The sequence below is a fragment of the Mugil cephalus genome, chromosome 12 (genome assembly GCF_022458985.1).
Source record: "Mugil cephalus isolate CIBA_MC_2020 chromosome 12, CIBA_Mcephalus_1.1, whole genome shotgun sequence".
NCBI lineage: Eukaryota > Metazoa > Chordata > Actinopteri > Mugiliformes > Mugilidae > Mugil > Mugil cephalus.
In genome coordinates, this window is record NC_061781.1 from 2,679,696 (window position 1) to 2,745,369 (window position 65,674).

At 38.8% G+C, this 65,674-nt stretch overlaps 3 protein-coding genes and 1 pseudogene across 3 annotated transcripts; all 4 read right to left on the reverse strand.

Moving 5' to 3' along the window:
• Positions 1-9,645: 9,645 nt before the first annotated feature.
• LOC125018111 (trace amine-associated receptor 13c-like) lies at positions 9,646-11,016 on the reverse strand. The gene is made up of 2 exons (XM_047601773.1): positions 10,844-11,016; positions 9,646-10,595 (listed from the first exon to the last, which is right to left on the reverse strand). The coding sequence occupies exons 1-2, from the start codon at positions 11,014-11,016 to the stop codon at positions 9,779-9,781; spliced, it is 990 nt and encodes a 329-aa protein (XP_047457729.1). The 3' UTR covers positions 9,646-9,778.
• A 31,467-nt stretch (positions 11,017-42,483) lies between these two features.
• LOC125018171 lies at positions 42,484-43,672 on the reverse strand (annotated as a pseudogene).
• A 7,064-nt stretch (positions 43,673-50,736) lies between these two features.
• On the reverse strand, positions 50,737-51,991 carry LOC125018174 (trace amine-associated receptor 13c-like). The gene is made up of 3 exons (XM_047601921.1): positions 51,803-51,991; positions 51,040-51,565; positions 50,737-50,787 (listed from the first exon to the last, which is right to left on the reverse strand). Exons 1-3 carry the CDS (start codon positions 51,976-51,978, stop codon positions 50,737-50,739), a joined length of 753 nt encoding a protein of 250 aa, XP_047457877.1. The 5' UTR covers positions 51,979-51,991.
• A 7,282-nt stretch (positions 51,992-59,273) lies between these two features.
• On the reverse strand, positions 59,274-60,531 carry LOC125017903 (trace amine-associated receptor 13c-like). The gene is made up of 2 exons (XM_047601442.1): positions 60,359-60,531; positions 59,274-60,084 (listed from the first exon to the last, which is right to left on the reverse strand). The coding sequence occupies exons 1-2, from the start codon at positions 60,529-60,531 to the stop codon at positions 59,274-59,276; spliced, it is 984 nt and encodes a 327-aa protein (XP_047457398.1).
• Positions 60,532-65,674: the final 5,143 nt, after the last annotated feature.

Below are 65,674 nucleotides of genomic sequence, written 5' to 3' on the forward strand. Positions count from 1 at the left end.
GTATCGGTCGGCACGTCACGAAGTTGCTGCGGCACAGCCATGCTACTAGCCGTGCTAACTAGCTTCATGTCAAAAAAAGAAAAGAAAGAAGACTGCCAGCGAAGTCTCTTTGTATTCGTAAGCCGGTGCTTATATATTATCACAAATTTAAAACAGAACAGTAATAACTTGCCTGCGAAATGGCTGTTGTTCGTGCTACACCTTTCTCTGTGATCCAGCATGTAACGTACGGAGAGCCAGTCCTACTGTGCGCATGCGTCGTGCATGCATTTCAAAACGCCACACTTTCGGAGTAAAGTTTATGTAGTATTTCTAGGTTTATGTACATACAACTATTAAACATTAAATTGCGTGAGGAAAGCTAAGTAGAACTTACTCTTCCCCCATAATTCGTGTATTACATTAATAAAATGTTTAATTTTAATTAAGAAACTCAAGTTCTTACTGAATCTTAAAAATACAAGCTAGAAATTATGACAGTTACTCTAATAGAGTTTACTTCACCAAAAAGTCACTTTTTTCAGTGAATGTATTTGAGATAAAACTAACAAGATTGTTAAGGGACCAAAAATAATGGGACAAATGGCTGCTCAGCTTTTCCATGGCCAGGTGTGTGTTATTCCCTCATTATCCCCTTTACAAGTAGCAGATAAAAGGTCTAGAGTTCATTTCAAGTGTGCTATTTGCATTTGGATTCTCTTGCTGTCAACTCTCAATATGAGATCCAACAAGCTGTCACTATAAGTGAAGCAAGCCATCATTAGGCTGAAAAATCAAAACAAACCCATCAGAGAGATAGCAAAAACTATTTGGGACCTTTTTTAAAAAAGAGAGGATCCACCAGTGAGCTCAGCAACGGCAAAAGACCTGGAGCAACGGGGATGAGACAGACCACAGGAGTGAGCTGAGTCACCATCAGGAGAGCGCACACCCAGCATGCTCCTCTGTCTATTAACGGTGCTGCTGTGGAGAGAGCGAGCAGTACCAAATTCCTGGGTGTGCACATCCCAGAGGACCTCTCCTGGGATACTAACACGGCATCACTGGAGGCTCAACAGGTCTTCTACTTCCTCCACAAACTGAGGAAGGCCAGAGCTCCAGCCCCCATCATGTGCACCTTCTACAGAGGCATCATCGAGATCATCCTGACCAGCTGCATCACTGTTTGGTACGGAGCCTGCACTGCACTGAACCCTCCTGGGCACAGTCAGTGCGTTTACATGCAGAGGTTAATCGAGTTATGCTCAAAATTCGACTTTCTGACTACAGTCCTTGTCCCAGTTTACATGCAGCGCAAGAAAATCGAATAACTGTTCTCCTCTTCCACACTAGGTGGCGATACGTGTCTTTTCAGCGGGTTAATACCGCGTTAATACGGCCCGATTGCCAGGTTGACCTATTACCTATTGCATTTCAAACAACAACCAGACGGATATTAGTACATTTTTTAATCTTATACGTAATGTTCACGCTACTTCTGGTGCAGGTAATATCTGCGCTATCCCTCAGACGGCTCCGTTTCTCTTCTTCCTCTTCTGCGACCATCTTTCTTGGACGTTTTTGTTCCGGGGTCACACGCCAACGCAGCTGATTGAAAACTCCGATTCAATCGCATTATCTGGGTGTCTCAATCGGATAATGAGAACTAAATGAGATTTTAATCGGAGTAACATGTTTACATGCACTTAAGTTCTCCTGTTATGAAATAACGAATTTGTGTATTTTCTGTAGACTGCAAGACACATAATGTTATCAAAGACGAGATGTCCTCATTTGACAAATGTTCCGTCTGCCATGGACCATTTTCCACACTTAAGTGGTGAGGCGTGAGACGGTTTGTATAAAAATTTACATGGAATTTCAGACAGTATTTATTAATAGGACAATGTGATTTAGGTAAGTCTAACATAGTAGCATTCATTGTGTGTTGGACAGAAAGTCGTAAGCTCTTATAGTAATTTAAATCCTTAAATGGAAGTAAACTTTTTTCAAGCACAAGTTCACTTTTCTAACACAATAGCACATACATGTTTTCATGAAATATTCATAATGATGAGAACAAGACAGTTTACTTTTTTGAGATACAGAAGAAAAACATTTAATTTTTATATTAAATATGTTATGTTTATTTATTTGTAGGAAGGGGTACCATACCCTTGATTGAAGTCACTAATATGTTGTAGAATATGAATTAAGCAAAAATCTGTTGTTTTGTTTAATGTGGATATACAGTCATATGATATGCAATTTTCCTTTTGAAAGTAAAAAAATAGTATTTATGATTACCATTGTCTTCAGATGTTGGTTAATGTTAAGTGAAGTTAAAGTTAACTTAAGAGATCATTCTACCATTACATGGTAAAAGGACATATGGGAAGGACCCATATGGTATATGAGCCATTACATGGTAGAATGACACTGTGATTGACAAAATAATGTGGTGAAATCTGATATCTCAAAGGCACTCGAAGCAAGGACTTGATAATGAAAGAAAGAACTTTTCTGTTGAATTTCTGTCAGCAATGAAATAATAATTCTGTGCAACCATTGAAAAAAAGGTCCATAAATTGACACAATTCTCATCTAGAAGGGTGACCACTTAAGAGAAGCACTTCCTGGTCCTGCTGTTGTGGGTGAATAGGCTCTGGGAAGTCTTCTAAATTATGTGGACAGAAGTCTATGACTGAGGTGCAAGAAGATTTTCTTTAGCCTCACTAGCAAATACAAATGTTGTACATTCATAAGCATAGTTGGTCACAGTACAATACTTATATAGGTACTTAAACACACTTCTAGACAAAATTGGTCTGACCAATAAGTTTTCATATTCATACATCTCAATTTATGTATGTCTAAGGGGATAAATGTTCATCAGTCCCCATAAACCAGTATGTGGTAAGGAGTTTGTGTGTTGAATGTAAACAGACCCCATAAACCCAGGTGACCCCATAAACCACAATTTCTTCCTGATCCTATAAGCCTGTGAAATGTCTCATATTTAATATATGCATGTTCTGACAGGGGAATTTAGTTTTTAAAGTTAGATTTGCCTTCTATGGGTAAAAAAAAAAACAAACAAACAAAAAAAAAAAACAGTTTGTGATGGGTTTTAAGATGGTTGTGTGTGTGGCGGTGCGCGTGCCAGTGCGAGCCACAACAACACGGAGTGAAAAGCATTTAACGGAGTAACAGAAAACGTCTGTCATCAGAATAACACCAAGGAAGTCCTGGTGAGTAACATTAACCAAGCTTACACTCAAGGCTGGGCAAATAACCGAAAATATACCGAAACCATCGGTTATGGTTATTCATTTCCCCTGCTACCTGTGTCTCTGACAGCAGCAGCTCCACCGCTGAGGAGAGGAACAGGCTGCTAACATCAGCTACTGCTTGGTCCTTTCGGTGGGGCGCTACTATAGCTTTATTCTGCTTTACTGTTAGTTATAAAAAATGTAAATGCAATGTGAAATGTTAAAATATAAAAAAGCGTTGCTGCGTTAGTAAGTTTCTATAGTATGCTGTTACTTTAGCTAGCATAGCTGCGCTTGAGTGAGGTAGGGAGCTAATGAAGTGAGGGAGCGTGACAGAAAGCATAGATTTGCCCACACACCTCCACCCAACGCTATAACTCCACATTAGACTTCTCAATCTGAAACAGTGATGTTTAAAACACAGCAGCAATATTGTGATCTCTTAAAGGGTGATATGTCACACAGAGAAGCAGGTAGAAACTGGAGGTGACCCGACAGCTACACCTGTTATGTTACTGTAAAGTGCAATAAAAATATACCAAGTAAAAATAATCTACCAAAGAATTAATGATTATTCTAATTGGAATAATAATTGAATTTAAATGAATTTACATACAAACGTTTTTCTTTTTCCTGGTCAAAAGGAATTAGCAGTTTAAAAATGGTTTATTTACTTTTCATATTTAAAATAATAAAAGATAAAATCTCTGGCAAATAGAAGAGTCAGTATATATTTTTTACTGTTCACATGGCAGTATTTAAGAATTTATTTCTAAGAGATGAAGGCTATTTTGTACTTTTTGGGTAACTTTTATTTTAAAGATAAAATATGACCTTGCAAGATGTTTTCATTTCAAGCATTTGATTTCATTGTTGGAAAGGGCCATAAATAGTTATTCCATGTGTCCTTAAATCAGTTTAAAACCACATAGTTAAGATATGGAATTTGTCATTTGAAAATATACCAGCTTTAATTGTTGAGCAATAATAACAATCATAAAATGAATCGTTCATGTTTTTATTTACAGAATATGAAAAAGATTACAGCATTCTTTCCAAAGCATTCTTTCCAGGAAGGTAATTAAGTTGCCCAGTAGTCTACCATAAACTACAAATAAATAAATAAATATTTGTAATATTTATACCACTGCTACCTTTATGTTTTAATGAAATACAACAAGAAAGTGTCAGACATGTCACTCTCATACAACTCCATAGTGATTGAAGAATTTTTAACCTGAATGTTTAGCCCGAGTTGGTGGTACATGTTACAAGAGTGAAATGATTTCAGCCTCCTTATTTTCGACATATAATTTAAAAAAAATCGCTAGTACATTATAATATTAATTTATTAATTCAAGCAAGCTGACAGCAACAGTACTGAGTTAATATTTAATTCAGTTTTGTGTTTTTGCATGACTGTCCTATCATTTTTGCTCTTCAGTCATCAAAATGAAGAGAAAGGCGGACATTATGTCATATTTCTGAGCGGCACAGACAGGCAATAATTGCATGGAGGGACAATGAGAGAGCAATTCAATTCAATTCAATTCAGTTTTATTTATATAGCGCCAATAACAATACAAATCGTCTCAAGACGCTTCTCAAAAAACAGCCTGAAACTTCATAGCAAGCCTGAGGGCGACGGTGGCAAGAAAAAACTCCCTTTAAACAGGAAGAAACCTTGAGCAGAACCCAGCTCATATGGAGGGACCCATCTGCTGAAGGCCAGCAGGGTAGAAACAGAGAAGATAAAGAGAAAAGAAGAGCAGGAGAAACAAGATAAACAAACTTCTGTCATAGATACATACATCAAGCTGAAGGAAACATGTAGGGTCTAGTAATATAACACATAGCTGATGATCTGTGACAGTTTGTGAGTATAACAGGAATCAGTAAAAAAAAAATTCAACACTGGAAAATGTCCTAAACAAGGAACATAACGAACTAATTGCAGGAAACACAGAGTATATAAAAACAATAGGGGAAGTGCTACTCTTAACTGCCACACAGAACATTGCTCAAAGAGGACATGATGAGTCTGCAGACTCCCTTAATAAAGGTAACTTTATGGCTATTCTGGAGACAGTTGCTAACCATGATAAATCTGTTAACAAAAGGTTGACTTCCATTCATAATGTGAAGTACACAAGCAAAACAATTCAGAATGAGATTCTGAGTTCTTTAGCAGATATGGTTAGAAATGAAATTACAGACAAAGTGAAAAAAAGTCTTCAGTATCATGGTAGATGAAACACAAGATGTAAAGAAAAATAAACAGATTTCTCCAGTGCTCAGGTACTATTTCAATGGAGCTGTCCAGGAGAGTTTTCTCCATTTTGAATCCGCTGAAAGTCTTGACGCAGCAGGGCAAACTGAAAAAATAATTCACATTTTGGAAAGTCATGGTCTGGAATACAAAAACAATCTTGTGGGCCAATCATGAGTGGTAAACACTCTGGGGTGCAAGCCAGGATCAGAGAGCAAGCAAAATATGCCTTCTGCAATCCTCACTGTCTTAATTTAGTTTTAGTTGACACAGTAAAAGCTGTCCCAGAGGCAGAGGAGTTTTTCTCATTACTTGAGAAACTATACATATTCACATCTGGGTCATATGTCCATCCTAAATGGCTGGCCATACAAAGGTCTAAGGTCTAAGGTCTACCAAGAGAACTCCAGCGATTAAGTGACACTCGTTGGGCTTGCCGATTTATTGCTTTGCGTAATGTTATGGATAGATTGCCTGCCCTTAAACGAGTACTGCAGGAGATAGCCCAAGAACACAGAGGTGACAAAACTGTTGAGGCTCGAGGTCTGCTGGCACAGATAGACCTTGATTTCATTGTGCATCTTGTTACACTCTGTAAAGTGTTCAGAGAAGCAAAATTTCTCTGTGAAATGCTACAGTCTCCATCACTTGACAAAAGTTGACACTTGACACTTGACAACTTTCAAAAGCTATTGATTTAGTTAACACTTTAGTTCAGACCCTGAAGGACTTCAGGCAGAGCCATGTTGTGATAACTAGTGGGATGAGGTGTTGAGCATTTGTGAACAATGTGATGCTTCAGTACAGCTAGCTGCTAAATGTCAAAAAAGGCTAAGCTTGAAGCTCAGCCAGTACTGTGTATTGAATTCTGTTGGTCCGAGTGTGTCAGAACCAGATAAAGACCACTTACGTACAAGCTTTTTCTACCCTGTTATTGATGAAATGCTCAGTGCGCTTGACAGGCGGTTTTCAAGGACAAACTGTGACTTAATGAATAGCATTCAAGCATTGAACCCAAAAGTGATGCTTTTCTAAAAGAAACTGCCCTGTTGTCATTTGCCAGATTTTGTAGATAGATTTGCTAAACAACACAAAAAACGTAGAATACTGTTACTATATATTCATCCACTAGGAATATTGATGGATGTGCAGAGTTTTTGCACGTGTTTTGACTTAATTGGTGACTCTAAAAGCAACTGTGTCGCAGACTCTTAGTGAGATAGTGTTGAGGTTGTACATAGTTGATTTCATGTGTAAAATGATTTCTAATAAACCATAACAATGAAACAGGTAAGTGCTGAAATAATTAGAGATGCGTCTACTGCTGTGTAAAGCACAGTGCTTATTTGTGTGAGAGGGAAATAAGAGTCTAAAACTTGAAATGAAACAGGGTTAGAACAGTTTGATAAAAATTTAATTAGAATAAAAGGATGTTCTAGCCTCTATAAGTCATGAATATTTGAATACTATTGAAAACTGTGAATATTTGTATACTATTAAATGTACTGCATTTGGATTGTATTTTTTATTGTTTGGGTTACTTGTACATGATACATTTTCAGTTCTTCCAAATACATGTCCTAGGTTTATAAATCAAACAAAGTTACAAATTATTATGTTGATGTTTTCCTGTCAATGTATTAGTTCACTACCCAATTAAAATTGTTGAAACACTGTTATTAGTATTATTTATCCCTTGTCTGAATGAAGAATATGCATCACAGTGAATGCAGATGTAGAACAGAGCACATTTTTTTCAGACACCTTGTTGCTTTAAAATGTTTTTATTCTTATTTTTAACAACAACAGAGATCGAAATAATATTGAGAATCATTTCTTAAAGTCACATTCTAGCCCATAAAACACAAAGCACACTGATGAAAAACAATACAGGGTGCTGTAGAAAACATTGTGTTTCTGGTGCGAATCTACATGATACTAAGGTGCACTGAGGAGAAACGACTTTAATGGGCCGACACGTTTCAATTCATGGCCTTCAGATGACCCTGATATAGTCCATGAGTCAAAGCGTGGTGGTGTATTAAAGTTGTTTCATATACTTCAAATGCTGCTGGAGTCTTGACCATTGTAAAAACAATTCAGGTACTGACAACATCAAAACTTCATACAAAAATCATAGTGCGTGAACTTAATGGTCTGAAGTATAATGGCACCTGTAGGGTGTAAGGCAGACCTGGGCATTTTACGGCCCGCGGGTCGCATACGGCCCTTTGGGCATTCCCGTCCGGCCCGCGGTACGTCAGTCATGAGCACCGATGAACTGTGCATGCAATGCGACTGTGTTGCTTTTATTTTGAGCCATGATGTGTTATTTACGTCATGGCACTGTTAGTTCGTCAACAACAAAAAAAGTAAGATTGAAACAGCTTCTTGCCATCTATTTACCCTCAAAAGCCTGAGCGGATCGCTGGCATCCGTCAAAGCGGCCGATTTTGAATTACCGTAAGTCACAGTGGTTTGCGCTATTGACAATATTCATTGTGAGTGAACACTGGTTAGTTGTGCTTTTGCCTGGAAGACCTTCGTGACATCTCAAGGGTATAACTAACTTTGTTTTTACCAACAAATTCCTCCAAACAAGTCTCTCTTGCTGGGGCCCCGTGATCGTTGCTCTCCAACCTGCAGCCGACAGCAGCGGTGCGTCATCATTACCGTAATGGCAGCATTTTTTTCTAGAAAGCGCGACTGGAATATTATCCATCGGGGAGTTACGGTAATTCAAATACAGCAAGCTTCTCTTTGTGGGCAGACGGACAATCGGGTCTTAAAGGGTTAAACATTTATTGAGATTTATTGAAATACAGAAAATAATTAATGTAGCTACATGATCCACCGAAGTTTTCCAAAGAGGACAAAGTTTCCAACATTCCAATACGTTATATCGAAAACTACAGATCGATTGTGTTTCAATTTCCTCTTCAACCTACACCAAAACTCTATTTACACTAGCAGCCTATCAACATATATAATTTACTGTTTTTTACAATGGGAGAAAATTAATATTGAGCAGAATAACGTTCAAGTTATCGTTTGGTTTGGCCCTCCAACACAGTTCAGATTTTTCATGCGGCCCCCTGTAGAAATTAATTGCCCAGCCCTGGTTTAAGGAGTCTATTAATGATACTATTACAGTAAAATAGAAAAGAAACTAAGAAGCTGAGGTAGGGGTAGGCGATATGACGATATTAAATCGTGAACAATTACAACATGAAGACGATCTGTGAAACTGCAGAGTTCGTGGGATCGTCAAGGGCACATTCTATAAATTGCAGTTCTATGCTGATGCGCCGTCGCACCAGACGTATTACGTCGTCAACCTGACTGACCAATCATAGCGAATTACTGGCAGTGACGCGCTTTATTACCCGCCTCCTTGTTTATGTGTGTGGCGTTAGCCGCATGGAGAGCCATGGCTGAAAGCGAAACGGAGTTGGTCACTAAAAAAAATTCACTTCTATTACATAGAATTGGTTTGAATTTTCCTCAACTGATGAAGCGCAGGCAAATGTTCTGTGCACAGAACAGGTTCGCACGTCGAACCTGTTCAATCATTTGAAGAGGAAGCATCCCAAACAATATGCTTAGAGCCAAACAGCGAGGGGCCCGGCAGCCCCGGTACCGCAGATTGAGGCAGCAGCTAGTGTAAGACCAAAACAGTCAGGCATTTAACAAAGGCACTCCTTATTACAAGTCAAGCAAGCGATGGAAAAAAATAATAGAAGCAGTTACCTTTTATCTTGCAAAAGATATGGTACTGTTCAAGGGTAGAAAACTTTCTGTTACTACTTTTGCAAGAGTGGACTTAATTGGAATGTTGTTGTTTACCTTAAACTTGATTGTTTGCACATGCAGGCAAAACTGCTACTACTTAAAATAAAATCTATTAAGAAAGGTTCTTTGGACTAAATTGTCTGTTTTTCATTTTTCAATTTAATCGTGATCGTGATAAAATCGAAATCGTGATTTTATTTTTGAAAAATTGTGATATGATATTTTTGCCATATCGCTCACCCCTAAGCTCAGGTATAGTCACTGCACAGTAAAAAAAAAAAAAAAAAAGGAAACCTGTTGAAATCTGTTGGATGAAACTTAATGGTTGTCCAGAGCAGTTTCTTTATATAGACTACTTCATTAAATTAAACTTCCTGAAGTAGCAATGACATCAGTATTACCCCACAGTTAATTGTTACGGTAATCCTTGTAAAGTTTGCATCATTTTATAACTTTCATAGTCTCTCTACAGTATGTTGGCCTCACAGGAGTCAGGCTTCAGTATCCGCAGAGTGACGATGTGTTTAACACTGTTTCTAAACCAGGGGTAAAACAGTGCATAGATGACAGGGTTTAAACACGAGTTGAAATAAATGAAGAAGACGACAGCGGACCCAGATGCATTACTGATCACATTGTCCTCAAAAGCAACATAAAAGTAATAAGGGCAGTAACAAATTAGATATACAACTACCAGAACACCAAGAGTCCTGGCTGCTTTCAACTCAGATTTCTTTCTTGTCAGAGTCAATGAAATCTGGACTGTGACAGCTGTAACATGAGAGCGCATGGCACGAGCCTGAGACACAGCCACCACAAATATTATCAGATACAGAACTATGATGACAGTAACTGGAATAATAAAATTTAAAACAAAATCAATAGTTCCTGTAATATAGTCAATGGCAAGCACACATTCTCCAAAGCAGAATTTAGTGCTGTCTGGTTGAATGAGGACATCCTTCACATAAAAACTGCTGTAGAAAGCAGAATAAAGCCAACAAACACAGACACTGATTTGGACTCTTGAAACAGTGATTCTGTTGGGGTAATGCATAGGATAACAAATAGCCACACAACGGTCGATCGATATGAGGACTATGTTTCCTATTGAAGCACAGATAATGTTGACGCACACATAACAATAAAGAGAACATAGGGCATCTCCAAATATCCAGCAGTTTGTTTTCCTAAAGATTTCTACCGGCATCAACAGCAGGCCCACAAGAAAGTCTGACATAGCCAGAGAGAGGAGGAGGATGTTAGTGGGTGTATGAAGCTGCCTGGAAGGAGACAGAAAAGCATCAATTACACATTAATCATGTAAAAATGTCTTCAGTTGAAATGACTATGGTGTGTTTTAATTTAGGAAACTAAAACAGTAACAGCATTAATACACAAAGCAATACTGATAGGAATATTGTGTCAAATTAATTAATTTACTCTGGCATTAATGAATAATGCATATTGTATATATCAAGTAAAAAGTGTTCCCATTTCTAAACCATAAAATGTAGTTGTGAATCTCTGCCTGAAGTGGGAGACTGAGATGATGACCAGCAGGTTGAGAACCACTGTGATCACAGAGATGGAAGATAGCAGAATGTTGAGGAGCACAGCTTCAAACCAGTGAAGTGTGGGCTTCCTGCAGGATGTGTTGAGGAGATGTGGAAAACAGAGCTCCACTTTGTCCTGGATCTCCATCATCAGACAGCTACAGTACCAGCAGCTCTCTCACCAGAACTCTCTGTTGTATCACTAAGTTATCTTGTACTATCCTCATCTGATTTAGTCTCTGTAGAATTATGTCCATCCTCTTTTTCTCTCCACAACATTTCAATCTCTCAAAATCTTCCCCTTCACCTTTCAAACATCCTTCCCTAATCCTTTGGTGTTTACTCAACTTTCTATGCCCATTCTCAAATGCTATTACAAACTGCACACAATCTCGTTTTGTCAACTGTATACTGTTACAAAGAAGAGCAGCAGGAACAATGCAAACTTACAATATCAGATATAGGTGATATAGGTGATGACGTTACATGAGAGATTGAAAATAAATAAATATAAACATGAGTATGGGGGATGGAACTGCTATTGACATTAGTAGTTTTATCACAGATGAGATAGTGGCTATAATGCTTGAATATAACAGGTAACAATGATTGATAATGGATATTAGATAATGATTAGATAATGATGCATTCAGGTGAGAGTGGGAAACTGCAGGCCATTAAGACTGGGCAGGTTGATGAGGCCAGGACCGCAAATGAGTAGTATGCAGCTCAGTGCTCAGCGCATCACCCTCTTGCCACCTAAACCTATAGTATACAGTATTTATATAGACCTGATAGATAATTCAGTGTCACCTCTGACAACTCTCACAACTCACAACTCTAGGCTTTATCAAAGCCATGAAAATATTGGTGAACCCTCAAGGTCTTTGGAACAGATGATGGATCAAATGATTTAATTCAAAGGGCTCAATGTCTGACTCACCTGTGCTCCTGACTTCATCAAAAATCCTGGTGTTGATGGGTGGGAAGTGAGATAGAGACAGGTAGACACAGCTAATCATGTGCTGAGGTTTTTATTTATTGTGATCTGAGTTTCATTCGCCACTGTACACATCTCATCAGTGAAATAGTGTGAGGCTCCTCAGGTGTCCTCAGGTACAAAGTGAAAATATGAATTACTGTTCCATTCAGTTTATATCCCAACATTTTTGAATGTAATACGTTATTAAGTCAGACTGACACAATTATTAGAATGTTTTAAATTTAAACCAATCAAAGTGTTTTGTAAATCTTAAAAATATGACATAGCTTAGAAATAGCTGTCACTGGCACAGAGACAAACAACCATTCACAAACCTAGGGTCAATTTAGAGTCACCAATCACCCTAACAAGCATGTCTTTAGAGTTGCGACCAAACCGGGGTACCCAGAGAAAACCTACATGGATACAAGAAGAACATGCAAACTCTGCCCAGAAAGACCCCAACGTCCTTGCTGGAGGCATCAGTGCAAAGTAAGTAAACCAAATGTAAGTAAACCAAAAGTCATATTGAATGGCAAATGCAGAATGTTTCATCATCTCAGTTTCACGCATCCAAGAACTAATGGAAAGTAAAATGAAAAGCAATATGGATTGCCACCATAGTTTAATTTCTATAATTGTTTTCAACAATACTGTAAGTTATGGATCCGCTTTTGCTAACGATGGAGTATTTTGCATTTATATCTCTAGTTATTGATAAAATATTGTATTTTCAATATTGTAACAGGTAGGAGTTTGTGACACATGCAGGGATTGATGGGCACTTCAGAGTCATCACATACATGGAATGCAACACAGACAATACTGCCCTGACAGTGCTGACCTGTTTTGTTGGGACCTCCATAATGTATAGGTTTCCAGCCATAGAGGAGAGAACACTCTGATAGCTCGATTAATGAACCTTTTGCAGGACACATGGCAAGGCAGTTCAAATTCACAATCAAGGTATTGTCTTTGGAGAGATGTCTTTCCACATGTGTGTACTATTTCTATACACTGTTCTATTCATTTGAAGATGAACAAATACTAAACCCTGAGGACGTCAAACACAATTGGCTCTACAAATTGTTTATAAGGAAGAAATTCATAATAGACTTGACATATTCAAAAGTGCTTGGACAACCAATTTCAGCAAATCAGCAAACAACAACACGCCAACACAAAAGTGGATAGAAGAAATGTTGGCTAATAGGGAACAGGAGACAACAGCATGAAAACATTTTTGGGGATGACCCATACAGCCAGCAAACCCTTGAAGACAGGGGATCCAACTCATTCAGCTACAAGCAGACAATGAGACCTGCAAAGAACAGTGACAGTGACACAGCCTCGCGTCACAGGCAAGCTCTTGAAAAACAAGAGCTAGCTTGAAACAAGATTTCTGAAATAAAAAAAACAGCCCGCCTGGCACCAACAACCATACCATGTTCAAACTCACTTATATCCCCTTTCTTCCCCATTCTGATGCTCGGTTTGAACTGCAGCAAGATTAGCTATTTGTGTTAACAAGCAATTTAACAGGTGTACCTAATAAAGTGGCAAGTGACTGCATAGTCTGTCCTGTGCCTGAGTGTATTTTTGTTTGACTTTTGCCTAGTTGGTCTTTCTTCCTAGTTTGGCTTTAGCCATATTTCTGTCTGCGTCTGAGTTGCGTCAAAAAAGTTGTGAAAATAGAATATTTACCAGTTAACTAGATACAGTACTGTACAATGGTTTAAACAAATACTAGAAACAAAAAGAATGTTTTCAAAAATAGAAGTGTAATATTTTATTTTCATCAATTTAAAACAATTACAGTTAATTAACAGTAGGGGAATCTAAATCATATCAATATTTGGTGTGACCACCCTTTGCCGTCAAGACAGCATCAATTCTTCTAGGTTCACTTGTACACAGAATTAAAGGAACTCAGTTGTTAGGTTGTTCCAAACGTATTGGAGAACTAAACCACAGATAGTCTGTGGATGTAGGCTTTCTCAAATTCTTCTGTCTCTTCATGTAATTCCAGAGACACTCCGTGATGTTGAGATCAGGGCTCTGTGTTATGCCACAGAAAAAATTTTAGGGCCAGTCATACGCCTCCCTGATAGCATTGATGATTGATAAGCATTACACAATTAACCTTGACCAAATACCCAACCCTATTTGCGTAAATGCAGCCCCAAACTTGCAAGGAACCATGCTTGACTGTTGCCTGTCGGCACTCATTATTGTACCACTCTCCAGCCCTTCAGTGAACAAACTGCCTTTCTGCTACAGCCAGATTTTCAAAGTTTGACTCATCAGTCCAGAGCACCATGCTGCCATTTTCCTGCACCCCAGTTCCCATGTTGAGTGAGTGAGACACAGCAGTTAGTAATAGAAAATAAATTATAACATATTAGAGGACAGGAGCCAGAGAAGAGAGAGCATCGTCTCCCAGCAGCCTAGACCTATAGCAGCATAACTAAGGATGGTTTAGGCAGCCCTAACTATAAGCTTTGTCAAAAAGGAAAGTCTTACAGATGGTGTCTGCCTCCTGAATCCAAACTGGGAGCTGGTTCCACAGGAGAGGAGCCTGATGGCTGAAGGCTCAACCTCCCATTTTAGTTTTTGAAACTCAAGGAACCACAAGTATACCTGCACTTTTGAGATTATAGTGATCTTTTTTGACAATATGGTACCATGAAGTCTTTCAGATATGATGGGGGTAGGCCTTTCAAGGCCTTCTATGTAAAACTGGGGTAACATGATCTCTCTGCTAATTCCTGTCAGTGCTCTTGCTGCAGCGTTTTGAATCAATTGGAGGCTTTTTAAAGAGCTATTTTGCACAACCAGACAGTAATGAGTTACAATAATCCAGCCTGGAAGACACAAATGCATGAATTAGTTTTTTTCCGCATCACTCTGAGAAAGGATGTTCCTAATTTTGACGATATTACAAAGGTGAAAGAAAGCAGTCCTGGTCACCCGCTTTATGTGAGAATTAAAGGACATATCCTAGGTCAAATATAACACCAAGGTTTTTCACAGTAGTACTGGAGGCCAAGGTAATGTCATCCCAGGTGATTAGATAATGAATCTCTGACATATTTAGGACTAAATACAATGACTTCTGTTTTGTCTGAGTTTAAGAGTAGAAAATTACAGGTCATCTAAGCCTTTATGTCTTTAAGGCATGCTTGGACTAGTTTCATCTGGGTTCATGATAAATATAGCTGGGTATCATCTGCATAGCAATGGAAGTTATGCTTTCTAATAATATTGCCTAAGGGAAGCATGTATAATGTGAATAATATTGGTCCTAGCACAGAACCCTGAGGAACTCCATAGCTTACTTTGATATAAATAGAAGAATTGTTGTTTACATGGACAAACTGAAATCTGTCTGACAGATATGATTCAAACTAGACAATTCCTGTAATCTTGATCACACTTTCAATAGTGTCAAATGCAGCACTAAGATCTAGCTGGACAAGTATATGAGACAAGTCCATCGTCTGAAGCCATGAGGAGATCATAGGTAACTTTAATCAAAGCTGTTTCTGTACTATGATGAACTCGGAAACCTGGCTGAAATTCTTCTAACAAACCGTTCCTGTTTAAATGATCAACCAACTGATTGGCAACAACCCTTTCTAAAACTTTAGAAAAAAAAGAAAGGCTGGAAATTGGCCTATAGTTGGCTAAAACATCTGGGTCAAGAGTGGGTTTTTTAAATAAAGGTTTAATTAACAGCCCCAGGATATGTGCCCCAGTTTTAAAAGACTGGGCACATATCCTGTTAATAAAGATACGTTTATCTGATTTAATGTGGAGGTACTAATTAATGGAAAAACATCCTGGAGCACTTTGGTTGGGATGGGGTCTAAAACAAGTTGATGGTTAGATGCTGTAAATAACTGAAGTGAGCTCTGGAAGATTAATTAGAACGAAAGAATCCAAGTATTGCCTGGGTCCTACAGAAGTTTCTAATGTCACTGTACTTACATCTTTGACAGCTGAAAGGATGCTATGAATTTTATCTCTAATGCCAACGACTTTATCAGTGAAGAAGCTCATGAAGTCATTACTGATGACGGCTGAAGGAATAGATGGTTCAACAGAGCTGTGACTCTTTGTCAGCCTGGCTACAGTGCTGAGTTTTTTTTTTTTTTTTTTTTTTTTTATAAGTTGTTAAACTATCTTTCCAGGCTATGTGAGCTTCTTCAGAATTAGTGGAATTCCAAATTCTTTCCAGCTTTCGAACTGCCTGCTTTGAACTATGCAACTGAATTATACCATGGAGCTACGCTCTTCTACCCTTCTTTTTCAGAGGAGCAACTAGATTTAGAGTTGTACTAAGTGATGCTGTTGTGCTGTCAACAAAATAATTTATTTGTGATGGAGTTAGATTGTGGTTGCTGTCATCCACATCACTGACAAAAGGCACTGAGGTAAATACTGAAGGAATTAATTTCTTATATGTAGTTACAGCATCATCAGATAAGTGTCTACCATAATGAAATGTCTTTCCAATTTCAGTGTAATCTCTTAGTAGTAGTAAATAGTAGTATAGTGCAGTAATAATAGTATAGTAAATTCAAATGATATAAGGAAATGATCAGACAAAAGAGGGTTTGTGATAATATACTGACAGTTCTGAGCTGATGACACTGCTGGAAATCTTCCAATTAGGAAGGGAAATGATCTTGATGTGTTTTTATCTGCTGGACTAAGTTTCCTTGGCTGACCAAGGAAACTTACAAACTCCAAATCCCTGACTTTGTGCAAGTGTACCTATAAGGAGAAACCGTTAAAATACTGTGAGAACATGAGAGCAAAATTTAACTCTTTGGATGCCATTAAACACACCATGATTGGAGGACAAAATGCACTGCACATCACCCCAAAAACACCATACGGACAGTGAAGTTTGGAGGTGTTAAAATCATGGTGTGGGGCTGTTGTTCTGCATATGGTACTGGCAAACTTCATATAAATGAAGGGAGGATGAATGGAAAAATGCACCAAGATATTCTTGAGAAAAATCTGCTGCCATCTACCAGCGTGATGAAGATGAAACGAGGACCTAGGACACAGACCCAAAAGAAACTCTCAACTGGCTTCAGAGAAAGAAACATTATGTATGTTTATTTGTCTTTTTCCCTGTCTTGTCATTATTTATATCATGCCCTTTGTTATTGGTTGTTCTACTGGATCGATATAGGAAAGAAAAATTTAATAAAAAATTTGATTAAAAAATAAATAAATAAATGGTGCAGGGCCAGTTGCTGCTGGTTGCCCCAGGCGCCAGATGGTTTGCCAGAAGTTTTTGGAGCCGACAGATAGTCTTCTTCCGTAGCCTTGCTGAAATCCAACTATGACCTATAGGCCTCTTTCCTAAGCTCTTCAGCTGTTCTCTTTTTTATCCCGGTGACAGTAACTTTTTGAGCAATTTGATAACTTTTAGGTCTTCCAACTAGACCCATACTTTTTAATTCATTATCAGTTTCTCCTGTCGCATGGATCATCTCAATCTTGTACTTTCATTTGTATCATGATTAGAAGCTGCACAGATGTTTGTCTGATATTATTACTCCTGCTGCACTCTTTTTTCTCTTTTTTTTGTCTCTATCTGCCAGCCTCAAGCAGATGGGTCCCCCAAGATTTTGTCTTATGAAAAGGAAATTATATATTTTCTCTAGTTTTCCTCCCAGTGTAGGCCCTGACAGGTCTCTGTAGAAGATGAGATGAGACATTGTCATCTTAGTGTTGCCATAGAGGTGTCAGGCTCGGGGTTGTGTACCAAACAAACATTTCTTAGAGGCACATTAAACCAAAACAAATATACACTGATTAAAAACAATACAGATGTGGACAACATTAAAAAAGCCTTAAACACATCCTACAGATTTGAACTTGCTGGGCTGAAGCAAAGTGGGCCCATTAAGATCTAAATGCTAAAGTACAGTAAGCATTAATGAATATGCATAAATAACAGATATTGAACTTCTAAAGATATATTGTACTTTTCCTCCATCTGCTGTTGTAAATGTCAACGATTGTAGGAAAGCTGGTGATCCTCTGTGCTGACTACACTACTCACTGCAAAGACTTTCTGTCTGCAACTGAGCAGTTTCTGTACCATGTACCTGTAGATGGATGAGAGGACTTCACTTTTCTAGCTACCTCGCTTGAACCTCCATAAATTATAAATCAACGTTCTCATTCAGGAGTCCAAAGTATCTTTACAGTTTATTACAAACATCTAAATGGCACTACATCACCTGGGAAACGAAAAATCTATGTTTTACACGTTTTACATGAAAATTCATCATCAGTTTCTGTATAGCGACCCATAAAATTATACTTTTGTGCATATGTGTAAAGATAAAAGCTTACATCAGAGCTATTTGTCTCTCTTGTCTTTAGTTTAAATAAAATTGCTGCAGTATCAATGACATCAGTTTTGTAATGCTTGTGTTATTTCAGATCTTAACAGTCTCTCTCCAGTATGTTGACCTCACGGGACCCAGGCTTCAGTATCTGCAGAGTGACAATGTGTTTAATACTCCTTCTAAACCAGGGATAGAACAGTGCATAGATGACAGGTTTAAACAAGAATTTAAATAAAAAAAGAAGATGACAACAGTGACAAATGTAATACTGATCACACTGTCCCCAATTAAAGCGTAACAGTATAAAGGGCAGTAAACATATCAGATATACAACTACAAGAACACCAAAGTCCTGGCTGCTTTCAACTCTGATTTCTTTCTTGTCAGAGTCAATGAAACCTGGACTGTGACAGCTGTAACAAGAGAGCGCATGGCACGAGCCTGAGACACAGCCACCACAAATACTCTCAGATAGAGAACTATGATACCAGCAACTGTGATACTGAAATTTAAAACAGCATCAACAGATGCTGTTATGTTGTCTACGGTTAAAACACATTCTCCAAAAGCAGGATTTACTTTTGCCTGGTTGAGTCAGGACATCCTTCACATAATAACTGCTGTACAAAGCACAACAGAGCCAACATAGACACACACTGAGTCTGATTCTTGACACAGTGACTCTGGTGAGGTAATGCAGAGGATGACAAATAGCCACATAACGGTCGACTGATATGAGGACTACTTGTCCTACTGAAACGCAGATAATGGTCGAGGAGAGTAAACTATAAAAAACACATATGGTATCTCCAAATACCCAGCAAGCTGTTTTCCTAAAGATTTCTACCCGAAATCAAGAGCAGGCCCACAAGAAAGTCTGACACAGCCAGAGAGAGGAGGAGGATGTTAGTGGTGGTGAAGCTGCTGGAAGGAGACAGAAAAGAAATTTAATTACACATAAGTCACGTCAAAATGTCTTCAGTTTAAGTTATTACGCTGTGCTTTAGTTTAGGAACTGAAACAATCTTAACTTTAAAGGCACCAAGTAATATTGTTCGCAGGTAAAGTGTGTCAAATTAATCCATTCACATCCAACATTAACAGATAATGCACATCCTATGTATCAAGTAAACTCTAGGTTTCGTTGAGGAGCGAATCTCTGCCTGAAGTGGGAGACTGAGATGATGACCAGCAAGTTGAGAACCACCGTGATCACAGAGATGGACGATAGCAGAATGTTCAGGAGCACAGCTTCAGACCAGTGAAGTGTGGGCTTCCTGCAGGATGTGTTGAGGAGATGTGGAAAACAGAGCTCCACTTGGTCCTGGATCTCCATCATCAGACAGCTACAGTACCAGCAGCTCTCTGACCAACTCTTCGTCATATAGCTGCTTTATCTAGTTCTACATTCCCTCCCCTCGTTTTAGTCTCTGTAGAATTATGTCCATCCTCTTTCTCTCTACACAAGTCATGCTTCCTTTGTGCCCTGCCCATTTGTCTGTCATAAGTTAAAGTTAGATGGAACTGTCTGCGAAGCTGGCCTATAAAGTAGAGAAAGTGTTGGCCCCCTTCCTGATTTCTTGTGTTTTTTGCATACTTGTCAAACTTAATGTTTAAGATCATCAATAAATTTAAATATTAGTCAACGATTCTACAAGAAAAAAACACAAAATCAAATTTTTAAATTAGGGTTTTCATCAGTAAGAGAAAAACAAATCCATGACAATGTGTGAAAAAAGTGATTGCTTTCTAAACCTAATAACTGGTTGGACCACCCTGAGCAGCAACAACTGCCATCAAGCCGTAACTTGCAATGGATCATTCACAGTGCTGTGGAGAAATTTGGTCCACTCATCTTTGAAGAATTGTTGTAATTCAGTCACACTGGAGATTTTTCCAGCATGAACCACCTTTTTAAGGTAATGCCACAGCACTCAATAGGATTCAGGTCAGACTTGGACTAGATCACTCCAAAGCAATGTTCCCTCTAAGCTGCGCGCTTGCGCAATCGCGCACTGCTTGCACATTCTCAGCGCACAAGAAAATCTATGCAGCGCATAAAATAAAATTCAACATGAACGTATTAATTAATATCTAATATTAGACCTAATCTGATCTAATTAATTAGACCAACAATATTGTTTTCTGTACCATTTTGCAACGTAACTCAGTGAGTGACAGGTGTCCATTCAATGGTACGATACAGTTCACTTAACGCTACGCAGCCAATCATAGCCTTGACCAGACCTGGGCATTTTACGGCCCTTTGGGCATTCCCGTCCGGCCCGCGGTCTGTCAGTCTTGAGCACAGATGAACTGTGTATGCAATATGACTGTGTTGCTTTTATATTTGAGCTCATGATGTGTTTATTACGTCATGGCACTGTAGTTCGTCAACAACAAAAAAAGTAAGATTGAAACAGCTTATTGAATCTATTAACCCTCAAAAGCCTGAACGGATTCGCTGGCATCCGTCAAAGCGGCCGATTTTAAATTAACGTAAGTCACAGTGGTTTGCGCTATTGACAGTATTCATTGTGAGTGAAACACTGGTTAGTTGTGCTTTTGCCTGGAAGACCTTCGTGACATCTCAAGAGCATAACTAACTTTGTTTTTACCAACAAATTCCTCCAAACAAGTCTCTCTTGCTGGGGCTCCGTGATCGTTGCTCTCCAACCTGCAGCCGACAGCAGCGGTGCGTCATCATTACCGTAATGGCAGCATTTTTTTTTTCTAGAAAGCGCAACTTGAATATTATCCATCGGGGATTACGGTAATTCAAATACAGCAAACTTTTGTCCTGTGGGCAGACGTACATTCGTCTTAAAGGGTCAAACATTTATTGAGCTTTATTGAGATACGGAAAATAAGTCATGTACATCCTTGGTCCACCAAAGTTTTCCAAAGAGGACAAAGTTTCCAACATTCCAATGTGTATATCCAAAACTACACAGTGATTTTGTTTCATTTTCCTCTTCAACCTACACCAAAACTCTAACTTACAGAATATTCTTATGTTTCTGATTACCAGTAGCAGCTTATCAACTATATAATTATACTGCTTTTACAGTGGGAGAAAATTAATATTGAACAGAAATAACATTTCAAGTTATCGTTTGGTTTGGCCTCCAACACAGTTCAGGTTTTTCATGTGGCCCCTGTAGAAAATTAATTGCCCAGCCCTGAAATAGAAGAACAAGCATTGAAAACGGTGAGAGATTTTTCTTTTTCGAGTGAAGAAAAGGTCTACTCTGTAAATGTTGCTCACAGTGGTCCTCGTGGTGCTCAGTGAGCTTGTGTGTATCCCAGACAACAATGAAAAATTAGAGGAACATTGCTCCAAAGTCCTCATTTTTCTTTTTCTTCAGCCATTCAGAGGTGAACTTGCTGGTTGAGCTGTAGCAAGTTATCTGCCATCCATGACTGGATATCTCAAATGCAGTTATAAGGGGTAATTAAATTGGCCCTGTGTCATCAGGAGACATGGCGATGTACAGTTCTGTTTCATCTGCATAACAATATGGAAGCTGATGCCGTGCCTCCTGATGATGTCCCAAAGTGGAAGCATAATAAAGATTAAAAAGTGTTGGACCTAAAATTGACCCTTGGGCACGCCACACTTAATTTTATGTGTTTCTGGAGGAACATGTTTCCATACTTAAAAAGAAAAGTCGATCTGTGAGACAAGAACTAAACCAGTTAAAAACAGTAACAGAGATGTGGACCATGGTCACGGAGCTTTAATAAAATGTTATGGCCAACTGTGACAAAGGCAACACCAAGATCCAGTAAGTTTAATAGGACTATCATCCGTACTGTGATTCATCCATAAAACCAGTCTGAAGTTTTTCTAATCAAGAAATACTTAAGTGATTTAAAAACTTTTTTTTTCGTTTCTTATTTAATTACTCATCTTCAGAAAGGGCTTCACCACCGTTTGCTTTGAAGACAGTGGGGAAGACACCCATCTGAAGAGAGCAATTTACAATATTTAAAATCTGTTCTCCAAAGAATTCATGAAATAATCTTCTTCTCTAATTGGAAATTACATCTGAAAGGCAGGTTTTGGGTTTTGCTTAGGATAAAACTCGCCCCAGGGTCCCTGCATCAACCAGGGTTTAAGCTCTCTTTTATTTCCTCAAGTGAAAACAATGGTTCAGGTGTGTTAAAATTAATATTCTGGAGAGTAAAAGACTGGATCTGATATATCAATTTTACTTCTGAAGCGGTCTGCAACGTCTTCCCAGATAATCCCTGTTGGCAATGGGGAGTTTATTAAAATTTGGATTGGGTTAAAATATGGATTGTGGATAAAAGAAATCTGGGTTGTTTGTTGGCCTTAATGAGTTGTGAAAAGTGTGATAATCTGGCCACTACTAGAAGTTAGGTAGCTTTTCCTACACTCACAGGAGGAGGATGTTAGTGGGTGTGTGAAGTTGTGCCTGGAAGGAGACGGGAAAACGTCAGCTACAACATTAATCATGTCAAAATGTCTTCAGTTTAAGCATTATGCTGTGATTTAATTTAGGAAATTGAAAACAGTCATGAAATTAATGCACCAAGAAATACTGTTTGCTGGTAAAGTGTTTCGAATTAATTCATACCACATCCAACATTAATGGATTTGTCTTCTATCAAGCGTTACCAGGACTTACTTTCAGATTGTCTGCATGTCTTGTGTTTTTGGACTTAGAATGTTTATATTTTATTTTATTTTTTTATTATTTTGGGGGGATTCAGTGTCCTCAGCCCCTTTCTGCCCAGTCTGGCCTTTTCCCTCCCTGAATTCCGTGTACCAAGTAAGAAATGTTCACAGTTTCACATGGGTGTACATGATTTTGGCATGTCCCACAGACTGCTACTGTCTAACTACAGTGTGCGTAATAAGTGATATAAGTAATAATAAATTACATTTTTTATTGTTCACAAACAAGTTATTTCACAAAAACTAGTAATTTATGAACATGTACAGCACTGTGCAAAAGTTCTATGCAGTGTGTGTGTGGGGGTGTGCTGTAAACTAAGAATGTTTTCAGAAATATAAATAATGAAGAAACCTCTGATGTTGTTAGTGACATTACTACCAATGTCTTTCTTCCATGGAGGCTGAAACAGTGAAACGTTTCAAAGTACTGTAGTAACTGTAGTATGTAGTTGGAATGTTGTCAAGCCTGTTGGATGTTGTCCACTCTGTCATATTCAAATATCAATCAATATAAAAACCTTGCATAAATTCAAAATATATTATAATAATAATTAGGGGTGTAACGATTCATCCACTCACTAACATTTTCCTACAATCCAACTGCAGCACTCTGTGCTTGGCAAGTTGGCCTTCCGGACGACATAACATCGATCTAATATAGTTTTTTAAAGGTAATCAGTCAAGTTGTGTCCATATTAGGAAATTACAAATTGGATTTAAGCACATCAGACTTTATGTTGATGAGTTGTTTTTCTTTAGCACTTTTAATGATAAAAGGCGTTAAACGTTACCCGATTCAGTCTGACTAAAGAAGTAGCAGTGGCAGTCCCGACTTCCCCCACCACCACCTTCACGTCTCCTTGACTCCGCCTTCACGTCTCCTAGTGAGGCAGGAATAGACCCTTGGTGCAGCCGCACATAGTGCCATTGCTCAGGTTTGTGGTTTGGCGAATGCACTGAATTCTATTATAAACGTAGATATAGAATTGTCTGGATTCATTATAGATATAGCCATGGACCACTTGCTAACAGTAAAGAACTTGTGGAATCCAGCTTCAAATCCAATTCATCATCATCAAATCAAATCAAATCAAACTTTATTTATAGAGCACCTTTCATGCATAGACATGCAACACAAAGTGCTTTACAAAGGGCTGCAGGCTGGTTTTTGTGAAGTGTCTTGAGACAATATTGTATTGTTATTGGCACGATATAAATAAAATTGAATTGAATTGAATAAGCCGATTGCCTATTCCCTACTTCTTTTTTCTTTTGCCCGTACACTGCTTGTTTGCTTAATTAAAGTTTTATTGAAATATTAAAAGTATACTTCTTTCGTCACAGTAGTAAACTGCACAAAATGAGACATTAGGCGTATTAGGCTTTCTCTTGAAAACACTGAATGCAAAAGGGCTTATCAACACACAAACGATAATGTATTTGCTGTGTTCGGCTAAAATACTAGCTGCATTGAACTGTACTAAAAATGAGCGATTAGGTTGAGTTGAATGAGATGGCTCATCTTTAGGAGCAATGGCAAAAGACTCAGCTCTCAGAAAAGAAAAGTGCAGAGGGTTTATATTAATCCATTTCTCTCAATGCATATTTTTGAACCGTTTTTAACACCTCTTACATGAATTTATACCAACTAATTTACCTGTAATAGACCTACTGTTGTCACTGACAGTTTCATCCACCATTCTCTGTTTTAATCGCAGTGATAACTTTATGAGCACTTTGTATAACCATTAGGCCTTCCAACTAGACCCATTCTTTTTATTCATTATCAATCTGCTGCACTCTTTTTTTGCTCTTTTCTCTCCAGCCTCAAGCAGATGGTTCCCCCAATACAGGCAGTTTCTGCTCAAGATGTCCTGTTAAAAAGGAATTTTTGATTCATTTCATCTTAGTGCTGCCAAACTAACCTTTTTTTTAAAGGCACATTCAACCACAAAATGACATTTGAATTAAGATGCTATTTATGATGCTATTTTCAGGGTATTTGAAGGTTTCAAGGTTTTTCATTGTCATTCCAAAACATGATACATGAAGATACAATCATGCTCATTCGAAAACAAGAGAATACATAGTAAATCAACATAAATCAGTAAAAACTAAATAAAACTAAAACTGTAGATCAAAAAGATATAAGTAGGGTGCAATTAAAGTACAATAAATATTAATAAATATGTATAAATTCAATATATTCAAAGTTTCATTGAATATATTCAGGGATTCACTCAATGTATTCAAAGTTTCATTCAATATATTGAGGCTCAATTCAAAGATTAATTCCTGAATGCCATAATTACTCATATAATTACATAATATTATATAAATAAATTTCATAATATTATATATTTAATATAATTATGCAGCGAGAGAGAGTGTCTGTTGCCGGCCCACTTTTAAAATCGCGGCCTCCAGGACTCCCTCCAATCAGTCGGCCTCCAGGACTCCCTCCTATCAGCAGCATCCGAGAAAACAGAGAAAAAACCAACATAGAACACAAATTATGACCCCTACGATCATAACAATGAACATAACCACCAATCCGACCTTAGGAGGCAAATATTTTCGGAATGATGGACGTTTGATTAAAGGGTTATGTGTTGCCATTCCGACAAATGGGGCCTAATTTGGAATCGCCATTGCCACCCATCATAATCAACGGAATAGGCACGTGTGTAAACACCACCACAAAGATTGCGGAAGTCAGGATACGTGTTATTGCCCCCAAACCAGAAGTTATCTGACATTACGTCAAAAGGGTCTATTAAATATATTGAAATAATGAGATGAATACCTCAAGATCAGTAAAAAAATAACATGTGAGGCCATGGCCTTAGGGCTTCCGTACATCACAGACATCAGATTTTGGATGGCTAATGAAGTTTTACAACTTAATCATGGACAAAACAGAAATCCTCCAGTTGTCCTGAATGCTTTGAGGTGTTAGCTCAACCTTTTGCCAAATCCCATGCCTGCCAAGACCCATGTAAGCATGTCCAAAAACATGTGTGTAATTCTAGAAGCTGATCTTAACTTGCAGAGACGAATTTTAATATTTCAAGACCACTTTTTATCACTGTAGAAACGTGTCGAAAGTTAGATGTTTCATGTCTCTGGCAGATTCTGAAATGCTGGTTAATTTTTTGGTTTCTAGTAACTGAACTACTGTAATGCACTTTTTTGCCAGAATGACACAACATCCCAACTTATTCAGAATGCAGCAGCCAGGTTTATAACAAAAAACAAAAGGTCGGAGTACATTCTCTCCTATTTTATCATCTCGTCACTGACTCCCAGTAAAACAAAGAATTGATTTTAAAGTTTTAAAGTAAACTTCCTGTTGTTTTTAAATGTTTCAGTGGTCCTGGCTCTTTCCAATGTTATTGAAATGCTCACCAAATATAAACCAGAGAGATCCCTCTAGATTTACTCACTGTACCTACGATACACTCTGAAAAACCTATGGTGCCTCTTTGTCACTTCAGTCACTTTCAGTCATGGTCCTTCTCAAAACAATCGTGTATAATATGTGATGTTTGATCTTGTACGTCATTTACATACATCTTTGCTTTTATTTGGAAACAAGTTGAGTTTACGCCTGCTGTATGAAATGTGCTATATAAAAAAAAGTTGACATTGATAGTCTCTACAGTATGTTGGCCTCACATGACCAGGCTGCAATACCTGAAGAGCTGACATTGGGTTTACTAACTTTGTCTACTTATCCGCTAAGTCAGAGTTAAAAATCAAAGATTATCAGATTCAAACAGGTTGAAAATATTGGTGAAGGATGTTTGATTAATTAAAGTGAAATTAAACTATGAAAGAAAATCCCACTTTTAAAGTAAAAGCTGAAATGAACATCAGGACTGCTAGGAAGGGTGGAAAACGCTTCTACTTAGAGAAGATTAAATGGAAACTATCTGAATGTGATATGTGTATACATGTCAGTATATTGTACATTCAGTTGATCGAGTTCCACATTCTCTACATTATGTTGTTGTCACCGGAGCCAGGCTGCAGTATCCTGCAGAGTAACAATGAGTTTAATAGCTTTTCTAAACCAGGGGTAAAACAGTGCATAGATAAAGGGTTTAGACAGGAGTTGAAATACAACAGATAAAAGACAAAAGTTATATACGAGCTACTGACTGAGCCATTACCTGGCAAGAGCAACACAATAATATGGGCAGAAGCATATTAGGAAGACAACTACAAGAACACCAAGAGTCCTGGCTGCTTTCAACTCAGATTTCTTTGTCGAGTCAATGAAACCTGGACTGTGACAGCTGCAATGTGAGAGCGCATGGCATGAGCCTGAGACACAGCCACCACAAAGACTCTCATGTATAGAACTACGATGACAGTGATGGGAACAATAAACGTTAAAATAACATCAGTAAGCCCTGCTGTGTAGCTCACCAAAACGTCACATTCTCCGTAACAGGTTTTATTCTTACCTAGTTGAGTAAAATCATCCTTTGAAATGAGAGAGTGTAGAAAACAGAACAGAGCCAACACAGACAAACACAGAGTTTAACTCTCTTCTCAGTGACTCTGGAGGAGTAGTGCATGGGGTCACAAATTGCAACATAGCGGTCGACTGATATGAGCACCATGTCTCCTACTGAGGCACTGGTAATCACGTAAGAGCATAATTATACAGAGAACATGCGAGATCACCGAGAAACCAGCAGTTTGTTGAGATTTCTATCGGCATTGACAAGAGGCCGACAGAAAGTCTGAGATGGCCAGAGAGAGGAGGAGGATGTTAGTGGGAGTGTGGTGCCACCTGCAGGGACAAACAAAAAAGAAATTAACCATAAATAACACATGACATTTCCAAAATAAATGGACTTTGAATGTTTACTGATATTTCAACAACCATGACCATATGAACAGAACATAAAGCTGAGTGAGGTCACAATAGACGGAAAATTAAGTTTAATCTGTTGTAAAATATGATTTCAGTTTTCGTAAAAGTCTAATTCCCCATGTCGATCACTGCTAGCTTAAAGACCTTTACATTAAACCACATGTAGCTGTAAAACAAAATCACTCTGTGCCTGAAGTGAGAGACTGAGATGATGACGAGCAGATTGAGAACCACGTCAGTCACAGAGATGGAGACAGCAATGTTGAAGGAGCACAAGTTCAAGAGTGAGGAGACGCTGGCTTTTGCAGGAGTGTTGAAGGAGTGTGGAAAGCAGAGGTCTGCTTCATCCTTGGTCTCCATCTTCAGTACAAAAAACAGTAGGTCCTGATGACACACTCTAACCCTCTCTTTTATCCTTCTTTCTACATTGTCATTACAATATCACTCCCTTCCACATCATCTCTGCAAGAAAAGATTCCTGTCCCCAAACATTTGCCATGTCCTTGCTAAATTATGAATTTAAATGCCAAACCCACACACAACATACACACACGCACACACCACAACACATTTCTATTCAAACTAGTGTAACAAGAAGTACTGGAAAATGATTGAAATTTCGTAATGTAGTGAATGAAATAACGTCACATATTCGATGATTTTACTGTTGATTTACTGTCGCCATGTTGTCGCCAAACATCATTGGCGATGGGTATTTTCAATTTAAAGCGACAACGCGATCGGAGTCCTGGTAAAGCCTCCTGGCACATTCGTCTCTGCGATTGGCTGTAGACGTCAACATTTTCGTGGTCTTTCAAGCAGCTGATGTCTCGATCCGACAATATATCGAGGAGGCAGTCTCTTCTGTGCCTCACGTTGACCCCTTGGTATAAAATATAGAAATGAAGATTAATGAACGATCGATAACTTCTGCACTCGACTTCAGAAAATCCCTGTTATTTAACCAAAACAATCATGTGAACGGTGTCACCAAAGATAGGACGAAAATAAAAGAATGTGAATGTAGCCCTTACACAACCAGTAAATGTAATAGATAAACAGGAACACGGCAATGTTTCTTTGCATTGAGGAGGAAATTGTTTCCCCTGTAATATGAATAGGATGTCAGTGTTCTCAGAATTTACTCACAGACTATCAATATATAATTACTTCCTCATATCAATATCTTTGCACTGTACATTTATCTCGTTAGCTCCATGTTTTGTTTAATCTGGTTAACCAATTAAGTAAGATCTTTTAATATCAACATTTTGTTTTCAATTTTTGTGCTTTCACTTCGTGCAAACAGACCTTCAACTGTTTTAATCATCCTCTGTTTTAGAGTGGTCAAACTGTAAAAAAAGTCCTTCATCAGTAGATATTTGTCATTTTCATTGTGCCTTAACTCTTTACGGTCAACGATGCTCAGTAGTTACAACAGTGACCAAGGCCTATTAAGGCCTATAATGCAATCTGGCCTTTGTATCGTCCCTAGTCCGCATCCGCTGAGGCCAATCATAAATTGAGCAATATAAATTTAAATAAAATATCTATGTGATCGTTGAAATACACTGTTTGCATTATATTTATTTTGAAAATGTTAGCATTCTTCCGTATTGTAGCTGTCAGGAAGGTGAACAGCAATATGGAATGCTAGCCGGTCACCCTCAGATGTCAGCTCACACTAAGAACAAGAAAAGTTGATAACGATGCCGTGTTTTTCAATAAGACTGGACTGCCAAGTATTTTCATTACAGAAAATTAAAGGTTAAATAGACACGTGGCTAATGTTTTTACGGAAGACCCTGTTTTAAAGATTTAATTTGAATCACACTACACGACCAAGCATGAGGATAAATACAGAAATCTGTCCGATGAAGAGCACGCAAGGGAGTTGCTGCGTTGCTAGCAAAACTGCAAACCCAACAAGGACTTTTTACCAAACTTCACACCCCCAGAGATGCAGCCGTCAGGACAAGTTATGTAATTTCTCACAAAGTCGCCAGAAAAAGTAAGGCGTTTTCCGACAGAGAGTTTGTTAAGGAGTACTTATTGGACTCTGTTTTCACTGATAAGCCCAGAGAAAAGGACACGTTTGAGAACGTGTCACTCTCACCGATGCACTGTAACGAGAAGGGTTGAGGACATCGCTGGAAACTTAGAGCTTCAGCTGAAGAACAGAGCGGCCGATTTTGACTGTTTTTCTCTGGCTTTGGATGAGAGCTGCGATGTACGTGAGACCGCCCAGCTACCATCTTCTTACCTGGGATAACTGTGGACTTTCAAATCACAGAGGAGCTGGCAGCCATAAAGTCAATGAAAGGGACGACCACTGGTAATGACTTGTTCACAGAGGTAAATACATGTTTGGACAAATAAGACTGAAATGGGAAAAGCTGCAGGTGTGACAACAGACGGTTGTCCAAATCTGACAAGGGAAATGTGGGACTTTAAAGAGAATGCAGGATAAAGTGGCAGAAATTAACCCTGTGCAGAAATTGACTTTTTTTGCATTGTATTATACATCAGGAAGTGTTGTGTAAGACAGTGTTAAAAATGAAACATGTTGTTGGTGCTGTAACTAAAATAGTTAACTTCATCAGAGCGAGAGCATTAAATCACAGACAATTTGTTGCACTTCTGGAGGAAAATGAGATTGAACATGGTGTCATAAGCTATCACTGCACCATCAGGTGGCTCAGCTTGGGCAAAGTACAGAAAAATGTCTGGGACCTGAGAGACCAGATTCAGGATTTCTGTGTGAAGAAAGGACATACATCCCAGGGCTTTCAGATGGAGACTGGGTGGAAGACCTCAAATTATCGTAGATGTGACTGCACTAATGAACAAACTAAATGCCAAACTGCAGTGCAAGGGCACTTTTATGCATGAGATGTACAGTGCAGTGAAGGCATTTCATGAGAAAGTTGCAGCTTCTCTGAAGCCAAGTGAAGGACAACATTCTGACCCCACTTGCCAACACTAAAGGAAGCCACAAGATCAGCCGATCACCTCCACATGTACTCAACCATGTTAGAAGCTCTGCATGGAGAGTTTTCAAGGCAATTTCAAGATTTCAAAATTCTTGAGAGTGAAATGGACATGGTTTCTTCTCCCTTCAACGCAGGTGGATAATGCGCCAATTGATGTTCAGATGGAACTCATTTACCTGCAGTCTGACACACTTCTGGCAGAGCACTGCAGGTCAGTCTTACTGCTGGACTTTTACTCCTCCCTCAAAAAGGAGAGCTTTCCCACATCTGAGGAGGCATCCTCAGAGATTCTAGTCCTCTTTGGATCTGCATTTGTAATGTGAACAGACGATGAAGTGATGAAGTTCAACAAATCCAAACACAGATCCTTTATTGCTCAATGCGTTTTACATGCAGAGCCTAATCGAGCTATGCTCTATATTCGACTTTCTCGCTAAAGTCCTTGTCCCAGTTACATGCAGCGCAAGAAAATCGAACAACTGTTTCTCCTCTTCCACACTATTTGGTGATACGTATCACCACTATGTACGTACACAGTCAGTTAATACCACGTTAATATGGCCTGATTTTTCCCGGTGACCTATTACGTGATATAATAAACTAGAGTCGTTCATGCGGCGGACCGGCATCTCAAACAACAACCAGACGGATATTAGTACATTTTTTAACCTTGTACGTAATGTTCCCCGCTACTTCTGGTGCAGAAAGATCCACGCTATCCCTCAGACGTCTCCGTTTCTCTTCTTCTTCTACTGCGATCGGCTTTCTTAGATGTTTTGTTCCGGGGTCACACGCCAGCGCAGCAGTCATGGAGCATGCGCAACGACACGCATTATCGATAGAAAAATCCGATTCATTCGCATTATCTGGGTGTCTCAATCGGATAATGAGAACTCTGATTTCTAATCGGAGTAACGTGTTTACATCATTTAGTTCTGCTGTTATAGTCCGATTAAAGGCAATAATTTGTTTTTTTTCACGTGCATGTAAACGCACTGACTGATGACCACCTCTCAGCTGTCCTTCGCATAGCCACCTCAGACATTCAGCTAGATTTCAATGCCCTTGTTCAAGCCCAGAACAGACTAGATTAATCTCACTGAAGAGGTGAAATGAGGTCAAAAACATTGCAACTTATTGTTTGTTTGTATTGTTGTATTTCTGTATCTGACCTTACACACCACAATTTCACATAGCCTAATATAAAATAGTTACAGAATCATTTTATTCTCCCCAGTTACCAGTACCAGCTATTCAAATATGTAATTAAGTGAATTTTACAATGGATAAAAGTTGAGCCAGAATTGTTTTATTTACAATATTTACAGTTATAAATGTTGACAATTGTCATGTAAGAAGAATTGCAGTAATGGTAATAATTCAGTTGCCATAGATTTATTTTATTCTGAAAAGGCCTGGTTAAACGAGTCAGATGCTCTTATTGTGAAGCTATAAGAACGGAATTGTGTGTTTTATACAGGTGACTTGACTGGATTTGTAAAATGTTTCTGAGCACGTGTCCTCTGTTTTTCACTCACCCTGTAAACTGCAGCTGCGTCTCAGTGATTAAATGTTAAGTTTTGAACATACAACAGTTCCTCCATTATAAGAAGCTCCAGATATTCATGATCTGAATGATACACATTATGTAATTAAGTGCATTTTACAATGGAAGACAGCTGAGCAGAATTAAGTTCAAGTTACCATTGGTGTGCCCCTCTGACACAATTCAGGTTTCTCATGGGCCCCTTTAAAAATTAATTGCCCACCCCTGCTATAGTGCATTATGAGACACTGTTGCAGCATTAAATCATAGAGACACAGATGCTTAAGAGTAAACAATGGTGAAGTCATACCGAAGTGATGAAACTGCAAAATTGTCATGTTAACTATATCATGTCATTGTCATACAGACATTTATATGTATATATATATATATATTTTTAAATTCAGTGGATTCAAATGAAAAGAATTTCAAAATAATTTGTTCAAAAGTTTTGTATTTGTCAAGTTATACATGAAAATGTTACTGTCTGTGATCGGCTTAACGTGAAAGCCTACTCCACCTTAGCGAATCATCATCACCTATGCGGTTGTTTCGCCCCTCCCTCCTGTCCTCGCAAAAAACAGCTTTGCGGCTCCCGTGGCGAGAACCAAGTAACGCACCCCATTTAATTTTCATAACGGAAACAGCGTTATACAGATGGAAATAGTAATTAGTTAGATTACCCCGTTATTGAAAAAAGTAACGCCGTTAGTAACGCCATTTATTTTAACGTCGTTATTCCCATCACTGGTATTCACATTGCACTTTTTGACAAGCAGACCGACATTGTAAACAAACCGACGTGTGTCCCGTAGCTGCTCAATCACTGGTAAAAAATTATTGGTGGGATCTTTTGCGAAGTTTTTTCACTTAAAGCCGACACTGAGTAGGCGTCTGGGTAAAGCCTGCCTAGCACATTCTCTCTGCAATTTGGCCATAGACGGCGGCATTTTTGTGCGTCTTTTCAAGCAGCTATCGAGGAGGCAGTGTGTCTCTTCTGTGCCTCACGTTGACCTATAGCTCATTCTTGATAAAATAGAAACTGAAACGACTGAATGAACTTCTGCAATTGTCTTCAGAAAATCCTCGCATTTAACAATAACAACGTTGATGGTGTCACCAAAAGAAAAAGAAAAAAAATAAATAAATAATGGAAAGTAGCCCTTAACGCAAAATTAAAGAATAGGAAAACGGCATGTTTTCTTTGCCATGTGAGGAGGAAATTGTTCCCTGTATATGAAGGGGTGTGGTATGTGTGGTCTTTCTGTCAGTGGATTGTTGATTTATTGTTTATTGCTCATTTATCACTACAAAAAGTGATATAGGGAGGATGTGTCTTAGGGAAGGGTGGAGAAGCAGGAGACCAGGAAAGAACAATGTGATACGTGTGGACCTTTAACATAGGACCTGAAAAAAAACGTGGCTACTTAGTTACTCTGGAAAAATAAACATAAATAGCCTTCAAGAATATACAGGCAAACGGACTACTTGAATATCATTATGAATTGTCCTGGCGTGTCTCTTCCCCACTGCCCGACTGATGCCTGGAGTTACGGGGTCAGTTTTTCCGTAAGATATTAATTACATTTAACTAAAACATTAAAATTACTGTTGTTCTGAAAAGATCCCATTTGTGTGTATGGTGAATCGTTACAGACAGAAGCCCATTTAATCCTAAAAGGTGCTCAGATGTTGCATTTGATTCGGAAAAGGTTCTGCAGTGGTCTCGTTTACTTGTTTGGTCCGCACCAGAGCTGCTTTGTATTCACACATACCCAAAAGGTCTGTTTCACGTGGACTAAACGAGCCCTAAGTCAGAACTATTGCCTACTGTCCCTGTTCCAAACACCCACCAAACCCCAATATCAATACACACATGAATATGTGATTTGTGTCACAACAGCCAGAGAGTTGCTAGTCTAAGAAGACTCACAAGACAGAGAGTCTCCTCTGCAGGCATTTTGGTGAAAATGGGAAGTAAGTGCCATCCTCAGGAGGCAGTCGTTGAGGCAAAATCAAGGCTGACGTATGGTGTCTTATTAGGCACTGTGGCAGTGGGTTGAGCAGTCTTGATAGCCACACAAGACCAAAGTTTTGACAGACAACAGGGGAAAGAGAGACGGCAGTGGGTGCAGGATGAGGTCTGCGCAGAAGAGGAACACCACAACAGGACAGTGGCCATGCTGCAGCAAGGTGCTTGGATGAATGGGACCATGCATCTACCTGAAAGATTACCTGGACAGAACTGTAGAATCAGGAAGTCTCAAGTACTTCGATCGCCAAGCCAAACCAAAGTTGTCTAAAGACTGTCAGTGGCTGGTATGTGATAAAAGTAGTGTTTTTTAATATTTTCGGTTTGAAATCAAAAAATACAGCAAGGCGACATTTTCGTGGTTGACAGTGACAGTATTCCCCTTAAGCTTCCCTCTGCTTTGCCTCCAGCTAACATTGTGACGTCACAGTGACATAGGCCATGAAGGAGTCTATACTGAATCAGTTATTTTCATAACATGAATAGCTTAACGCTGTTTTCGATGTACTTGCGCTGCATCCATGTTGTATACTTGGCTACACTTGCCGTTAGCCAGTCTTTCAAACCAAGAAACATGTCCACTGTGTTCAGCATTTGGCTCCCTCAATCATGTTGAGGGTACAGCACATCATCATCTCTATCGGGGCAGGAGAGAAACCTCAAGCAGAGTGCAAGGTCTCAACCAGGTTGCTAGCCTCAGCTCACAATTGGAAAATGAAGGTGGACCTGGGGAGGTTATCACTTAGGCCAGAAACTGGTTTTAACATCAGACTCTACGAAGCAAGTCATGCTGATGGAACTTACAGTCCCCTGGGAAGAATGGATGGACAAGGTTTAAGAGCAAAAGAAGGTCAAATACCTGGAGCTGAATGGCGGGATGTCGGGAGAATGACTGGAGGCCTGTTGTAAGTCTTTGAGGTGGGCTGCAGGGTTTCTTGGGGCAATCTCTGCACCGATCATTCAGATTCCTCAGAATCAGAGGGTTGTGGGAGATGCCATCAGAACCATCAGTGAGGCCACAGAGGTCATTAAGGTGAAGGTGTCTGATAGTCTAGTCCAGAAAAACCCTATGACCAATTGCCTCATCATTGAGGATGTGTCTGAACTACACCATCTTGGTTTATGAAACAACTATATGCAAATACAACAAATACTATCTTCTACTCGCAGCAATGTTTCTCTGTACTCTGTATATATGTCAATAACAATGTTCATTCACTATAAAATTAAATCTTGGACCTACAGTTTCACAATAAAGTTCATTCTCAAAAAGAATAAAGTATCTATTCTGTAACAATCACCAATATGCATTTGTTAGTTAACTTTTGCATCTACACTTAAACTGTGTAATTGTAGAGATCAATTACAGAGTACAGTCAATTTGTAACAATAACAGTGAACTTTCACTGTACAGTTAAAGTTCCATTCATAGAGTCCCCCTGTATATCTTCTGTTCAATATTTCTTTTGTTCTCAGTGTTGTAATATATTGTGGTAAAAACAGAGTGAAAGTAGAGTCAATAAATATCTATGCACGGTTTGGACTGGGAGAAACGGTATTTCACACCTCTATGCTTTTATGAACACATTGTGGAAGTGACACGACTTGATATGATATTGTCTAATCTGAACAAGTTACAAATTATTTTTTGAAACAGCAGATAAGAAGGATTGAGGACAAAGAATGCAAAACAATTACTGACAGAGTCCCGGTAAGCCAAGGAAGAAACAGTAATAAATTAACTTCACAGAGGAAAAGTAGAATAACAGGATAAATGTGTATATAAAATAAAATAAAATATATAGAAAAAGAAATGGAACAAAATCAGAATAAAGGCAGAATAGCGCGTGTCTGTGTAAGTCAGGTATTTAAACCGTTCAGTAGCCTAATGGCTTATGGGTAAACTGTCTCCGAATGTTCTGGTTGAGTCAGAGTGCTCCAGACACACACACTGGGAGATTGTCCGTTTAGAACTGGATATGCATTTATAAGCCTGGATCGTGAAAGGATGAATCTGTCCCCAATGTCAGTGTTTCTCAGAATTACATCACAACTATTCAGATCATTTATAATTCTCATTGAATTTCTTTGCACTGTACATTTTATCTCGTTTAACTCTGTTTCGTTTGTCTGGTTTCAATTTTAAGTAATATCTTTTTATATCAACATTTTGTTTTCAATTTTTGTGTTTTCTTTCTGCTCAGCATGTAACGTGTTGTATTCTCTTGTTTAGAGTGGTCATACTAAAATAAATGTCCTTTCATCAGTTGATTTTTGGCATTTTAATGTGTGCTTACACTTGTTACAGGTCCAATGATCCTCAGGTTACTATAGTGCAGTAGGTCACTGTTGCAGCATTAAATCATAGAGACACAGATGCTTAAGTGTAAACAATGGTGAAGTCATACCAAAGTGATGAAACTGCAGAATTGTCATGTTTAACTATATCATGTCATTCTCGTACAGACGTTATATATATTTTTTTTTTTTAAATTCAGTGGATTCAAATGAAAAGAATTTCAAAATAATTTGTTCAAAAGTTTGTATTTGTCAAGTTATAACATGAAAATGAAATGACAGGGATATTGAATAATTTGAGTGAGGACCAGGAAATGCACCTAAAATGGAGGTAGAGTTAATGCTTCAAAGAAGCTGATGTTCTCAACTAGACTAAAAACAGATACATTAAGAATTACTAGAAAAACTTGATTGATTTTTGTTTTTTCCAGTGAGGGCAGACTTTTGTGTAGTAATTATATTGTGTATTGTAGATTATTGATCCCCTTGGTTCAGGGTACAGATTTAATCATTGATTTATTCATTCATATGCTTTATTTGTTGTGTTTACCCTCCAACAGGAGAAAATGAACTCTGCAAAGGGAGGTGTGAAAATAAGGATAGGAGAATTTTTATTCATACATTTTACATGTCTGTCTCTGCTCTTCAGTGGTGGAGTATGTGTATTTTCATATTTTTGGAAAATTTGTATATGTAAAATGTTGATGGAACATTGCTGTATAGAATCAATGAAAAATGTATATATTTATTCATATAATATATGAAAAAAAAAAATCTCTGTAGCAGAAATTATGTTCCACCTGGTTGAGGCAAATCGTCCTTAAAACAACACTGCTGGACACAAATGAAATGAAACTATGAAAGACTGCTAGAGAGGGGGAAAAAAGCGCTCACTTACACACAACAGATTAAACTGAAACATTTGAATGTGATGATTGTCTCACCGAACAACATGATCATAAGAAAATGTCAGTATCTATACATTCAGTTGATCAAGTTCCACATTCTCTACATTATGTTGGTGTCACTGGAGCCAGGCTTCAGTATCTGCAGAGTGACAATGAGTTTAATAGCTTTTCTAAAACCAGGGGTAAAACAAGTGCATAGATTAAAGGGTTTAGACAAGAGTTGAAATACAACAGATACAAGACAAAAGTTATATATGAGCTACTGACTGAGTCATTACCGGGAAGAGCAACACAATAATATGGAGAGAAGCATATTAGGAAAAACAACTACAAGAACACCAAGAGTCCTGGCTGCTTTCAACTCAGATTTCTTGTCAGAGTCAATGAAACCTGGACTGTGACGGCTGCAATGTGGGAGCGCATGGGATGAGCCTGAGACACAGCTACCACAAAGACTCTCATGTATAGAACTACGATGACAGTGATGGAACAATAAACATTAAAATAACATCAGTAAGACCTTCAGTGTAGGTCATCGAAACGTCACATTCTCCGTAGCAGGTTTTATTCTTACCTAGTTGAGTAAAATCATCCTTTGAAATGAGAGAGGTGTAGAAAACAGAACAGAGCCAACACAGACAAACGCAGAGTTTAACTCTCTTCTCAGTGATTCTGGAGGAGTAGTGCATGGGGTCACAAATTGCAACATAGCGGTCGACTGATATGAGCACCATGGCTCCTATTGAGGCACTGGTAATCACGTAAGAGACATAATATACAGAGTACATGCGAGATCACCAAGAAACCAGCAGGTTGTGTTGAGGATTTCTACCGGCATCAACAAGAGGCCGACAAGAAAGTCTGAGATGGCCAGAGAGAGGAGGAGGATGTTAGTCGGAGTGTGGAGCCTCCTGCAGGGACATACGAAAAAGAAATAAACCAGTAAATCCTCATGACATTTCCAAAATAAATGACTTTGAATGTTTACTGATATTTCACACCTGTACCATATGAAATGCAGACACATAAAGCTAGTGAGGTCACAATAGACGGAAAATTAAGTTCATTGTTGTAAAACATGATTTCAGTTTTCGGTAAAAGTCTAATTCCTCCATGTCGATCACTGCTAGCTCAAAGACACTTCACATTAAAACCACCACCATTAGCTGTAAAACAAAACACTCTGTGCCTGAAGTGAGAGACTGAGATGATGACGAGCAGATTGAGAACCACGGTCAGCACAGAGATGGAGGACAGCACGATGTGAAGGAGCACAAGTTCAGAGTGAGGAGACGCTGGCTTTTTGCAGGAGCTGTTGAAGAGCTGTGGAAAGCAGAGGTCTGCTCATCCTTGGTCTCCATCTTCAGTACAAAAACGTTAGGTAACAGATGACACACTTTAACCCTCCTCTTTCTCCTTGGTCATTACACACTTCACTCCCTCACTCACTCTGCCAAGGGAAAAGGGTCTGACCCAATATTTGCAATGTCTGTGCTAAATTATGAATTAAAAACTAAAGCCATAGAGTGTGTGTGAATGTGTGTGTTGGGTGCACACCAGTAAGATGTTTCTGACTCTGTTTGTATGGGTGCAGGACATGAAAACATGTCAGAACAATTACATTTGTGGAGCAGAATATTTGATTCTCCCCTGCACATTCATGGTCATACAGTCAGGTCCATAAATATTGGACATCGACACAATTCCAATCTTTTTGGCTCTATACACCACCACACTGGATCTGAAATGAAACAAACAAAATGTGCTTTAACTGCAGACTTTTCTGCTTTAATTTGAGGTATTTACATTTAAAATCAGGTGAAAGGTGTAGGAATTACAACAGTTTTGTATATGTGCCTCCCACTTTTTAAGGGACAAAAGTAATGGGACAAATTAAAATATCATAAATCAAACTCTCACTTTTTAATACTGGTTGTAAATCCTTTGCAGTTAATTACAGCCTGAAGTCTGGAACACATAGACATCACCAAAATGCTGGGTTTTCATCCCTGGTGATGCTCTGCCAGGACTCTACTGCAAATGTCTTCAGCTCCTGCTTGTTCTTGGGGCATTTTCCCTTCAGTTTTGCCTTTAGCAAGTGAAATGCATGCTCAATCGGACTCAGGTCAGGTGATTGACTTGGCCATTGCATAACATTCCACTTCTTTGCCTTAACAAACTCTTGGTTGCTTCCACAGTATGCTTCTGGTCATGGTCCCAATCTGCACTGTGAAGTGCCGTCCAATGAGTTCTGAAGCATTTGGCTGAAATGAGCAGATAATATTGCCTGAAACACTTCAGAATCCATCCTGCTGCTTTTGTCAGCATTCATATCATCAATAAATACAAAGGAACCAGTTCCATTGGGAGCCATACATGCCCACGCCGTGGCACTACCACCACCATGCTTCACTGATGAGGTGGTATGCTTTGGATCATGAGCAGTTTCCTTTACTTCTCCATACTCTTCTCTTCCCATCACTCTGGTACAAGTTGATCTTTGTCTCATCGTCCATAGGATGTTGTTTCAGAACTGTGAAGGCTTTTTTTTAGATGTTTTTTGGCAAACTCTAATCTGGCCTTCCTGTTTTTTGAGGCTCACCAATGGTTTACCCTCTTGTTGTGAACCCTTTGTATTCACTCTGGTGAAGTCTTCTCTTGATTGTTGACTTTGACACACATACACCTACCTCCTGTAGAATGTTCTTGATCTGGCCAACTGTTGTGAAGGTTTTTTTTTTTTTCACCAGGGAAAGAATTCTTCCGTCATCCACCACAGTTGTTTTCCTTGGTCTTCCAGGTCTGTTGGTGTTGCTGAGCTCACCAATGCGTTCTTTCTTTTTAAGAATGTTCCAAACAGTTAATGTGGCCACACCTAATGTTTTTGCTATCTCTCTGATGGGGTTTTTTTTGGTTTTTCAGCCTAATGATGGCTTGCTTCACTGATAGTGACAGCTCTTTTGGGTCTCATATTTACAGTGGACAGCAACAGATTCCAAATGCAAATAGCACAATTGAAATGAACTCTAGACCTTTTATCTGCTACTTCTAAATGGGGTAATAAGGGAATAACACACACCTGGCCATGGAAAAGCTGAGCAGCCAATGTCCTAATACTTTTGGTCCCTTAAAAAGTGGGAGCACATATACAAACTGTTGTAATTCCTCTACAAGCGTTCACGTGATTTGGATGTAAATACCCTCAAATTAAAGCTGAAAGTCTGCAGTTAAAGCACATCTTGTTTGTTTCATTTCAAATCCATTGTGGTGGTGTATAGAGACAAAAAGGTTAGAATTGTATTGATGTCCCAATATTTATGGACCTGACTGTATTTCACATAGGACTCTCCATCTCTCTCTGTGTCTTAACCAGACTGAAATACATATCAACATCAGCCAGTAATAAGTTCTATATTCTATATCAAAAAAAAGCATAGGATGATGAGGCTTTGGTGGTAAATGGAGTCTTGGATATATTAAAGATTTGCAGTAAAATGGATTTGATTGCATCATTATTTTTTATGTAGTGGCAGATTTAAATTTTTGCACCCACTTTCAGCTTGTTTCAATAGTTTTCAGGATTTTAACCCTATAAATACCAGTCTGAAAATACAAAGTTAAATGTTTTTTCACAAAAAAGAAAAAAATGAATTATTTTTCATAACATAAGCAGTATGTGGATAGACGTTGGTGGGATATCGAGTCTTGGATATGTGAAAGATTAGCAATTAAAATTGATTTGATTGCATTAGTATTTTTTATGTAGTGTCAGATACTCCCTCTAGACACCTTTGTGGCCAAAAATGCCCCATAGACTTCAATTATAATTTCATTTTAACTTTTTAATCTAGCTGTAAAACCATGTATTCTGTAATATTAGCATTTCATTTAGATGAAATGTAGTAATATTGGACATTTGTATTTCTCATTTTCTCATTGTGCATCGATGCGTGTGTGTACTTGTACAGCTATCTTTCTGAGGACCAGTTTAAGTTTTACACCATCAGATTGTATGTGTGTGTATGTATGGGTTTTTTTGCATGGAAAGAGAGACAGTGTTTAGCATGAACTGCTCATTTCATCATTGATAAAGAGCATTTTGATTGACATTTTTCTTGAGTCTTGCATGAAATTTTATGGTGAAATAACTTTTAAATCAACATCTGATTCATCGATGTAATAGTAACAATTATTTAAAACAACAACAAAAAAGAACACAACATAACACAAACATATGACCTGAAAACAAAGGCTAAATGTGATATATGACGTACATGTGTGTATTTAAGATTAAACTGATTTCTAACCCGTACTTTGCTTGTTGGGGACATACTGGTACCAGCTGCTCATCAACAGAGATGTTGTCCTCTGGACTGAACAGGAGTGGGACAGTATGTGGACAAAAAGAACGGACAACTGTGATCCATCCATCTCATACCAAAATGTGCTACATTCAGGCAGATGTTGTGTCCGTGGCATCAAGCCGGTGGTACCTGAATGCACCACAGGTCTCTACATGAGATGGAGTCCAAACTTGTCATTCTTTCACACAACAACATTACCTCATCAGCTTTTAGCAAAATGTACGGTAATGTCTATGTGTACTGATGGGACCCAGATGGAGTGTGTCGTGAGAAGTACTTTGGAGACCTGGTTCATAGGACCACAGTATGTCTGTGCCCGGCATTTTTTGATTACACTGCTCATTTTTATTTTATTTTAATTTAAAGTCATTTTATTTTTTATTTTATTTATCTTTCTTTGTGGTTTTGAGTGTTTACTTTTATTGCAATAAATATATGGTGACAAAGTAATTTCCCTCGTGGGTCATTAAAGTCTGTCTAAGTCTAAGTCTATAAAGCACATCTCATTTTAAAGACTTGCTACTGTATGTTGGTGTCACGGGAGCCAGGCTGCAGAATCTGTAGAGTGACAATGGGTTTCATAGCTTTTCTAAACCAGGGGTAAAATAGTGCATAGATTAGAGGGTTTATACAGGAGTTAAAATAGAACAGATACAGGACAAAAGTCAAAGAAGAGCTACTGATTGAGTTGTTCCCAACAAGTGCAACACAATAATATGGGCAGAAACACATTAGAAATACAACTATTAGAACACCAAGAGTCCTGCCAGCCTTCAACTCAGATTTCTTGTTGCTAGAGTCAATGAACCTCAACGGTGACGGCTGCAATGTGAGAGCGCATGGCACGAGCCTGAGACACAGCCACCACAAAAACTCTCATGTATACAACTATGATGAGAGAGGATGGGAACACAATAAAGGTGAAAATCAGGTCAATAATTCCTGCAGTGTAGCTGATTACAATAGCACATTCTCCATAGCAGGAATTGTGCTTGCCTGGTTGAATCAAATCATCCTTTAAAATGAAAGTTGTGTAGAAAACAGAACAGAGCCAACAAAGACAAACACATAGTTGAACTCTCTTCTCAGTGACTCTAGTGGGGTAATGCAAAGGTCACAAATAGCCACATAGCGGTCAACTGATATGAGCACCATATCTCCTACTGAGGCAGAAGTAATGATATAGGACACATAATTATACAGAGAACACATCATATCACCAAGAAACCAGCAAGCTGTTTGTTGAGGATTTCTCCTGGCATCAACAGGACACCGACAAGGAAATCTGAGACAGCCAGGGAGAGGAGGAGGATGTTCGTGGGAGTGTGCAGCGTCCTGCATAGATAAAATAAAGAAGACAAATCAATAAACCAGGGAACCCTCACATCTCAATGACAAAATGATCAGTGGTCCTGGTGCCAATCATTTGACCTTTTTTTTTTTCTGCAAAAACAGTGGGTCCAAGTACGAAGTCATTAATTACCGGCTCAAACCCAAAATAGCTGTAAAAAGAAACAAGAGCAATGTACCATTACCTGAAATGGGAGACTGAGATGATGACAAGCAGGTTGAGAGCCACAGTGATCACAGAGATGCATGACAGCATGATGTAAAGAAACACAAGTACAGACGGTGGAGAAGCAGCTTCGTGCAGGAGGTGTTTGAGGAGTTGTGGAAAGCAGAGCTCAGCTTTGTCACGTGTCTCCATGTTCAGAGACCTGCAGCTCTGTCAGTTTTCTGAACATAAAATAATCCATATAACTTGGAACTCTCTCACTTTAACCACTCCCCTCCTTTCTTTCGCCATCTATTGGACACAAAAGACAGTCCTCTTTCCCATACTCAGCTAACCACACCACAACAAGTGATGAAATAAACGTTACTGTTAGAACTTTACAGTAAGTTAAAAGATATTTCTTAATATTTCAACACAGGGGTCCAAGGCAATCCTCAAAGAATGTCCACATGTAAACTAAAATGTAAGACTGGTGCCACGCAACTGGCAAAAAAATGGAGCAATGGTCAATGGACCCTTACTTTCTGTTCTGTATGCGATTTAGTACTGAACTCTGCATCCTTGTCAGATTATTGTTCTTGTTCAGTGGGTGCATCGTCTATTTTTTCTTTTCTCTTGGGCTTTTTCGCGGCTGTTAAAAACAAATGTATGTTTACCCCTAGTGTAGTAATCAGTCAAGTGTCTTTGGAAAGATGATACAAATGATTTAATCAAAGGGCTCAATGTCTGACTCCCTGTCTCTGACTTCATCAAAAATCCTGGTGTTGATGGGGTGGGAAGTGAGATAGAGACAGGTAGACACAGCTAATCATGTGCTGAGGTTTTATTTATTGTGATCTGAGTTTCATTCGCCACTGTACACATCTCATCAGTGAAATAGTGTGAGGCTCCTCAGGTGTCCTCAGGTACAAAGTGAAAATGATGATTACTGTTCCATTCAGTTTATATCCCAACATTTTTGAATGTAATACGTTATTTAAGTCAGACTGACACAATTATTAGAATGTTTTAAATTTAAACCAATCAAAGTGTTTTGTAAATCTTAAAAATATGACATAGCTTAGAAATAGCTGTCACTGGCACAGAGACAAACAACCATTCACAAACCTAGGGTCAATTTAGAGTCACCAATCACCCTAACAAGCATGTCTTTAGAGTTGCGACCAAACCGGGGTACCCAGAGAAAACCTACATGGATACAAGAAGAACATGCAAACTCTGCCCAGAAAGACCCCAACGTCCTTGCTGGGAGGCATCAGTGCAAAGTAAGTAAACCAAATGTAAGTAAACCAAAAGTCATATTGAATGGCAAATGCAGAATGTTTCATCATCTCAGTTTCACGCATCCAAGAACTAATGGAAAGTAAAATGAAAAGCAATATGGATTGCCATCATAGTTTAATTTCTATAATTGTTTTCAACAATACTGTAAGTTCTGGATCCGCTTTTGCTAACGATGGGAGTATTTTGCATTTTTATATCTCTAGTTTATTGATAAAATATTGTATTTTCAATATTGTACAGGTAGGAGTTTGTGACACATGCAGGGATTGATGGGCACTTCAGAGTCATCACATACATGGAATGCAACACAGACAATACTGCCCTGACAGTGCTGACCTGTTTTGTTGGGACCTCCATAATGTATAGGTTTCCAGCCATAGAGGAGAGAACACTCTGATAGCTCGATTAATGAACCTTTTGCAGGACACATGGCAAGGCAGTTCTATTCACAATCAAGGTATTGTCTTTGGAGAGATGTCTTTCCACATGTGGTGTACTATTTCTATACACTGTTCTATTCATTTGAAGATGAACAAATACTAAACCCTGAGGACGTCAAACACAAATTGGCTCTACAAATTGTTTATAAGGAAGAAATTCATAATAGACTTGACATATTCAAAAGTGCTTGGACAACCAATTTCAGCAAATCAGCAAACAACAACACGCCAACACAAAAGTGGATAGAAGAAATGTTGGCTAATAGGGAACAGGAGACAACAGCAGTGGAAAACATTTTTGGGGATGACCCATACAGCCAGCAAACCCTTGAAGACAGGGGATCCAACTCATTCAGCTACAAGCAGACAATGAGGACCTGCAAAGAACAGTGACAGTGACACAGCCTCGCGTCACAGGCAAGCTCTTGAAAAACAAGAGCTAGCTTGAAACAAGATTTCTGAAATAAAAAAAACAGCCCGCCTGGCACCAACAACCATACCATGTTCAAACTCACTTATATCCCCTTTCTTCCACATTCTGATGCTCGGTTTGAACTGCAGCAAGATTAGCTATTTGTGTTAACAAGCAATTTAACAGGTGTACCTAATAAAGTGGCAAGTGACTGCATAGTCTGTCCTGTGCCTGAGTGTATTTTTGTTTGACTTTTGCCTAGTTGGTCTTTCTTCCTAGTTTGGCTTTAGCCATATTTCTGTCTGCGTCTGAGTTGCGTCAAAAAAGTTGTGAAAATAGAATATTTACCAGTTAACTAGATACAGTACTGTACAATGGTTTAAACAAATACTAGAAACAAAAAGAATGTTTTCAAAAATAGAAGTGTAATATTTTATTTTCATCAATTAACAATTACAGTTAATTAACAGTAGGGGAATCTAAATCATATCAATATTTGGTGTGACCACCCTTTGCCGTCAAGACAGCATCAATTCTTCTAGGTTCACTTGTACACAGAATTAAAGGAACTCAGTTGTTAGGTTGTTCCAAACGTATTGGAGAACTAACCACAGATAGTCTGTGGATGTAGGCTTTCTCAAATTCTTCTGTCTCTTCATGTAATTCCAGAGACACTCCGTGATGTTGAGATCAGGGCTCTGTGTTATGCCACAGAATAAATTTGGGGCCAGTCATACGCCTCCCTGATAGCATTGATGATTGATAAGCATTACACCATTAACCTTGACCAAATACCCAACCCTATTTGCGTAAATGCAGCCCCAAACTTGCAAGGAACCATGCTTGACTGTTGCCTGTCGACACTCATTATTGTACCACTCTCCAGCCCTTCAGTGAACAAACTGCCTTCTGCTACAGCCAGATTTTCAAAGTTTGACTCATCAGTCCAGAGCACCTGCTGCCATTTTCCTGCACCCCAGTTCCCATGTTGAGTGAGTGAGACACAGCAGTTAGTAATAGAAAATAAATTATAACATATTAGAGGACAGGAGCCAGAGAAGAGAGAGCATCGTCTCCCAGCAGCCTAGACCTATAGCAGCATAACTAAGGGATGGTTTAGGCAGCCCTAACTATAAGCTTTGTCAAAAAGGAAAGTCTTACAGATGGTGTCTGCCTCCTGAATCCAAACTGGGAGCTGGTTCCACAGGAGAGGAGCCTGATGGCTGAAGGCTCAACCTCCCATTTTAGTTTTTGAAACTCAAGGAACCACAAGTATACCTGCACTTTTGAGATTATAGTGATCTGTTGGGACAATATGGTACCATGAAGTCTTTCAGATATGATGGGGGTAGGCCTTTCAAGGCCTTCTATGTAAAACTGGGGTAACATGATCTCTCTGCTAATTCCTGTCAGTGCTCTTGCTGCAGCGTTTTGAATCAATTGGAGGCTTTTTAAAGAGCTATTTGCACAACCAGACAGTAATGAGTTACAATAATCCAGCCTGGAAGACACAAATGCATGAATTAGTTTTTCCGCATCACTCTGAGAAAGGATGTTCCTAATTTTGGCGATATTACAAAGGTGAAAGAAAGCAGTCCTGGTCACCTGCTTTATGTGAGAATTAAAGGACATATCCTAGTCAAATATAACACCAAGGTTTTTCACAGTAGTACTGGAGGCCAAGGTAATGTCATCCCAGGTGATTAGATAATGAATCTCTGACATATTTAGGACTAAATACAATGACTTCTGTTTTGTCTGAGTTTAAGAGTAGAAAATTACAGGTCATCTAAGCCTTTATGTCTTTAAGGCATGCTTGGACTAGTTTCATCTGGGTTCATGGATAAATATAGCTGGGTATCATCTGCATAGCAATGGAAGTTTATGCTTTCTAATAATATTGCCTAAGGGAAGCATGTATAATGTGAATAATATTGGTCCTAGCACAGAACCCTGAGGAACTCCATAGCTTACTTTGATATATATAGAAGAATTGTTGTTTACATGGACAAACTGAAATCTGTCTGACAGATATGATTCAAACTAGACAATTCCTGTAATCTTGATCACACTTTCAATAGTGTCAAATGCAGCACTAAGATCTAGCTGGACAAGTATAGAGACAAGTCCATCGTCTGAAGCCATGAGGAGATCATAGGTAACTTTAATCAAAGCTGTTTCTGTACTATGATGAACTCGGAAACCTGGCTGAAATTCTTCTAACAAACCGTTCCTGTTTAAATGATCAACCAACTGATTGGCAACAACCCTTTCTAAAACTTTAGAAAAAAAAGAAAGGCTGGAAATTGGCCTATAGTTGGCTAAAACATCTGGGTCAAGAGTGGGTTTTTTAAATAAAGGTTTAATTACAGCCCCAGGATATGTGCCCCAGTTTTAAAAGACTGGGGCACATATCCTGTTAATAAAGATACGTTTATCTGATTTAATGTGGAGGTACTAATTAATGGAAAAACATCCTGGAGCACTTTGGTTGGGATGGGGTCTAAAACAAGTTGATGGTTTAGATGCTGTAATAACTGAAGTGAGCTCTGGAAGATTAATTAGAACGAAAGAATCCAAGTATTGCCTGGGTCCTACAGAAGTTTCTAATGTCACTGTACTTACATCTTTGACAGCTGAAAGGATGCTATGAATTTTATCTCTAATGCCAACGACTTTATCAGTGAAGAAGCTCATGAAGTCATTACTGATGACGGCTGAAGGAATAGATGGTTCAACAGAGCTGTGACTCTTTGTCAGCCTGGCTACAGTGCTGAGTTTTTTTTTTTTTTTATAAGTTGTTAAACTATCTTTCCAGGCTATGTGAGCTTCTTCAGAATTAGTGGAATTCCAAATTCTTTCCAGCTTTCGAACTGCCTGCTTTGAACTATGCAACTGAATTATACCATGGAGCTACGCTCTTCTACCCTTCTTTTTCAGAGGAGCAACTAGATTTAGAGTTGTACTAAGTGATGCTGTTGTGCTGTCAACAAAATAATTTATTTGTGATGGAGTTAGATTGTGGTTGCTGTCATCCACATCACTGACAAAAGGCACTGAGGTAAATACTGAAGGAATTAATTTCTTATATGTATATATATATATGTAGTTACAGCATCATCAGATAAGTGTCTACCATAATGAAATGTCTTTCCAATTTCAGTGTAATCTCTTAGTAGTAGTAAATAGTAGTATAGTGCAGTAATAATAGTATAGTAAATTCAAATGATATAAGGAAATGATCAGACAAAAGAGGGTTGTGATAATATACTGACAGTTCTGAGCTGATGACACTGCTGGAAATCTTCCAATTAGGAAGGGAAATGATCTTGATGTGTTTTTTATCTGCTGGACTAAGTTTCCTTGGCTGACCAAGGAAACTTACAAACTCCAAATCCCTGACTTTGTGCAAGTGTACCTATAAGGAGAAACCGTTAAAATACTGTGAGAACATGAGAGCAAAATTTAACTCTTTGGATGCCATTAAACACACCATGATTGGAGGACAAAATGCACTGCACATCACCCCAAAAACACCATACGGACAGTGAAGTTTGGAGGTGTTAAAATCATGGTGTGGGGCTGTTGTTCTGCATATGGTACTGGCAAACTTCATATAAATGAAGGGAGGATGAATGGAAAAATGCACCAAGATATTCTTGAGAAAAATCTGCTGCCATCTACCAGCGTGATGAAGATGAAACGAGGAGCCTAGGACACAGAGCCAAAGAAACTCTCAACTGGCTTCAGAGAAAGAAACATTATGTATGTTTATTTGTCTGTTTTCCCTGTCTTGTCATTATTTATATCATGTCTTTGTTATTGGTTGTTCTACTGGATCGATATAGGAAAGAAAATTAATAAAAAATTTGATTAAAAAATAAATAAATAAATGGTGCAGGGCCAGTTGCTGCTGGTTGCCCCAGGCGCCAGATGGTTTGCCAGAAAGTTTTTGGAGCCGACAGATAGTCTTCTTCCGTAGCCTTGCTGAAATCCAACTATGACCTATAGGCCTCTTTCCTAAGCTCTTCAGCTGTTCTCTTTTTTATCCCGGTGACAGTAACTTTTTGAGCAATTTGTATAACTTTTAGGTCTTCCAACTAGACCCATACTTTTTAATTCATTATCAGTTTCTCCTGTCGCATGGATCATCTCAATCTTGTACTTTCATTTGTATCATGATTAGAAGCTGCACAGATGTTTGTCTGATATTATTACTCCTGCTGCACTCTTTTTTCTCTTTTTTTTGTCTCTATCTGGCCAGCCTCAAGCAGATGGGTCCCCCAAGATTTTGTCTTATGAAAAGGAAATTATATATTTTCTCTAGTTTCCTCCCAGTGTAGGCCCTGGACAGGTCTCTGTAGAAGATGAGATGAGACATTGTCATCTTAGTGTTGCCATAGAGGTGTCAGGCTCTGGGTTGTGTACCAAACAAACATTTTCTTAGAGGCACATTAAACCAAAACAAATATACACTGATTAAAAACAATACAGATGTGGACAACATTAAAAAAGCCTTAAACACATCCTACAGATGTGAACTTGCTGGGCTGAAGCAAAGTGGGCCCATTAAGATCTAAATGCTAAAGTACAGTAAGCATTAATGAATATGCATAAATATACAGATATTGAACTTCTAAAGATATATTGTACTTTTCCTCCATCTGCTGTTGTAAATGTCAACGATTGTAGGAAAGCTGGTGATCCTCTGTGCTGACTACACTACTCACTGCAAAGACTTTCTGTCTGCAACTGAGCAGTTTCTGTACCATGTACCTGTAGATGGATGAGAGGACTACACTTCTCTAGCTACCTCGCTTGAACCTCCATAAATTATAAATCAACGTTCTCATTCAGGAGTCCAAAGTATCTTTACAGTTTATTACAAACATCTAAATGGCACTACATCACCTGGGAAACGAAAAATCTATGTTTTACACGTTTTACATGAAAATTCATCATCAGTTTCTGTATAGCGACCCATAAAATTATACTTTTGTGCATATGTGTAAAGATAAAAGCTTACATCAGAGCTATTTGTCTCTCTTGTCTTTAGTTTAAATAAAATTGCTGCAGTATCAATGACATCAGTTTTGTAATGCTTGTGTTATTTCAGATCTTTAACAGTCTCTCTCCAGTATGTTGACCTCACGGGACCCAGGCTTCAGTATCTGCAGAGTGACAATGTGTTTAATACTCCTTCTAAACCAGGGATAGAACAGTGCATAGATGACAGGGTTTAAACAAGAATTTAAATAAAAAAAGAAGATGACAACAGTGACAAATGTAATACTGATCACACTGTCCCCAATTAAAGCGTAACAGTATAAAGGGCAGTAACATATCAGATATACAACTACAAGAACACCAAGAGTCCTGGCTGCTTTCAACTCTGATTTCTTTCTTGTCAGAGTCAATGAAACCTGGACTGTGACAGCTGTAACAAGAGAGCGCATGGCACGAGCCTGAGACACAGCCACCACAAATACTCTCAGATAGAGAACTATGATACCAGCAACTGTGATACTGAAATTTAAAACAGCATCAACAGATGCTGTTATGTTGTCTACGGTTAAAACACATTCTCCATAGCAGGATTTACTTTTGCCTGGTTGAGTCAGGACATCCTTCACATAATAACTGCTGTACAAAGCACAACAGAGCCAACATAGACACACACTGAGTCTGATTCTTGACACAGTGACTCTGGTGAGGTAATGCAGAGGATGACAAATAGCCACATAACGGTCGACTGATATGAGGACTACTTGTCCTACTGAAACGCAGATAATGGTCGAGGAGAGTAAACAATAAAAAACACATATGGTATCTCCAAATACCCAGCAAGCTGTTTTCCTAAAGATTTCTACCGGCATCAAGAGCAGGCCCACAAGAAAGTCTGACACAGCCAGAGAGAGGAGGAGGATGTTAGTGGGTGTGTGAAGCTGCCTGGAAGGAGACAGAAAAGCATTAATTACACATAAGTCACGTCAAAATGTCTTCAGTTTAAGTTATTACGCTGTGCTTTAGTTTAGGGAACTGAAACAATCTTAACTTTAAAGGCACCAAGTAATATTGTTCGCAGGTAAAGTGTGTCAAATTAATCCATCCACTCCAACATTAACAGATAATGCACATCCTATGTATCAAGTAAACTCTAGGTTTCGTTGAGGAGCGAATCTCTGCCTGAAGTGGGAGACTGAGATGATGACCAGCAAGTTGAGAACCACCGTGATCACAGAGATGGACGATAGCAGAATGTTCAGGAGCACAGCTTCAGACCAGTGAAGTGTGGGCTTCCTGCAGGATGTGTTGAGGAGATGTGGAAAACAGAGCTCCACTTGGTCCTGGATCTCCATCATCAGACAGCTACAGTACCAGCAGCTCTCTGACCAACTCTTCGTCATATAGCTGCTTTATCTAGTTCTACATCCCTCCCCTCGTTTTAGTCTCTGTAGAATTATGTCCATCCTCTTTCTCTCTACACAAGTCATGCTTCCTTTGTGCCCTGCCCATTTGTCTGTCATAAGTTAAAGTTAGATGGAACTGTCTGCGAAGCTGGCCTATAAAGTAGAGAAAGTGTTGGCCCCCTTCCTGATTTCTTGTGTTTTTTGCATACTTGTCAAACTTAATGTTTAAGATCATCAGATAAATTTAAATATTAGTCAACGATTCTACAAGAAAAAAACACAAAATCAAATTTTTAAATTAGGGTTTTCATCAGTAAGAGAAAACAAATCCATGACAATGTGTGAAAAAAGTGATTGCTTTCTAAACCTAATAACTGGTTGGACCACCCTGAGCAGCAACAACTGCCATCAAGCCGTAACTTGCAATGGATCATTCACAGTGCTGTGGAGAAATTTTGGTCCACTCATCTTTGAAGAATTGTTGTAATTCAGTCACACTGGAGATTTTTCCAGCATGAACCACCTTTTTAAGGTAATGCCACAGCATCTCAATAGGATTCAGGTCAGGACTTGGACTAGATCACTCCAAAGCAATGTTCCCTCTAAGCTGCGCGCTTGCGCAATCGCGCACTGCTTGCACATTCTCAGCGCACAAGAAAATCTATGCAGCGCATAAAATAAAATTCAACATGAACGTATTAATTAATATCTAATATTAGACCTAATCTGATCTAATTAATTAGACCAACAATATTGTTTTCTGTACCATTTTGCAACGTAACTCAGTGAGTGACAGGTGTCCATTCAATGGTACGATACAGTTCACTTACGCTACGCAGCCAATCATAGCCTTGACCAGACCTGGGCATTTTACGGCCCTTTGGGCATTCCCGTCCGGCCCGCGGTCTGTCAGTCATGAGCACAGATGAACTGTGCATGCAATACGACTGTGTTGCTTTTATTTTGAGCCATGATGTGTTATTTACGTCATGGCACTGTTAGTTCGTCAACAACAAAAAAAGTAAGATTGAAACAGCTTATTGAATCTATTAACCCTCAAAAGCCTGAACGGATCGCTGGCATCCGTCAAAGCGGCCGATTTTAAATTAACGTAAGTCACAGTGGTTTGCGCTATTGACAGTATTCATTGTGAGTGAACACTGGTTAGTTGTGCTTTTGCCTGGAAGACCTTCGTGACATCTCAAGAGCATAACTAACTTTGTTTTTACCAACAAATTCCTCCAAACAAGTCTCTCTTGCTGGGGCTCCGTGATCGTTGCTCTCCAACCTGCAGCCGACAGCAGCGGTGCGTCATCATTACCGTAACGGCAGCATTTTTTTTTTCTAGAAAGCGCAACTTGAATATTATCCATCGGGGATTACGGTAATTCAAATACAGCAAACTTTTGTCTGTGGGCAGACGAACATTCAGGTCTTAAAGGGTCAAACATTTATTGAGCTTTATTGAGATACGGAAAATAATCATGTATCATCCTTGGTCCACCAAAGTTTTCCAAAGAGGACAAAGTTTCCAACATTCCAATGTGTATATCCAAAACTACACAGTGATTTTGTTTCATTTTCCTCTTCAACCTACACCAAAACTCTACTTACAGAATATTCTTATGTTTCTGATTACCAGTAGCAGCTTATCAACATATATAATTTACTGCTTTTTACAGTGGGAGAAAATTAATATTGAACAGAATAACATTCAAGTTATCGTTTGGTTTGGCCTCCAACACAGTTCAGGTTTTTCATGTGGCCCCTGTAGAAATTAATTGCCCAGCCCTGAAATAGAAGAACAAGCAGTGAAACTGGGTGAGATTTTTTCTTTTTCGAGTGAGAAAGGTCTACTCTGTAAATGTTGCTCACAGTGGTCCTCGGTGTGCTCAGGGAGCTTGTGTGTATGCCCAGACACATGAAAAATTAGAGGGAACATTGCTCCAAAGTCCTCATTTTCTTTTTCTTCAGCCATTCAGAGGTGAACTTGCTGGTTGAGCTGTAGCAAGTTATCTGCCATCCATGACTGGATATCTCAAATGCAGTTATAAGGGGTATTAATTGGCCCTGTGTCATCAGGAGACATGGCGATGTACAGTTCTGTTTCATCTGCATAACTATGGAAGCTGATGCCGTGCCTCCTGATGATGTCCCAAAGTGGAAGCATATAAAGATTAAAAAGTGTTGGACCTAAAATTGACCCTTGGGGCACGCCACACTTAATTTTATGTGTTCTGGAGGAACATGTTTCCATACTTAAAAAGAAAAGTCGATCTGTGAGACAAGAACTAAACCAGTTAAAAACAGTAACAGAGATGTGGACCAGGTCACGGAGCTTTAATAAAATGTTATGGCCAACTGTGACAAAGGCAACACCAAGATCCAGTAAGTTTAATAGGACTATCTCCGTACTGTGATTCATCCTAAAACCAGTCTGAAGTTTTTCTAATCAAGAAATACTTAAGTTGATTTAAAAACTTTTTTTTCGTTTCTTAATTACTCATCTTCAGAAAGGGCTTCACCACCGTTGCTTTGAAGACAGTGGGGAAGACACCCATCTGAAGAGAGCAATTTACAATATTTAAAATCTGTTCTCCAAAGAATTCATGAAATAATCTTCTTTCTTAATTGGAAATTACATCTGAAAGGCAGGTTGTTGGGTTTGCTTAGGATAAAACTCGCCCCAGGGTCCCTGCATCAACCAGGGTTAAGCTCTCTTTTATTTCCTCAAGTGAAAACAATGGTTCAGGTGTGTTAAAATTAATATTCTGGAGAGTAAAAGACTGGATCTGATATTATCAATTTTACTTCTGAAGCGGTCTGCAACGTCTTCCCAGATAATCCCTGTTGGCACGGGGAGTTTATTAAATTTGGATTGGGTTAAAATATGGATTGTGGATAAAAGAAATCTGGGGTTGTTTGTTGGCCTTAATGAGTTTGAAAAGTGTGATAATCTGGCCACTCTAGAAGTTAGGTAGCTTTTCCTCACTCACAGGAGGAGGATGTTAGTGGGTGTGTGAAGTTGCCTGGAAGGAGACGGGAAAACGTCAGCTACACATTAATCATGTCAAAATGTCTTCAGTTTAAGCTATTATGCTGTGATTTAATTTAGGAAATTGAAACAGTCATGAAATTAATGCACCAAGAAATACTGTTTGCTGGTAAAGTGTTTCGAATTAATTCATCCACTCCAACATTAATGGATTTGTCTTCTATCAAGCGTTCCAGGACTTACTTTCAGATTGTCTGCATGTCTTTGTTTTTTGGACTTAGAATGTTTATATTTTATTTTATTTTTTTATTTTTTGGGGGGGATTCTGTGTCTCTAGCCCCTTTCTGCCCTGTCTGCCTTTTCTCCCTGAATTCCGTGTACCAAGTAAGAAATGTTCACAGTTTCACTGGGTGTACATGATTTTGGCATGTCCCACAGACTGCACTGTTAACTACAGTGTGCGTAATAAGTGATTAAGTAATAATAAATTACATTTTTTATTGTTCACAACAAGTTATTTCACAAAACTAGTAATTTTGAACATGTACAGCACTGTGCAAAAGTTCTATGCAGGTGTGTGTGTGGGGGTGTGCTGTAAACTAAGAATGTTTTCAGAAATATAAATAATGAAGAAACCTCTGATGTTGTTAGTGACATTACTACCAATGTCTTTCTTCCATGGAGGCTGAAACAGTGAAACGTTTCAAAGTACTGTAGTACTGTAGTATGTAGTTGGATGTTGTCAAGCCTGTTGGATGTTGTCCACTCTGTCATATTCAAATATCAATCAATATAAAAACCTTGCATAAATTCAAAATATATTATAATAATAATTAGGGGTGTAACGATTCATCCACTCACTACATTTTCCTACAATCCAACTGCAGCACTCTGTGCTTGGCAAGTTGGCCTTCCGGACGACATACATCGATCTAATATAGTTTTTAAAGGTAATCAGTCAATTGTGTCCATATTAGGAAATTACAAATTGGATTTAAGCACATCAGACTTTATGTTGATGTGTTTTTTTCTTTAGCACTTTTAATGATAAAGGCGTTAAACGTTACCCGATTCAGTCTGACTAAGAAGTAGCAGTGGCAGTCCCGACTTCCCCCACCACCACCTTCACGTCTCCTTGACTCCGCCTTCACGTCTCCTAGTGAGGCAGGAATAGACCTTGGTGCAGCGCACATAGTGCCATTGCTCAGGTTTTGTGGTTTGGCGAATGCACTGAATTCTATTATAAACGTAGATATAGAATTGTCTGGATTCATTATAGATATAGCCATGGACCACTTTGCTATCAGTATAGAACTTTGTGGAATCCAGCTTCAAATCCAATTCATCATCATCAAATCAAATCAAATCAAACTTTATTTATAGAGCACCTTTCATGCATAGACATGCAACACAAAGTGCTGCACAAAGGGCTGCAGGCTGGTTTTTGTGAAGTGTCTTGAGACAATTTGTATTGTTATTGGCACGATATAAATAAAATTGAATTGAATTGAATAAGCCGATTCCTATTCCCTACTTCTTTTTTTCTTTTGCCCGTCACTGCTTTGTTTGCTTAATTAAAGTTTTATTGAAATATTAAAAGTAATACTTCTTTCGTCACAGAGTAACTGCACAAAATGAGACATTAGGCGTATTAGGCTTCTCTTGAAAACACTGAATGCAAAAGGGCTTATCAACACACAAACGATATGTATTTGCTGTGTTCGGCTAAAATACTAGGCTATGAACTGTACTAAATAATGAGCGATTAGGTTAGTTGAATGAGATGGCTCTTCTTTAGGAGCAATGGCAAAAGACTCAGCTCTCAGAAAAGAAAAGTGCAGAGGGTTTATATTTATCCATTTCTCTCAATGCATATTTTTTGAACCTGTTTTTAACACCTCTTACATGAATATTTATACCAACTAATTTACCTGTAATAGACCTACTGTTGTCACTGACAGTTTCATGCCACCATTCTCTGTTTTATCGCAGTGATAACTTTATGAGCACTTTGTATAACCATTAGGCCTTCCAACTAGACCCATTCTTTTTTATTCATTATCAATCTGCTGCACTCTTTTTTTCTCTTTTCTCTCCAGCCTCAAGCAGATGGTTCCCCCAATACGAGGCAGGTTCTGCTCAAGATGTCCTGTTAAAAAGGAATTTTTGATTCCATTGTCATCTTAGTGCTGCCAAACTAACCTTTTTTTTAAAGGCACATTCAACCACAAAATGACATGTGAATTAAGATGCTATTTATGATGCTATTTCAGGGTATTTGAAGGTTTCAAGGTTTTTCATTGTCATTCCAAAACATGATACATGAAGATACAATCACTGCTCATTCGAAAACAAGAGAATACATAGTAAATCTAACATAAATCAGTAAAAACTAAATAAAACTAAAACTGTAGATCAAAAAGGATATAAGTAGGGTGCAATTAAAGTACAATAAATATTAATAAATATGTATAAATTCAATATATTCAAAGTTTCATTGAATATATTCAGGGATTCACTCAATGTATTCAAAGTTTCATTCAATATATTGAGGGCTCAATTCAAAGATTAATTTCCTGAATGGCATGCCATAATTACTATATATATATATACATATATATATATATATATAGCAGCGAGAGAGAGTGTCTGTTGCCGGCTCCACTTTTAAAATCGCGGCCTCCAGGACTCCCTCCAATCAGCGGCCTCCAGGACTCCCTCCTATCAGCAGCATCCAGAGAAAACAGAGAAAAAACCAACATAGAACACAAATTATGACCCCTACGATCATAACAATAACATACCACCAATCCGACCTTAGGAGGCAAATATTTTCGGAATGATGGGACGTTTGATTAAAGGGTTATGTGTTGCCATTCCGACAAATGGGGCCTAATGTTGGAATCGCCATTGCCACCCTTCATAATCAAACAGGATTAGGCACTGTGTGAAACACCACGCACAAAGATTGCGGAAGTCAGGATACCGTGTTTGCCCCAAACCCGAAATTATCTGACGTCACGTGAAAAGGGTCTATTAAATATATTGAAATAATGAGATGAATACCTCAAGATCAGAAAAAAATAACATGTGAGGCCATGGCCTTAGGGCTTCCGTACATCACAGACATCAGATTTTGGATGGCTAATAAGTTTTACAACTTAATCATGGCAAAACAGAAATTCCTCCAGTTGGTCTGAATGCTTTGAGGTGTTAGACTCAACCTTTGCCAAATCCCATGCCTGCCAAACCCATGTAAGCATGTCAAAAACATGTGTGTAATTCTAGAAGCTGATCTTAACTTGCAGAGACAATTTTAATATTTCTAAGACCACTTTTTATCACTGTAGAAACGTGTCGAAAGTTAGATGTTTCATGTCTCTGGCAGATTCTGAAATGCTGGTTAATTTTTTGGTTTCTAGTAGACTGAACTACTGTAATGCACTTTTTGCCAGAATGACACAACTCCAACTTATTCAGAATGCAGCAGCCAGGGTTTTAACAAAAAACAAAAGGTCGGAGTACATCTCTCCTATTTTATCATCTCGTCACTGACTCCCAGTAAAACAAAGAATTGATTTTAAAGTTTTAAAGTAAACTTCCTGTTGTTTTTAAATGTTTCAGTGGTCTGGCTCTTTCCTATGTTATTGAAATGCTCACCAAATATAAACCAGAGAGATCCCTCTGTAGATTTACTCACTGTACCTACGATACACTCTGAAAAACCTATGGTGCCTTTTGTCACTTTCAGTCACTTTCAGTCATGGTCCTTCTCAAAACAATCGTGTATAATATGTGATGTTTGATCTTGTACGTCATTTACATACATCTTTGCTTTTATTTGGAAACAAGTTGAGTTTACGCCTGCTGTATGAAATGTGCTATATAAAAAAAGTTGACTTGATAGTCTCTACAGTATGTTGGCCTCACATGACTCAGGCTGCAATACCTGAAGACTGACATTGGGTTTACTAACTTTGTCTACTTATCCGCTAAGTCAGAGTTAAAAAGTCACAGATTATCAGATTCAAACAGGTTGAAAATATTGGTGAAGGATGTTGATTAATTAAAGTGAAATTAAACTATGAAAGAAAATCCCACTTTTAAAGTAAAAGCTGAAAATGAACATCAGGACTGCTAGGAAGGGTGGAAAACGCTTCTACTTAGAGAAGATTAAATGGAAACTATCTGAATGTGATTATGTGTATACATGTCAGTATTTGTACATTCAGTTGATCGAGTTCCACATTCTCTACATTATGTTGTTGTCACCGGAGCCAGGCTGCAGTATCTGCAGAGTAACAATGAGTTTAATAGCTTTTCTAAACCAGGGGTAAAACAGTGCATAGATTAAAGGGTTTAGACAGGAGTTGAAATACAACAGATAAAAGACAAAAGTTATATACGAGCTACTGACTGAGCCATTACTGGCAAGAGCAACACAATAATATGGGCAGAAGCATATTAGGAAGACAACTACAAGAACACCAAGAGTCCTGGCTGCTTTCAACTCAGATTTCTTTGTCGTAGTCAATGAAACCTGGACTGTGACAGCTGCAATGTGAGAGCGCATGGCATGAGCCTGAGACACAGCCACCACAAAGACTCTCATGTATAGAACTACGATGACAGTGATGGGAACAATAAACGTTAAAATAACATCAGTAAGCCCTGCTGTGTAGCTCACCAAAACGTCACATTCTCCGTAACAGGTTTTATTCTTACCTAGTTGAGTAAAATCATCCTTTGAAATGAGAGAGGTGTAGAAAACAGAACAGAGCCAACACAGACAAACACAGAGTTTAACTCTCTTCTCAGTGACTCTGGAGGAGTAGTGCATGGGGTCACAAATTGCAACATAGCGGTCGACTGATATGAGCACCATGTCTCCTACTGAGGCACTGGTAATCACGTAAGAGGCATAATTATACAGAGAACATGCGAGATCACCGAGAAACCAGCAGGTTGTGTTGAGGATTTCTATCGGCATTGACAAGAGGCCGACGAGAAAGTCTGAGATGGCCAGAGAGAGGAGGAGGATGTTAGTGGGAGTGTGGTGCCTCCTGCAGGGACATACAAAAAAGAAATTAACCAGTAAATCCTCATGACATTTCCAAAATAAATGACTTTGAATGTTTACTGATATTTCACACCTGTACCATATGAAATGCAGACACATAAAGCTAGTGAGGTCACAATAGACGGAAAATTAAGTTAATTGTTGTAAAACATGATTTCAGTTTTCGGTAAAAGTCTAATTCCTCCATGTCGATCACTGCTAGCTTAAAGACACTTTACATTAAAACCACAGTAGCTGTAAAACAAAACACTCTGTGCCTGAAGTGAGAGACTGAGATGATGACGAGCAGATTGAGAACCACAGTCAGCACAGAGATGGAGGACAGCACGATGTGAAGGAGCACAAGTTCAGAGTGAGGAGACGCTGGCTTTTTGCAGGAGCTGTTGAAGAGCTGTGGAAAGCAGAGGTCTGCTTCATCCTTGGTCTCCATCTTCAGTACAAAAAACATAGGTAACTGATGACACACTCTAACCCTCCTCTTTCTCATTGGTCATTACACACTACACTCCCTCACTCACTCTGCCAAGGGAAAAGATTCTGTCCCAACATTTGCCATGTCTGTGCTAAATTATGAAATTAAATGAAACACACACACACACACACACACACACACACACACACACACACACACACACACACACACAAACACACACTATTCAAACTAGTGTAACAAAAGTCTGGAAAATGATTGAATTTCGTAATGTTAGTGAAGAAATAACGTCACATATTCGTGTTTTACTGTTGTTTTACTGTCCCTGTTGTCGCCAAAATCTTTGGCGAAGGTTTTTCACTTTAAGCTGACACCGCGTCGGAGTCCGGGTAAAGCCTGCCTGGCACATTCTCTCTGCGATTTGGCTGTAGACGTCAACATTTTCGTGGGTCTTTTCAAGCAGCTGATGCTCTCCTCCGACAATATATCGAGGAGGCAGTCTCTTCTGTGCCTCACGTTGACCCACTTGGTATAAAATAGAAATGAATGAATGAAACGATCGATAACTTCTGCAATCGTCTTCAGAAAATCCCTGTATTTAACAATAACAACATGTGACGGTGTCACCAAAAGAAAAGAGAAAAAAAAGAATGGAATGTAGCCCTTAACCAGTAAATTAAAGATATAGGAAAACGGCATGTTTTCTTTGCCATGTGAGGAGGAAATTGTTCCCTGTATATGAAGGGATGTCAGTGTTTCTCAGAATTACATCACAACTATTCAGATCATTTATAATTCTCATATCGAATATCTTGCACTGTACATTTTATCTCGTTTAGCTCCGTTTTGTTTATCTGGTTTCAATTAAGTAAGATCTTTTTATATCAACATTTTGTTTTCAATTTTTGTGCTTTTCTTTCTGCTCAGCCTGTAACGTGTTGTATTCTCTTGTTTAGAGTGGTCATACTTAAATAAATGTCCTTTCATCAGTTGATGTTTGTCATTTTCATGTGTGCTTACACTTGTTACAGGTCCAACGATGCTCAGGTTACAACAGTGCAGGCCTATTAAGGCCTATAATGCATCTGGCCCTTTGTGCGTCCCTGTCCGGTCCGCGTGAGGCCAATCATAAATTACAATATAAATTTAAAAAAAATATCTATGTGATGCGTGAAATACAACTGTGCTGCTTTTATTTTGAAAAGTGTTAGCATTCTTTCCGTATGTGAGCTGTCAGTGAAGGTGAACAGCAATATGTAATGCTAGCCGGGTCACCCTCAAGATGTCAGCTCACACTAAGAAAAGAAAAGTTGATAACGAATGCCGTGTTTTCAATAAGACGTGGACTGCCAAGTATTTCTTTACAGAAATTAAAGGTAAAGCCGTGTGCTTAATTTGTTTTACGGAAGACCCTGTGTTTAAAGATTATAATTTGAATCACCACTACACGACCAAGCATGAGGATAAATACAGAAATCTGTCCGATGAAGAGCACGCAAGGGAGTTGCTGCGTTGCTAGCAAAACTGCAAACCCAACAAGGACTTTTTACCAAACTTCACACCCCCAGAGATGCAGCCGTCAGGACAAGTTATGTAATTTCTCACAAAGTCGCCAGAAAAAGTAAGGCGTTTTCCGACAGAGAGTTTGTTAAGGAGTACTTATTGGACTCTGTTTCACTGATAAGCCCAGAGAAAAGGACACGTTTGAGAACGTGTCACTCTCCCGATGCACTGTAACGAGAAGGGTTGAGGACATCGCTGGAAACTTAGAGCTTCAGCTGAAGAACAGAGCGGCCGATTTTGACTGTTTTTCTCTGGCTTTGGATGAGAGCTGCGATGTACGTGAGACCGCCCAGCTACTCATCTTCTTACCTGGGATAACTGTGGACTTTCAAATCACAGAGGAGCTGGCAGCCATAAAGTCAATGAAAGGGACGACCACTGGTAATGACTTGTTCACAGAGGTAAATACATGTTTGGACAAATAAGGACTGAAATGGGAAAAGCTGGCAGGTGTGACAACAGACGGTTGTCCAAATCTGACAAGGGAAATGTGGGACTTTTAAAGAGAATGCAGGATAAAGTGGCAGAAATTAACCCTGTGCAGAAATTGACTTTTTTGCATTGTATTATACATCAGGAAGTGTTGTGTAAGACAGTGTTAAAAATGAACCATGTTGTTGGTGCTGTAACTAAAATAGTTAACTTCATCAGAGCGAGAGCATTAAATCACAGACAATTTGTTGCACTTCTGGAGGAAAATGAGATTGAACATGGTGTCATAAGCTATCACTGCACCATCAGGTGGCTCAGCTTGGGCAAAGTACTGAAAAATGTCTGGGACCTGAGAGACCAGATTCAGGATTTCTGTGTGAAGAAAGGACATGACATCCCAGGGCTTTCAGATGGAGACTGGGTGGAAGACCTCAAATTTATCGTAGATGTGACTGCACTAATGAACAAACTAAATGCCAAACTGCAGTGCAAGGGCACTTTTATGCATGAGATGTACAGTGCAGTGAAGGCTTTCATGAGAAAGTTGCAGCTTCTCTGAAGCCAAGTGAAGGACAACATTCTGACCCACTTGCCAACACTAAAGGAAGCCACAAGATCAGCCGATCACCTCCACATGTACTCAACCATGTTAGAAGCTCTGCATGGAGAGTTTTCAAGGCAATTTCAAGATTTCAAAATTCTTGAGAGTGAAATGGACATGGTTTCTTCTCCCTTCAACGGCAGTGTGGATAATGCGCCAATTGATGTTCAGATGGAACTCATTTACCTGCAGTCTGACACACTTCTGGCAGAGCACTGCAGGTCAGTCTTACTGCTGGACTTTTACTCCTCCCTCAAAAAGGAGAGCTTTCCACATCTGAGGAGGCATCCTCAGACGATTCTAGTCCTCTTTGGATCTGCATTTGTATGTGAACAGACGATGAAGTGATGAAGTTCAACAAATCCAAACACAGATCCTCTATTGCTCAATGCGTTTACATGCAGAGCCTAATCGAGCTATGCTCTATATTCGACTTTCTCGCTAAAGTCCTTGTCCCAGTTTACATGCAGCGCAAGAAAATCGAACAACTGTTCTCCTCTTCCACACTATTTGGTGATACGTATCACCACCTAGTGATACGTATCACCACGTAAGCAGGTTAATACCACGTTAATACGGCCTGATTTCCGGGTGACCTATTACGTGATATAATAAACTAGAGTCGTTCATGCGGCGGACCGGCATCTCAAACAACAACCAGACGGATATTAGTACATTTTTTAACCTTGTACGTAATGTTCCCGCTACTTCTGGTGCAGATAAGATCCACGCTATCCCTCAGACGTCTCCGTTTCTCTTCTTCTTCTACTGCGATCGGCTTTCTTAGATGTTTTTGTTCCGGGGTCACACGCCAGCGCAGCAGTCATGGAGCATGCGCACACGCATTATCCGATAGAAAAATCCGATTCATTCGCATTATCTGGGTGTCTCAATCGGATAATGAGAACTCTGATTTCTAATCGGAGTAACGTGTTTACATGCATTTACGTTCTGCTGTTATAGTCCGATTAAGGCAATAATTTGTTTTTTTTCACGTGCATGTAAACGCACTGACTGATGACCACCTCTCAGCTGTCCTTCGCATAGCCACCTCAGACATTCAGCTAGATTTCAATGCCCTTGTTCAAGCCCAGAACAGACTAGATTATTCTCACTGAAGAGGTGAAATGAGGTCAAAAACATTGCAACTTATTGTTTGTTGTATTGTTGTATTTCTGTATCTGACCTTAACACCACAATTTCACATAGCCTAATATAAATAGTTACAGAATCATTTTATTCTCCCAGTTACCAGTACCAGCTATTCAAAATATGTAATTAAGTGAATTTTACAATGGATAAAAGTTGAGCAGAATTGTTTTATTTACAATATTTACAGTTATAATGTTGACAATTGTCATGTAAGAAGAATTGCAGTAATGGTAATAATTCAGTTGCCATAGATTTATTTTATTCTGAAAAGGCCTGGTTAAACGAGTCAGATGCTCTTATTGTGAAGCTATAAGAACGGAATTGTGTGTTTATACAGGTGACTTGACTGGATTTGTAAGATGTTTCTGAGCACGTGTCCTCTGTTTTTCACTCACCCTGTAAACTGCAGCTGCGTCTCAGTGATTAAATGTTAAGTTTTGAACATACAACAGTTCTCCTCATTATTAAGAAGCTCCAGATATTCATGATCTGAATGATACACATTATGTAATTAAGTGCATTTTACAATGGAAGACAGCTGAGCAGAATTAAGTTTAAGTTACCATTGGTGTGCCCCTCTGACACAATTCAGGTTTCTCATGTGGCCCCTTTTAAAAATTAATTGCCCACCCCTGCTATAGTGCATTATGAGACACTGTTGCAGCATTAAATCATAGAGACACAGATGCTTAAGAGTAAACAATGGTGAAGTCATACCGAAGTGATGAAACTGCAAAATTGTCATGTTAACTATATCATGTCATTGTCATACAGACATTATATATGTATATATATATATATATATTTAAATTCAGTGGATTCAAATGAAAAGAATTTCAAAATAATTTGTTCAAAAGTTTGTATTTGTCAAGTTATATCATGAAAATGTTACTGTCTGTGATCGGCTTAACGTGAAAGCCTACTCCACCTTAGCGAATCATCATCACCTATGCGGTTGTTTCGCCCCTCCCTCCTGTCCTCGCAAAAAACAGCTTTGCGGCTCCCGTGGCCGAGAACCAAGTAACGCACCCCATTTAATTTTCAGTAACGGAAACAGCGTTATACAGATGGAAATAGTAATTAGTTAGATTACCCCGTTATTGAAAAAAGTAACGCCGTTAGTAACGCCATTTATTTTAACGTCGTTATTCCCATCACTGGTATTCACATTGCACTTTTTTACAAGCAGACCAACATTGTAATCAAACCGACGTGTGTCCCGTAGCTGCTCAATCACTGGTAAAAAATTATTGGTGGGATCTTTTGCGAAGTTTTTTCACTTAAAGCCGACACTGAGTAGGCGTCTGGGTAAAGCCTGCCTAGCACATTCTCTCTGCAATTTGGCCATAGACGGCGGCATTTTTGTGCGTCTTTTCAAGCAGCTATCGAGGAGGC

Excerpts from the sequence above, each read along its gene's own strand:
- LOC125018111 (XM_047601773.1), bottom strand. The coding sequence starts at position 11,016 with ATGGAGATCCAGGACAAAGTGGAGCTCTGTTTTCCACATCTCCTCAAC. Across the intron at positions 10,596-10,843 it reads ATCTCAGTCTCCCACTTCAG|GCAGCTTCATACACCCACTA; the intron begins GCAGAGATTCAC and ends GTCTCCTTCCAG.
- LOC125018174 (XM_047601921.1), bottom strand. The coding sequence starts at position 51,978 with ATGATGGAGATCCAGGACCAAGTGGAGCTCTGTTTTCCACATCTCCTC. Across the intron at positions 51,566-51,802 it reads ATCTCAGTCTCCCACTTCAG|GCAGCTTCACACACCCACTA; the intron begins GCAGAGATTCGC and ends GTCTCCTTCCAG. Across the intron at positions 50,788-51,039 it reads TTACAGCTGTCACAGTCCAG|ATACTGAAGCCTGGGTCCCG; the intron begins GTTTCATTGACT and ends GTCACTCTGCAG.
- LOC125017903 (XM_047601442.1), bottom strand. The coding sequence starts at position 60,531 with ATGGAGACCAAGGATGAAGCAGACCTCTGCTTTCCACAGCTCTTCAAC. Across the intron at positions 60,085-60,358 it reads ATCTCAGTCTCTCACTTCAG|GAGGCACCACACTCCCACTA; the intron begins GCACAGAGTGTT and ends ATGTCCCTGCAG.